At 42.3% G+C, this 72,089-nt stretch overlaps 2 protein-coding genes across 8 annotated transcripts; one reads left to right on the forward strand and one right to left on the reverse strand.

Moving 5' to 3' along the window:
* Positions 1 to 10,373: 10,373 nt before the first annotated feature.
* On the reverse strand, positions 10,374 to 29,698 carry LOC106578729 (uncharacterized). 6 transcript variants are annotated; one of them, XM_045702226.2, is made up of 18 exons: positions 29,610 to 29,695; positions 29,197 to 29,525; positions 28,174 to 28,248; positions 26,069 to 26,299; positions 25,059 to 25,199; positions 24,583 to 24,819; positions 24,277 to 24,381; positions 23,800 to 24,048; positions 23,514 to 23,609; positions 22,308 to 22,532; positions 15,731 to 15,845; positions 15,532 to 15,642; positions 15,165 to 15,208; positions 14,829 to 15,068; positions 14,509 to 14,634; positions 11,043 to 11,285; positions 10,852 to 10,956; positions 10,374 to 10,704 (listed from the first exon to the last, which is right to left on the reverse strand). In XM_045702226.2, exons 2-18 carry the CDS (start codon positions 29,230 to 29,232, stop codon positions 10,675 to 10,677), a joined length of 2,409 nt encoding a protein of 802 aa, XP_045558182.1. In that variant the 5' UTR covers positions 29,233 to 29,525; positions 29,610 to 29,695; the 3' UTR covers positions 10,374 to 10,674. The 6 variants fall into 6 exon arrangements, with proteins under 6 accessions (XP_045558182.1, XP_045558181.1, XP_014013332.1 ...); XM_045702225.1 differs by having other exon boundaries at positions 26,069 to 26,290; positions 29,197 to 29,698; XM_014157857.1 differs by having other exon boundaries at positions 15,619 to 15,642; positions 29,197 to 29,698.
* Positions 29,699 to 44,796: 15,098 nt separating this feature from the next.
* Positions 44,797 to 55,509, forward strand: LOC100380569 (inositol(myo)-1(or 4)-monophosphatase 1). Of its 2 annotated transcripts, none has more exons than NM_001173854.1 (9): positions 44,797 to 44,839; positions 45,251 to 45,325; positions 51,113 to 51,246; positions 51,591 to 51,695; positions 51,982 to 52,027; positions 52,157 to 52,265; positions 52,673 to 52,781; positions 53,031 to 53,182; positions 53,425 to 55,509. In NM_001173854.1, exons 2-9 carry the CDS (start codon positions 45,263 to 45,265, stop codon positions 53,541 to 53,543), a joined length of 837 nt encoding a protein of 278 aa, NP_001167325.1. In that variant the 5' UTR covers positions 44,797 to 44,839; positions 45,251 to 45,262; the 3' UTR covers positions 53,544 to 55,509. The 2 variants fall into 2 exon arrangements, with proteins under 2 accessions (NP_001167325.1, XP_082821627.1); XM_082965501.1 differs by lacking the exon at positions 44,797 to 44,839 and adding an exon at positions 48,799 to 48,844 and having other exon boundaries at positions 45,268 to 45,325; positions 53,425 to 53,831.
* Positions 55,510 to 72,089: the final 16,580 nt, after the last annotated feature.

Genomic DNA, 72,089 nt, shown 5'->3' on the forward strand with positions numbered 1-72,089 from the left:
TCAAAAAGTGAAAACTGGAACAATTTTAATAACGGGGAATGGTCAGAGGCAATCTATAGAACACTGTCATTTTGTTTATTATTTTGTGATGTCATTAAAGATGTTATAAAGGAAATACTGTGACTTGGAAAGAATACCCACTACATACACTACCATTCAAAAGTTTGGGGTCACTTAGAAATGTCCTTGTTTTTGAAAGAAAAGCATATTTTTTGTCCATTAAAATAACATAACATTGATCAGAAATACAGTGTAGACATTGTTAATGTTGTAAATGACTAGTGTAGCTGGAAACTGAAGATTTTTTATGGAATATTTACATCGGAGTACAGAGGCCCATTATCAGCAACCTCACAAGTCCTCAACTGGCAGCTTCATTAACTCCTTAGTTATATCCCAGGTTAAATATTTGCTTATGGTCTTGCCTACATCTAGCGACTTGTTTTTTAAATCATATGAGAAAAATATTCAATTTTATTTGGAATGGCAAGCCAGACAAAATTAAAAGGGCCCATTTATATAATGAACATGAAGTCGGAGAGCAGAAATTATAGAAAAATAAAGAATTAGACCTCTCACTAAAGGCGTCAATCATACAAAAGTTATACTTTAATCCGAACTGGTTCTCTAGTAAATTAGTAAGAATGTCTCACCCCATGATCAAGAATGGCCTTCATCCTTTATTCAGATTATGACCTCTCACTTTGGGTTATTTGAAAACGAAATCATCTTTATATGGAAATGTCTGCTCTACCCAAAATATCAACCAACTAATTGCAGCATTACGGCAAAAATGGAAGAGGCAAGTGGAAGGCGGAAAAAGTAAGGAACTTGTCGGCCCTGCATTAAAGACCAACATTGGTTAAAGAATATTGTGGTAAAAAAATATATACCAGTTTAATTTAAGAATAAAAAAATTGACATCGATTCCATTGCACGTGGTTTATGAACTTATACGCAAAACAACACCAGATTCAAAACTCAAAATGTTTCATTATCAATTATTATACAAAATTCAAGCAACCAATATAATGTTATATCTATGGGGGATACAATCTTCCCAGCTCTGCAAATTTTCCTGCGAAGAGAGAGCCATTTGATCATTTATGTTGGTACTGTCCATGTGTAGCTTGTTTTTGGTCAAAGGTCCAGGAATGGCTGAAGAATTGTGTAATGAACATGATGGGAGACAGAGAGCTGGTTTCAAGAGCAGGGCGCAGCAGGTGTTTATTTGTAAAGAACCACAGGAGGAGGCAGGTAGCTGGGTCCAGGGGCAGGCAGAAGGTCATACACAGGGGGTCCAAAATGGAAACAGTACAGTCAGGGAAAAGGCTAGTAACGTAGTCCGGGAGATCAGGCAAGAGGTTGATGACAGGAAATCCAATAGGCAAATGGCCGTCGTTAGTGAGGGTGGCCAAAACTATGATACACAGGAGGACTAATACGGGGGAAAAAAACAGCGCTCCTGTCACGATCGTTATATAAATCATCGGACCAAGGCGCAGCATGAGTAGAGTTTCACATATTTATTACAGTGAAACTTCAAAACAACAAAGAATTAACGAACGTACAAAACGTAGCGCACAAAGGCACTCACACAAAACAATATCCCACAACGCAGGTGGGAAAAGGGACACACTAAGTATGATCCCCAATTAGAGGCAACGATATTCAGCTGCCTCCAATTGTGCCGGCTCCCCGCACTCGCCCTGAGGAGCGTGTCATCAGTCCGGTGCAACCTGCGCCGGCTCCACGCACCAGGCCTCCAGTGCGCCTCCCCAGCCTGGTACGTCCTGCGCCGGCTCCCCGCACTCGCACTGAGGAGCGTGTCTTCTTACATCAGCTGATATCTCAAAGTGCTGTACAGAAACCCAGCCTAAAACCCCAAACAGCAAGTAATGCAGGTGTAGAAGCAGGGTGGCTAGGAAAAACTTCCTAGAAAGGCCAAAACCTAGGAAGAAACCTAGAGAGGAACCAGGCTATGAGGGGTGGCCTGTCCTCTTCTGGCTGTGCCGGGTGGAGATTATAACAGAACATGGCCAAGATGTTCAAATGTTCATAAATGACCAGCATGGTCAAATAATAATAATCATAGTAGTTGTCGAGGGTGCAACAAGTCAGCACCTCAAGAGTAAATGTCAGTTGGCTTTTCATAGCCGATCATTGAGAGTATCTCTACCGCTCCTGCTGTCTCTAGAGAGTTGAAAACAGCAGGTCTGGGACAGGTAGCACGTCCGGTGAACAGGTCAGGGTTCCATAGCCGCAGGCAGAACAGTTGAAACTGGAGCAGCAGCACGGCCAGGTGGACTGGGGACAGCAAGGTGTCATCATGCCAGGTAGTCCTGAGGCATGGTCCTAGGGCTCAGGCCCTCTGAGAGAGAGAGAGAAAGAAAGAGAGAAAGAGAGAATTAGAGAGAGCATACTTAAATTCACACAGGACACCGGATAAAACAGGAGAAATACTCCAGATATAACAGACTGACCCTAGCCCCCCGACACATAAACTACTGCAGCATAAATACTGGAGGCTGAGACAGGAGGGGTCAGGAGACACTGTGGTCCCATCCGATGATACCCCCGGACAGGGCCAAACAGGCAGGATATAACCCCACCCACTTTGCCAAAGCACAGCCCCCACACCACTAGAGGGATATCTTCAACCACCAACTTACCATCCTGAGACAAGGCCGAGTATAGCCCACAGCATACGACATTCTAGACCAGCCTTTCTTAAAGTATGGGTCGCGATCCACTGACCTGTTAAAGGTGTGTCGCGATGTGTCAGAGTAAATTTGTAATTATTTCATTAATTACTGGAACTTATTTGGCCAAGTGCATCTACGCTCTCTCTGCTCAGTTTTGCAGCTGCATGAGTGGGAGATGCCCGTGTGCTTCGTGGTTCACCTGATCTTTTTTCTGCAGTTTTTTTGAAGATCACTCCGCGACACACACGATACAAAACTGTCATTCAGGAGCAGATGATGTGCTGTCAGCCACTGACTTGTCATTCCTACTCGCCATCACTCATCACTGTCATCAAATGTACTCATGCTAGCCACAAGTTCTGACTGAGCTAAATTGTCATGAAACGCAAATGCAGGGATGAGTTTCTCTCTCTTTCATACAAACTTTGAGAAATAACGAGGAGCGTCCACAATGTGTTTTGTGCGGGGAAGTGCTAAGTAATGAGTCTCTCAAAACGAACAAATTAATAAAACGGCACGTCCTGACCAAACATCCACAGCATGATGGTAAACCCAGGGAGTTATTTTAGAACAGGGCAGAATGCTTCAGGAAACAGTGCTTTGAGAGTGAACAGTAAATCAGCTAGCAAGGTATTGTTGTAATTTTATAACAGGCAATGATAAGCAGAAGTACGTACTAACTCTCATAGTAGTAGATGTGAGTTTCTCTTTCAAACAATCCTCTGGCCTTGTACACAGCTAATAGCTAACATTAGCCAAAGCAAGCTAGCTAGTTACTGATAGTGCATCCCTTAGAAACAGTACAGATGAAGATGAAAAATGATCGGGCCTACTGTACATCTTACTGTAGAAATTATTGTTAAACTAGTCTAGGTTGGAACTGTTGACGTTAAAATACAAGTGATAATTTGTATTCTGAACTGGAATAAACTGATTGAAGCAAGATGCTTTTTGAAGCAAACACACACACAGATCTGGGTTGCTCATCTACAGCAGGAAGCGGTCTCCTGCCTGACTAAGAAAGCAGTAGGTGTTCTGATCCAGTTTGGCATCACATACCTATGTGAGTCAGGGTTCTCAACTCTGACATACTGAAAAAACAAGTACAGAAACAGTCTCAATGCTGAGCATGACCTCAGTGCTGCCCCGTCAAATACTGAGCCCAGAATAGACATGCTTGTTGAAAACTTCAACCAGCCACACACCTCTCATTAGGACTCTGTGTGTGTGTGTGTGTGTGTGTGTGTGTGTGTGTGTGTGTGTGTGTGTGTGTGTGTGTGTGTGTGTGTGTGTGTGTGTGTGTGTGTGTGTGTGTGTGTGTGTGTTTGTTTTCTTATGTATTGTATTTTAAAAGAAAGTCTAGGTTGGAACTGTTAACAATAATTTCTACAGTAAGATGTACAGTAGGCCTGACCATTTTTCATCTGTACTGTTACTTGTGTGTGTGTGTGTTCTGTTACACATCTATGTGATGTGATCAATTAGTTTATTCCAGTTCAGAATGAAAATTATGTATTATATTTTAACAGCAACAGCTCCAACCTAGACAGATATGTAAGAGTGTTTTTAATGGGAGAAATAAACAAATAGATATTTATATGAATATTTAATTTCATTGTTATTTTTGGTTTTGTCTATATAGCATTTGTTTTAGGCATTAGGGCAATGAAATGTACTGCTATTTACGTATAGTTGCATATTTTCCTAAGCTTGGGTCCCAGGAAAACACAGAATTTCTAATTTGGGACCCAGGCTGAAAAAGTTTAAGAACCTCTGTTCTAGACGATTCTGTGCTTCCAACTTTGCTCAACAATTTGGTGGAAGGACCTTTCCTGTTTCTGCATGACATTTCCCCCGTGCACAAAGCGAAGTCCACACAGAAAAGGTTTGTCTAGATCGGTGTGGAAGAACTTGGTGGTCCCGTGTGTCTCAGTTGGTAGAGCATGGTGTTTGCAACGCCAGGGTTGTGGGTTTGATTCCCACGGGGGACCAGTATGTAAAAAAATTTAAAAAGTATGAATTGTATGCATTCACTACTGTAAGTTGCTCTGGATAAGAGCGTCTGCTAAATGACTAAAATGTCAACTTGACTGGCCTGCACAGCCCTGACCTCAACCCCATCAAACACCCCTGGGATGAAATGGAATGCCGACTGTGAGCCAGGCCTAATTGCCCAACATTAGGCCCCGACCTCACTAAGTCCCCGCAGCAATGTTCCAACATCTAGTGGAAAGCCTTCCCAGGAGAGTGGAGGCTGTTACAGCAGCAAAGAGGGGACCAACTCCATATTAATGCCCATGATTTTAGAATGAGATGTTCGATGAGTGGGTATCCACATAATTTTGGTCATGTAGCATATTATAAAATAGGATCGGTGGAGTTGAAGTCGGAAGTTTACATACACTTAGGTTGGAGTTATTAAAACTCGTTTTTCAACCACTCCACAAATTTCTTGTTAACAAACTATAGTTTTGGCAAGTCGGTTAGGACATCTACTTTGTGCATAACACAAGTAATTTTTCCAACAATTGTTTACAGACAGATTATTTCACTTATCATTCACTGTATCACAATTCCAAGAAGAGTCAGAAGTTTACATACATTAAGGTGACTGTGCCTTTAAACAGCTTGGAAAATTCCAGAAAATGATGTCATGGCTTTAGAAGCTTCTGACAGGCTAATTGACATCATTTGAGTCAATTGGAGGTGTACCTGTGGATGTATTTAAACGCCTACCTTCAAACTCAGTGCCTCGTTGCTTGACATCATGGAAAAATCGAAAGAAATCAGCCAAGACCTCAGAAAAACAATTGTAAACCTCCACAAGTCTGGTTCATCCTTGGGAGAAATGTCCAAACACCTGAAGGTACCACGTTCATCTGTACAAACAATAGTACGCAAGTATAAACACCATGGGACCAGGCAGCTGTCGTACCGCTCAGGAAGGAGATGCGTTCTGTCTCCTAGAGATTAACGCACTTTGGTGTGAAAAGTGCAAATCAATCCCAGAACAACAGCAAAGGACCTTGTGAAGATGCTGGACGAAACAGGGACGAAAGTAACTATATCCACAGTAAAACAAGTCCTATATCAACAAAACCTGAAAGGCAGCTCACCAAGGAAGAAGCCACAGCTACAAAACAGCCATAAAAAAGCCAGACTACGGTTTGCAACTGCACATGGGGACAAAGATTGCACTTTTTGGAAAAATGACTGATGAAACAAAAATAGAACTGTTTGGCCATAATGACCATCGTTATGTTTGGAGGAAAAAGGGGGAAGCTTGCAAGTCGAAGAACACCATCCCAACCGTGAAGCACGGGGGTGGTGGCATCATGTTGTGGGGGTGCTTTGCTGCAGGAGGGACTGGTACACTTCACGATGGTCAAAACAGATGGCATCATGAGGGAGGAAAATGATGTGGCTATATTGAAGCAACATCTCAAGACATCAGTCAGGAAGTTAAAGCTTGGTCACAAATGGGTCCTCCAAGTGGACAACGACCCCAAGCATAAATCCAAAGTTGAAAGAAAGAAAGAAATGAAAGCTGAAATAAATAATTCTCTCCACCATTACTCTGACATTTCACATTCTTAAAATAAAGTGGTGATCCTAACTGAAAGACAGGGAATTTTTACTTGGATTAAATGTTAGGAATGGTGAAAAACTGAGTTTAAATATATTTGGCTGAGGTGTATGTAAACTTCTGACTTCAACTGTATGTCACACATGCAGCTAACAAAAATATATGGAAATGTCTATCAGAATTACCACAAAAATGGAGGAGGCAAATGGAAGTCGTATGAACTTGTCTGTCGGCCCCGCATTAAAACCCATAACAGTCTATTAAGGTATATGGAATTATTTTCAGAAGGTCATAACAAGAATCATTTTACTATTTCATTTAGAATTTTAAGACCCCTTAAAGTATAAAAAAAGATATCTAAAATGTTTTTGATTTTTTTTAAAATTGTCCTTACTGCTAATAACCAATACAAATGCATTGAATAACAGATTCACTACATGGAACAACAGATAAGAGATATAAGAAAGATCAGGTTAGTGTGTAGCCCAAACTGTTCGGACGCTACAGACAGAAGTTGGCAGATCGGCTGTACCGACTTCAGACGCCTGTGGTGGGGTCGTAGAGAGCACACCATCTTGTTAGTGAGAGTCTCATTTTTCCATAGAGTGGTCATAAGAATTTGTCGGCTAAACCGTTCGGACGCTACAGCCGATTTTGTGAGAAGACCGATTTTCAGGATGTTTCATGGTCTGACAAACATCACTCTAGATGTGTCACCTTCCACCGCAGATGCGGAAGTGCAACATCGGTGGATGCGGTGGATTGATACACAGATACCTCTAGATTTTTGATGTGCCAATTCCATGGCACATGGTTTATGAATTGATACACAAAACAACACCTGATACAAATGTGTTTACATCCATGTTAGTGAGCATTTCTCCTTTGCCAAGGTAATCCATCCACCTGATAGGTGTTGCATATCAAGATCATTAAACAGCATGATCATTACACAGGTGCACCTTGTGCTGCTGGGGACAATACAAGGTCACCACTTTAAAATGTGCAGTTTTGTCACACAACACAATGCCACAGATGTCTGAAGTTGAGGGAGCACGCAATTAGCACGCTGACTGCAGGAATGTCTACAAAGCTGTTACCACAAAATGTAATGTTAATTTCTCTACCATAAGCCGCTTCAAATGTCGTTTTAGAGAATTTGGCAGTACGTCCAACCGGCCTCACAACCGCAGACCACGTGTAATCACGCTAGCCCAGGACCTCCACATCCAGCTTCTTCTAATGAGGGATTGTCTGAGACCAGCCACCCGGACAGCTGATGAAAGTGAGGAGTATTTCTGTCTGTAATAAAGCCCTTTTGTGTGGAAAAAATTCACTCTAATTGGCTGGGCCTGGCTCCCAAGTGGGTGGGCCTACCCATGGCTACACCACTACCCAGTCTTGCGAAATCCATAAATTAGTGCCTAATTTAATCATGTGAGATGACAGAGGACAAGTACATAAGAGTGTCTAGTTTGAGAAACAGATGCTTCACAAGTCCTCAACTGGCAGCTTCATTAAATAGTACCCGCAAAACACCAGTCTCAATGTCAAAAGCGAAGAGGCGACTCCGGGATGCTGGCCTTCCAGGCAGAGTTACACAGAAAAAGTAATATCTCTGTCCAGTGTCTGTGTTCTTTTCCCCATCTTAATCTTTGATTTTTATTGGCCAGTCTGAGATATGGCTTTTTTTTTTTGCAACTCTGCCAAGAGGGCCAGCATCCCGGAGTCGCGTCTTCACTGCTGACGTTGAGACTGGTGTTTTGCGGGTACTATTTAATGACGCTGCCAGTTGAGGACTTGTGAGGCGTCTGTTTCTCAAACTAGACGAAACTAATGTACTTGTCCTCTTGCTCAGTTGTGCACCGGAGACTCCCACTCCTCTTTCTATTCTGGTTAGAGCCAGTTTGCGCTGTTCTGTGAAGGGAGTAGTACACAGCTTTGTACGAGATCTTCAGTTTCTTGGCAATTTCTCACATGGAATAGCCTTCATTTCTCAGAACAAGAATAGACTGACGAGTTTCAGAAGAAAGGTCTTTGTTTCTAGCCATTTTGAGCCTGTAATCAAAACCACAAATGATGATGCTCCATATAGTCAACTAGTCGAAAGAACGCCAGTTTTATTGCTTCTTTAATCAGAACAACAGTTTTCAGCTGTGCTAACATAATTTCAAAAGGGTTTTCTAATGAAAAGCCTTTTAAAATGATAAACTCTGATTAGCTAACACAATGTGCCATTGGAAAACAGGAGTGATGGTTGCTGATAATGGGCCTCTGTGAGCCTATGTAAACTCAGCAAAAAAAGAAACGTCCCTTTTTCAGGACCCTGCCATTTGAAGATAATTCGTAAAAATTAAAATAACTTCACAGATCTTCATTGTAAAGGGTTTAAACACTGTTTCCCATGCTTGTTCAATGAACCATAAACAATTAATGAACTTGCACCTGTGGAACGATCGTTAAGACACTAACAGCTTACAGACGGTATGCAATTAAGGTCACAGTTCTGAAAACTTAGGACACTAAAGAGGCCTTTCTACTGACTCTGAAAAACACCAAAAGAAAGATGCCCAGGGTCCCTGCATGAACGTGCATTAGGCATGCTGCAAGGAGGCATGAGGACTGCAGATGTGGCCAGGGAAATAAATTGCAATGTCCGTACTGTGAGACGCCTAAGACAGCGCTACAGGGAGACAGGATGGACAGCTGATCATCCTCGCAGTGGCAGACCACGTGTAACAACACCTGCACAGGATTGGTACATCCGAACATCACACCTGCGGGACAGGTACAGGATGGCAACAACAACTGCCCGAGTTACCCCAGGAACGCACAATCCCTCCATCAGTGCTCAGACTGTCCGCAATAGTCTGAGAGAGGCTGGACTGAGGGCCTGTAGGCCTGTTGTAAGGCAGGTCCTCACCAGACATCACTGGCAACAACGTTGCCTATGGGCACAAACCCACCGTCGCAGGACCAGACAGGACTGGCAAAAAGTGCTCTTCACTGACGAGTCGTGGTTTTGTCTTTATCGAAGGAATGAGCCCGTACTCTGGAGCGGGATTGATTTGGACGTGGAGGGTCCGTCATGGTCTGGGGCGGTGTGTCACAGCATCATCGGACTGAGCTTGTTGTGATTACAGGCAATCTCAACGCTGTGCGTTACAGGGATGAATTCCTCCTACCTCATGTGGTACCCTTCCTGCAGGCTCATCCTGACATGACTCTCCAGCATGACAATGCCACCAGCCATACTGCTCGTTCTGTGTGTGATTTCCTGCAAGACAGGAATGTCAGTGTTCTGCCATGGCCAGCAAAGAGCCCGGATCTCACATCTGGGACCTGTTGGATTGGAGGGTGAGGGCTAGGGCCATTCCCCCCAGAAATGTCCGGGAACTTGCAGGTGCCTTGGTGGAAGAGTGGGGTAACATCTCACAGCAAGAACTTGAAAATCTGGTGCAGTCTATGAGGAGCTGCACTGCAGTACTTACGCCAGATACTGACTGTTACTTTTGATTTTGACCCCTCTTTGTTCAGGGACACATTATTCCATTTCTGTTAGTCACATGTCTGTGGAACTTGTTCAGTTTATGTCTGTTGTTGAATCTTATGTTCATACACATATTTACACATGTTAAGTTTATTGAAAATAAATGCAGTTGACAGTGAGATGACATTTCTTTTTTTGCTGAGTTTAGCTATTCCATTTTTTATTTTTTAAATCAGCCATTTCCAGCTATAATAGTAATTTACAACATTAACAATGTCTACAGTGTATTTCTGATGAATTTGTTGTTATTTTAAATGGACAAAAAATGTGATTTCTTTCAAAAACAAGGACATTTCTAAGTGACCCCAAACTTTTGAATGGTAGTGAATTTCTTACTAGAAGGCTGAAAAATGGGTGGATTGCAAACCAGGTAGTGTGTGGGTGTTGTATCACTTAGTGCCAGTGGATGGTATCTCCAGTCGATATTGATGTGAGTTACGGTGGCGTTTCCCATGCCACTCCTTCAATCTCATGAACTCAACTCCAGTCTCACTATATTTACATGTAATTAAACAAATAAAGTAGACAGAAATTTGCAGAGGAAAAAAATGAATTTATTGTAGGATACGGTACATCTTATGACTCAATTATTATGAACTATCAATATTTCAATATAATTTTCCAATGTGATCGATGTGTGTTTTAACATTTACATTTAAGTCATTAAGCAGATGCTCCTATCCAGAGCATCTTACAGTATTGAGTCCATACATTTTCATACGGGTCCCCCTTGGGAATCAAACCCACAACCCTGGCGTTGCAAGCGCCATGCTCTACCAACTGAGCTACACGGGACATCATTTAACCTCATAGAAAACATCTGGTTCTTGGCTTCAATTGTCTTTATTTTTCCCCAAATTGAGCTAGAGAAAGAGAACAGTGTAAAACATCAACAAAAATGACAATCTAATATCAGCCATATAAGATTAAAGGATATGCGAGAGAGACACACACAGACAACCAAAGACAAACAGCAGTTGAAGGTCAATTGACATTAATACGTGTCATACCTCTCTGAGGTCCATCGCGTCACACAGCATGTAGCGGATTCTGGGGGACGTCCTCTTTTTCTTAATGATCACCACAATCTGCCTGTAGTGCTGATCCATTCTGGGCTGTGGAAGTATAGACTGGCTATTAGTGATCACATTTATAAATCAGAAAGACAAACAGACAAGAGACAGATGATATGTAGTTGTACCTCAGCCTCCTGAGAATCCTCCTCTAAGTCCTTGCCGATGGTGAAGAGTAATGTGCACAGGCCCTCCAGTGAACCATCATCACCATTCTTTAGTAGCTTTACAATGCAGTTGTGCATGACAGCCTCCATAATCATCTTTAGCTTGAACAACTCGCACATGAACTTGATGTTGCATAGCAACTCCCGCTGCCCATCTGCCTTCGTCTCCTCCAGCTCCTCCCTCAGTCGCTGTTGGTCCTCCTTCTGGAAGGAATCAGGGAGATTTGGTGAGCCTGCCTTGAACTAATCAAAATTGCATTGGACTAAACAAGGTACAAGTTAGTGAGTTGTTACAAGCGTTACAATGATCAGTTGAAGGGAATAAATTCTTCAATGTAAGGTTAAAGGCTAGGAGACCAAAAGTGAAAGGGGGCTTCATGACCACAATCCCAAACTATCTACAGTCGTGGCCAAAAGTTTTGAGAATGACACAAATATTAATTTTCACAAAGTCTGCTGTCTCAGTTTTTGTGGTGGCAATTTGCATACACTCCAGAATGTTATGAAGAGTGATCAGATGAATTGCAATGAATTGCAAAGTCCCTCTTTGCCATGCAAATGAACTGAATCCCCCAAAAACATTTCCACTGTATTTCAGCCCTGCCACAAAAGGACCAGCTGACATCATGTCAGTGATTCTCTCATTAACACAGGTGTGAGTGTTGGCGAGGACAAGGCTGGAGATCACTCTGTCATGCTGATTGAGTTCGAATAACAGACTGGAAGCTTCAAAAGGAGGGTGGTGCTTGTAATCATTGTTTTTCCTCTGTCAACCGTGGTTACCTGCAAGGATCTGCAAGGATCATTGCTTTGCACAAAAAGGGCTTCACTGGATATTGCTGCAGGTAAGATTGCACCTAAATCAACCAGTTATCGGATCATCAAGAACTTCAAGGAGATAGCGGTTCAATTGTTGTGAGGAAGGCTTCAGGGCGCCCAAGAAAGTCCAGCAAGCGCCAGGACCGTCTCCTAAAGTTGATTCAACTGCGGGATTGGGGCACCACCAATACAGAGCTTACTCAGGAATAGCAGCAGGCAGGTGTGAGTGCATCTGCACGCACAGTGAGGCGAAGACTTTGAGGATGGCCTGGTGTCAAGAAGGGCAGCAAAGAAGCCACTTCTCTCCAGGAAAAACATCAGGGACAGACTGATATTCTGCAAAAGGTACAGGGATTGGACTGCTGAGGACTGGGGTAAAGTCATTTTCTCTGAATCCCCTTTCCAATTGTTTGGGGCATCCGGAAAAAGCTTGTCCGGAGAAGGTCAGGTGAGCGCTACCATCAGTCCTGTGTCATGCCAACAGTAAAGCATCCTGAGACCATTCATGTGTGGGGTTGCTTCTCAGCCAAGGGAATGGGCTCACTCACAATGTTTCCTAAGAACACAGCCATGAATAAAAAAATGGTACCAACACATCCTCCGAGAGCAACTTCTCCCAACCATCCAGGAACAGTTTGGTGACGAACAATGCCTTTTCCAGCATGATGGAGCACCGTGCCATAAGGCAAAAGTGATAACTAAGTGGCTCGGGGAACAAAACATCGATATTTTGGGTCCATGGCCAAGAAACTCCCCAGACCTTAAATCCCATTGAAAACTTGTGGTCAATTCTCAAGAGGCGGGTGGACAAACAAAAACCCACAAATTCTGACAAACTCTAAGCATTGATTATGCAAGAATGGGCTGCCATCAGTCAGGATGTGGCCCAGAAGTTAATTGACAGCATGCTAGGGTGGATTGCAGAGGTCTTGAAAAAGATGGGTCAACACTGCAAATATTGAGTCTTTGCATCAACTTCATGTAATTGTCAATAAAAGCCTTTGACACTTATGAAATGCTTGTAATTATGCTTCAGTATTCCATAGTTCCATCTGACAAAAATACCTAAAGACACTGAGGCAGCAGACTTTGTGAAGATTAATATTTGCGTCATTTTCAAAACTTTTGGCCACGACTATACTTCCCCGTCAGATGAACTTGTGGATACCATTTGTAAGTCTCGGTGTTCAGTTTGAAGGAAGTTGCTAGGTAGCTTTAGCGCAATGACAAAGTCTAATAGACTTCCAGTTATTGCGCTAAAGCTACCTAGCAACTTCCTTCAAACTGAACACCGAGACATACAAATGGTATCCACGAGTTCATCTGACTCTGGGAAAGTAGGGCTTCATTGGCAAAATCTCAAACTTTCCCTTTAAATCAATTACAATTGTTTAGAAAGTATAAGGCATTATGAGGAGAAATTATGTGCATGTAATGTATACTGAACAAAAATATAAAACGCAACATGTAAAGTGTTGGTCCCATGTTTCATGAGCTGAAATAAAAGATCCCAGCAATGTTCCATATGCACAAAAAGCTTATTTCATATGTTATGTAGAAATGTGTTTACATCCCTGTTAAAATAATCCATCCACCCGACAGGTGTGGAATATCAAGAAGCTGATTAAACAGCATGATCATTACACAGGTGCACCTTGTAATGGGGACAATAAAAGGCCACTCTACAAATGTGCAGTTGTCACAACCCAATGCCACAGATGTCTCAAGTTGAAACAGGGTGCAATTGGCATGCTGACTGAAGGAATGTCCACCAGAGCTGTTGCCAGAGAATTTAAAGTTAATTTCTCCACCATAAGCTGTTGTTTTAGAGAATTTGGTGGTATGTGCAACTGGCCTCACAACTGCAGACCACATGTATGGCGTATGGATGAGCAGTTTGCTGATGTCAACGTTGTGAAATGACTGCCCCATGATGGTGGTGGGGTTATGGTATAGGCAAGCTAAGGACAACAAACACAATTGCATTTTATCGATGACAATTTGAATGCAGAGACACCGTGACGAGATCCTGAGGCTCATTCTTGTGCCATTCATCCGCCGCCATCACCTCATGTTTCAGCATGATAATACATGGCCCCATGTCGCAAGGATCTGTACACAGTTCATGGAACCTGAAAAAAATGTCCCAGTTCTTCCATTGTCTGCATACTCAGACATCACCTACTGAGTATGTCTGGGATGCTCTGGATCGACTTGTACGTCAGCCTGTTGCAGTTCCCGCAAATATCCAGCAACATCGCATAGCTATTGAAGAGGAGTGGGACAACATTCCACAGGCCACAATCAACAGCCTGATCAACTCTATGTGAAGGAGATGTGTCGCGCTGCATGAGGCAAATGGTGGTCATACCAGATACTGACTGGTTTTCTGATCCATGCACCTACTTTAAAAAAATAAATTAAGGTATCTGTGACAAGTCATGTAAGGTATAATATTCCCAGTCATGTGGAATCCATAGATTAGGGCTTAATGAATGTATTTCAATTGACTGATATGAACTGTAACTCAGTAAAATCTTTGAAATTGTTGCATGTTGCGTTTTCTTTTTTTGTTCAGTATAGATCAAGTTCAAGTAATTTTGACTACCTCAGTGATCGCGTCCAGTTCTCGCTGCATTTCCTTTAAGATCTTACTATTGTCTTTCTCAAAGCCCTTCTGGCATCGGTTCAGCAGCAGCTTGCGGAAAGGTACTGTCACTCCGGGTATTTTCAGCTGAAAAGGCAGGATATGTGGGAGGTAAAACTCATTGAAGGTTGATGGGTTGTTGTTATTGTGTCAGAGAGAGCAAGTGAGAGAGCAAGATGGACAGAGAGAAGGAAAAAGACAAAAACAAGTCATTTTTTTGCGATCACCTCTGGGATTTAGACGGTGAGAAATAGACAGAAAACTTTAACATGTAGACTTACCCCCATGAGTTGGTGATGGTGGCACACCTTGGCGTAGACATCAGCGTAGGTAGGGTATTTAATGGCATTCTTATATATGCGGTCAATAAAGCCCTTGAGTTTGTCCTCTGTGTCAATGGTAAATGCACTCACTACCTTCATCGACTGATGGAAGTTCTTAGGAGTCAGCCTGTCCAGGATGTCATCCATTTGTGCATATATTTCCTCTGTCTTCACTGTATCTAGGTCCACAAAGTCCTCCTTCAAGTCATAAATTAGGGGGCAGGTGGGGGAGTAAACAAACAATATAGAACCAGGAGATTATTACTAAACACACATTTTCTGGACAGATCTTACCAGGTCCTTTTCTTCCACCTCCTGTCTGTCAAGAGAAGTGATGGCTGTGAGAGAGGGCGAGAGAAAGAGGGCAAGAGAGAGACAATCTGGGATTGGTACATCCATTTTAATTAAATTATAAATATAGCCATTGATTCTTCAGGAACATGAGTTAGAAATGCCATGTGAGCGTAGTTCAACTTTTTTAATTCTACCACAAACCAAAATATGAGCTTATATAAAAACTTGTTTGTAAATAATCACATAGCTTCAAAAAACAAAACACAATAATTTTGATCTCATGGATGGTCAATCCTCGTCCTCTATAGCACTGGCTAAGAGTTTGAGAGAAGTTACATTTCACTAGCTCCATCCCTCAGCTGTTTACCCCAAAAAGTGGCAGGTTGACGAGTTGTTGCCCCCGATTGCCCCTTTAAAAAAATTGGGCCAATTGTGCTGTAATGGTAATGCTTACTGTATGGTTCCAGCATTTCTTCAACTGTTGATAAAAAAATAATAAGAATTATGTCTGAAGGAATCTGGTTTATGCTAAAACAAATAGTACAGCTATAATCCTTAATGAGTACCTATTTCATAAAACATCTTAAATTGTCTCTTGGAGGTATTTTCAAATAGCTTTTGGAGTTTAGTGGCATATATCCTCTTCACTTTTCCAAAAGCTTCAGTGATGCTGGGCAATTTCTACAGACAGACAAATAAACATTCAGTAAATCAGAAACCGTACAAATCCAATTCAGAAAGACAGTAAATACACTGATGAAATGGTAAAACACAACAGGTGTCCATATAAATAGTTACAGTGAAACCTAAGAGCCCTTCATAAGTATTCACCCTGTGTGTTACAAAGTGGGGTTAAAATGGATTAAATCGTCACTCTCTAAAAAAATCTAAGTGGAAGATCAATTCTAAACATAAAAATATATAAAAATCCCCCCTTTTCCCACATTTTGTTACGTTAGACTTATTCTAAAATTTTATAAAAAAATAAAATCCTCAATCTACACACAATACCCCATAATGACAAATCGAAAGCATAAGTATTCAGACCCTTTGCTATGAGACTCAACATTGAGCTCAGGTGCATCATGTTTTCATTGATCATTCTTGCTGTTTCTACAACTTGGAGTCCACATGTGGTAAATTCAGTTGATTGGACATGATTTGGAAAGGCACACACCTGTGTGTGTGTGTGTATGTGTATGTATGCATGTATGCATGCATGCATGCATGCATGCATGCATGTATGTATGTATGTATGTATGTATGTATGTATGTATGTATGTATATATATATATATATATATAAAGGTCCCAAAGTTGACAGTGCATGTCAGAGCAAAAACCAAGCTACGAGGTCGAAGGAATTGTACGTAGAGCTCCGAAACAGGATTGTGTCGAGGCACGGATCTGGGGCAGGATACCAAAACATTTCTGCACCATTGAAGGTCCCCAATAACATAGTGGCCTCCATCATTCTTAATTAAATGAAAGAAGTTTGGAACCACCAAGAATCTTCTTAGAGCTGGCCACCGGGCCAAACTGAGCAATCGGGAGAGAAAATCATTTGTCAGGGAGGTGACCAAGAACCCGATGGTCACTCGGACAGAGCTCCAGAGTTCCTCTGTGGAGATGGGAGAATCTTCCAGAAGAACAACTATCTCTGCACCACTCCACCAACCAGGTCTTTATGGTAGTGGACAGACAAAAGCCACTCCTCAGTAAAAAACAAATATGACTGCCCGCTTGGAGTTTGCCAAAAGGCACCTAAAGGACTCTCAGACCATGAGAAACAAGATTCTCTGGTCTGATGAAACCAACATTGAACTCTTCGGCCCGAATGCCAAACGTCACATCTGGAGGAAACCTGGAACCATCCCTACGGTGAAGCATGGTGGTAGCAGCATCATGCTGTGGGGATGTTGTTCAGCAGCAGGGACTGGGAGACTAGTCAGGAATGAGGGAAAGATGAACGGAGCAAAGTACACAGAGATCCTTTATGAAAACCTGCCCCAGGGCGCTCAGGACTTCAGACTGGGGCAGTGGTTCACCTTCCAACAGAACAATGACCCTAAGCACACAGCCAAGACAACACAGGAGTGGCTTCGGGACAATTTTCTGAATGTCTGGAGACCTGAAAATAGCTGTGCAGGTGTGCCAAGGTTTGAGAAACCTTGAGAAGACTCAAGGCTGTAATCGCTGCCAAAGGTGCTTCAACAAAGTACTGAGTAAAGAGTCTGAATACTTATGTAAATGTGATAGTTCTGTTTCTTTTTTAACATTTGCATAAAAAACCTTTTATACATTTTGCTTTGTCCTTATGGGGTATAGTGTGTAGATTGACGAGGGGAAAAAACGATTTAATACATTTTAGAACAAGACTTTAACGTAACAAAATGTGGAAAAAGTCAAGGGGTCTGAATACACTGTATGCATGCATGCGCCACTCGGGGCTCCCGAGTGGCGCAGCGGTCTAAGGAACTGCATCTCAGTGCAAGAGGCATCACTAAAGTCCCTGATTTGAATCCAGGCTGTATCACATCCGGCCATGATTCGGAATCCCACAGGGTGACGCACAATTGGCCCAGCGTTGTCCAGGTTTTGTCCTACATTTCTATTTTATTTTTTATTTTTAATCCCAGCCCCCGTCCCCGCAGGAGGCCTTTTGCCTTCTGGTAGGCCGTCATTGTAAATAAGAACTTGTTCTTAACGGACTTGCCTAGTTAAATAAAATAATAATCCGGTCAGGCCTTTAGAGAGTTTACCATTTTTAAATTTGGGGTTTTGTAGGCTAGGCTTCCTACTTTGTTATTTAGATGTATGGATTACGCCTTCTTTCCCTAAGGAGTCATTCTGATTTTGTTCCCAATGATCAGTGCTTTAGTTTAAAATGTCACTGTCTAGCAGTCCACGTTCTGAACTTGCGATGCACCCGACTGTCCATGTTTTTCTGTGCAATAGCCTTTTGATGTGAACATTTGAAAATAACCAATAACCTGCCTAACCAGCCTGAGGAGGCATATAACTCCATTTCTATTCTATTTAGAGTTTATAGAAATGAATTGAATAAGAGCCATTATCAGGATGGTTATGCCAGGCTACTAAAGCAATGCATGTCTGTTGAAATTTGAAATAAATCCATCTGCACTACTACTCAGCCAGTCAGTACTGTTCATATCGATGCTACATAGGCCGTTTTCAAAACGAGAAGTTGCATTTAGGGGCAGTCGCTCTTTAAAGACCTAATGTGTGGTCTTGAGTGGTCTCAAGACCACTAGATCAAGAGTCCATGGGCCCCTTCTTCAATTGTAAGAAACTCAAGTCAACTTTTAAACTTGAGTACAATAGAGTACAGTATAGCATAGTACTGTAGAATACAGTACAGCACATTATAGACATCTATGCTTTGGCCAATTAGATGACAATGTTTGGGATCTTGGAGGATTGAAGCCCCCCTTCTGGCTATGAATCTCTATAATTTAAAAACTTTCTCCTGAAGTGTGCACTTGTCCACATGGTGGTCCTCTGTAGCTCAGTTGGTAGAGTATGGGACAAGCAACTTTTAAAATGGAGATAACCTCAATGGCACTGCCCATGCCGTCACAGACGCCAAGATAAGAAAGTGTTTTTTTTATTTTATTACAAAAATCATGAATTGCCTTATTTTCAAACTTGAAGTTTAGGAGTCAGGATTTGGGACAGCCACCTTAATATAAATAGGTGTATAAACAATGACTTTGTACAATATTAATTTGTTAATGCCTTGAATTATATTAGAACACATCATTATGTAAATAAATGTCCCATGTTTGAAGACTTAACTGTTTGTTTATTGTTTTTTTGGGGTGGGACTGTAATTTGCACCACTTCTGTAGATTCACCCATATACATACTGTACCAATCATTCTAGGGTTTATTTTTTCTATTTTCTACATTGTAGAATAATAGTGAAGACATCAAAACTATGAAATAACACATATGGAATCATGCAATAACCAAAAGAAAAAGTGTTAAACAAATCAAAATATATTTTAGATTATTCAAAGTAGCCACCCTTTGCCTTGATGACAGCTTTGCAAACTCTTGGCATTGCCTCAACCACCTTCACCAACAGTCTTGAAGGAGTTCCCACATATGCTGAGCACTTGTTGGCTGCTTTTCCTTCATTCTGCGGTCCAACTCATCCCAAACAATCTCAATTGGGTTGAGGTCGGGTGATTGTGGAGGCCAGGTCATCTGATGCAGCACTCCATCACTCTCCTTTTTGGTCAAATAGCCCTTACATTGTCCTGTTGAAAAACAAATGGTAGTCCCACTAAGCGCAAACCAGATGGCATGGCGTATCGCTGCAGAATGCTGTGGTAGCCATGCTGGTTAAGTGTACCTTGAATTCTAAATAAATCACAGACAGTGTCACCAGCAAAGCACCACCACACCTCCTCATCCATACTTCACGGTAGGAACTACACATGGAGATCATCCGTTCACCTACTCTGCATCTCACAAAGACACAGTGGTTGCAACCAAAGATTTCAAATTTGGACTCATCAGACCAAAGGACAGATTTCCACCGGTCTAATGTCCATTGCTTGTGTTTCTTGGCCCAAGCAAGTCTCTTCTTCTCATTGGTCCTTTAGTAGTGGTTTCTTTGCAGCAATTTGACCATGTAGGTCTGATTCACGCAGTCTCCTCTGAACAGTTGATATTGAGATGTGTCTGTTACTTGAACTCTGTGAAGCATTTATTTGGGCTACACTTTCTGAGGCTGGTAACTCTAATGAACTCTGGGTCTTCCGTTCCTGTGGAGGTCCTCATGAGAGCCAGTTTCATGGCGCAGTTTCATGGCACTTGATGGTTTTTGCGACTGCACTTGAAAATCTTTCTATGTTCGTGAAATATTCTGGATTGACTGACATTTTTGTCTTAAAGTAATGATGGACTGTTGTTTCTCTTTGCTTATTATTTGAGATGTTCTTGCCATAATATGGACTTGGTCTTTTACCAAATAGGGCTATCTTCTGTATACAACCCCTACCTTGTCACAACAACTGATTGGCACAAACGCATTATGAAGGAAAGAAATTCCACAAATTAGATTTTAACAAGACACACCTGTTATTAATTGAAATGCATTCCAGGTGACTATCTCATGAAACTGGTTTAGAGAATGCCAAGAGTGTGCAAAGCTGTCCAGGCAAAGGGTGGCTATTTTGAAGAATCTCAAATACACTGCTCAAAAAAATTAAGGGAACACTTAAACAACACAATGTAACTCCAAGTCAATCACACTTCTGTGAAATCAAACTGTCCACTTAGGAAGCAACACTGATTGACAATAAATGTCACATGCTGTTGTGCAAATGGAATAGACAACAGGTGGAAATTATAGGCAATTAACAAGACACCCCCAATAAAGGAGTGGTTCTGCAGGTGGTGACCACAGACCACTTCTCAGTTCCTATGCTTCCTGGCTGATGTTTTGGTCACTTTTGAATGCTGGCGTTTGCTTTCACTCTAGTGGTAGCATGAGACGGAGTCTACAACCCACACAAGTGGCTCAAGTAGTGCAGCTCATCCAGGATGGCACATCAATGCGAGCTGTGGCAAGAAGGTTTGCTGTGTCTGTCAGCGTAGTGTCCAGAGCATGGAGGCGCTACCAGGAGACAGGCCAGTACATCAGGAGACGTGGAGGAGGCCGTAGGAGGGCAACAACCCAGCAGCAGGACCGCTACCTCCACCTTTGTGCAAGGAGGAGCAGGAGGAGCACTGCCAGAGCCCTGCAAAATGACCTCCAGCAGGCCACAAATGTGCATGTGTCTGCTCAAACGATCAGAAACAGACTCCATGAGGGTGGTATGAGGGCCCGACGTCCACAGGTGGGGGTTGTGCTTACAGCCCAACACCGTGCAGGACGTTTGGGATTTGCCAGAGAACACCAAGATTGGCAAATTCGCCACTGGCGCACTGTGCTCTTCACAGATGAAAGCAGGTTCACACTGAGCACATGTGACAGACGTGACAGAGTCTGGAGACGCCGTGGAGAACGTTCTGCTGCCTGCAACATCCTTCAGCATGACCGGTTTGGCAGTGGGTCAGTCATGGTGTGGGGTGGCATTTCTTTGGGGGGCCGCACAGCCCTCCATGTGCTCGCCAGAGGTAGCCTGACTGCCATTAGGTACCGAGATGAGATCCTCAGACCCCTTGTGAGACCATATGCTGGTGCGGTTGGCCCTGGGTTCCTCCTAATGCAAGACAATGCTAGACCTCATGTGGCTGGAGTGTGTCAGCAGTTTCTGCAAGAGGAAGGCATTGATGCTATGGACTGGCCTGCCCGTTCCCCAGACCTGAATCCAATTGAGCACATCTGGGACATCATGTCTCGCTCCATCCACCAACGCCAAGTTGCACCACAGACTGTCCAGGAGTTGGCGGATGCTTTAGTCCAGGTCTGGGAGGAGATCCCTCAGGAGATCCCTCAGGAGACCATCCGCCACCTCATCAGGAGCATGCCCAGGCGTTGTAGGGAGGTCATACAGGCACGTGGAGGACACACACACTACTGAGCCTCATTTTGACTTGTTTTAAGGACATTACATCAAAGTTGGATCAGCCTGTAGTGTGGTTTTCCACTTTAATTTTGAGTGTGACTCCAAATCCAGACCTCCATGGGTTGATAAATTGGATTTCCATTGATTATTTTTGTGTGATTCTTTTGTAAGCACATTCAACTATGTAAAGAAAAAAGTATTTAATAAGATAATTTCTTTCATTCAGATCTAGGATGTCTTGTTTAAGTGTTCCCTTTATTTTTTTGAGCAGTATATATTTTGATTTGTTTAACACTTTTTTGGTTACTACATGATTCCATGTGTTATTCTACAATGTGGAAAATAGTAAAAATAAAGAAAAACCCATGAATGAGTAGGTGTGTCCAACTTTTCACTGGTACCGTATATGGAAATATTACCCACCACAAAATAACCCAAGGGGGTGACCACTTATGTAAAGAACGATATGTATGACTACCAATACAAGGAAGTAATTGCTTTTGGTTCAAACTGATCAAAAAATGTTTACTTCTTAATATCAATGCTCAATCTGTCTTTTGAAAACCTGTAACACTTTATTAGAGAGCTCCTGATCTTACCTGGAAGAAATGGGGGACGTCCTCTATGTGTGGAAGCTGCCTACCCTCTGTTTCAGTCCTCTTCAGCTCATCAAGCTCCTGCTCAAGTGTCTGTATGAGTCCCTCAGCCTCACTCACCATCTCCTTCTCTTTTGCTTGGATCCGCTCTCTCACCTCTGAGCACCTTGTCTCAATCAATTTGGTGAAGAACCTCTCACCGTCCTCCAGTGTAGCCTGAGATAAGCACTGTCAAAAGACAGAGAGAGAGAGAAAGAGTCGTCCGTTTCAAGGTGTTTGTCTCAGAAAGTTTGTTAAGCATCTGCTTTGTTCCGACTCTCCACACTTCTCCCAAAGTATGGACTTGCACACTCCCTGTCTTGATTATAATTGAAATGCATTGGCTGGAGGGAGTTAAATCCATCATTGTTAAATCCATTATGGGGAGTGTGCAGCTGCACACTTTGGGAGAACGGTGGAGAATAACGGAGCCATGGGATGAATATCAATTGTACTTGCTTGATTCCTCATTGAAGGAGAAGAAATTCCGGACCTTATACAGTATGACGTGATTCACCTGATGGGACCAGAGTTTTTCTAATCAAGTCACATGCTTTAAAAAAAACTTCTGGAAAAACTCCTGGCCTTGGGGAAGATGAAAGCCCTGTCAAACTGCTGCAACCTTGAACTTGTTCATATGAATGACCTTTTAAAAGCAGGATATGGGGGGGGGGGGGGTGGGGGGTGCATAATACGTTAGACTACGCAGCTGCTGTTGTAAGTAGCTTAGTTGATCGGACTGAAAAATAATATTGTTTCCATGCAATACAGCATGTCAGATCGCAAATGTATAGGTGTATAGGCTGCCACATATATGTAAGAGTTTTTGCTTGTGTTTGTTGGGAGTGATGTGTTATCAGCTTGTTAAATAAATACCAGAGCAAAGTGGAGAGCGCGACTTGAGCTTTTTGCGTTGTGCATGGTCTGCGCTACCTGTGATTTCCGTGAATCTGATTGGTCAAGATATGCAAAGAGCCTGCAGCAGCACTCCAATGTGAAGGTCAGAGAAAATGTGCGAGAGTTGACAGATCATGAGGCAAATCGGTAACAAAAAAAACAGAACTTTGCCCCTCTTTTTAACGCTTAACTCTGTCCAATAGAAATTCTTGTTTACGTTACAAAACGTTTTGCAATGGAATCCGACTAATGAATACACCCCTGATGTCTGACCTTTAGAGACTCCACTTCCTGTCTCAGTTTCTGTAGCTCCTCCTCTCTCTCCTGGATTATCTGCTGGCATGTTTTAAAGGGCACAATAACCTTTTTCTGTGGACAAACATACAGACAGTTGTAATTGGCATCACACAATGGATCAAAACATATCCCTTTGTGACACATACATCAGCATGATCTTTATTCAGGTTGACATATGTCTATCTACACTAGCTGATGGGTAAAGCCTGCAACATTTCTATGTACCTCTTATCCTTAGCCTATAACGGTATCCCATGAATACCTTCTTGGTAGCCCGCCCTGCTGCAGCCCTCCCTGCAGAGTCTGTCTCATGGTCTTCAGCTTTCAGTTTATCATCATGAGGACATACGTTCTCCTGTAGTGGTGTAAATATGCTAATCAGCTCCTGTTTCTTCATGGGTGATGACTTATAATGAGGCCGCAAAAGAGGTTCCGTATCTGCAGGTCCAGTGTGATCGTCAGCTTGCAGTCTGGTCTTCTCCATCTTTTCAGCAAGCTGGGGTATTTCTGTCTAGAGAGAAAATGCATACACACACCCCCCCAACACACACACAAAACATTACTAATATTACATAAACGACAATGCAATAATGAATCAATTATAGAACTTACAGAACTAATTCCTGAAATTGATGCATATAAACTACATACTAGGGCTTTAGAGCATAGAGCAAAAAAAGAGACATCCAAGAAGTTAGATATGGATGTTAAAAGCAATAAGAAGAATAACTGGTCATACCTTTCGGAGATCCAGCACATTTTGCAGCATGCTTGTGATTCTGGGGGAGATTGTCCTATTCTTCACAATCTTCTCAATCTGGTTGCAGTACTGATCCATTCTGGGCTGTGGAAGTAGACAGTCCAAGTGAATGCTTTTGACTGATTGATAGATTTGAATCTATTGGATTAATCTATCAGATCATTTGTGATAAAAAATGATGCACTGTACTTGTTAAATGCCATGGATTTTGCTATCATGGATTTAAACTAAATAAAAAAGATAAAAAACAGACAGATGGGAGGATGGACAGAGACAATGCTGTACCCTGGCCTTCTCAAAGTCCAATTCCTTGCCGATGGTGGAGAGTAAGGTGCACAAACACTCCAGCGAATCATCCTCGTGGTTCTTCAACAGCTTTACGATGGTGTCGTGCATGATGGCCTCCGTAATCATCTTCAACCTGTACAACTCGCACATGAACTGGATGTTGCCTAGAGACTGCCTCCGCACCTTGGCCTTGACCTCCTCCAGCTCTTCCCTCAGTTGCTGGCCATCCTCCTCCTGGAAGGAATCAGTAAACAAATTAAACTATAGTATACGATGTGTGACTAGTTAGATAAGAAAACGTTTTCCAATGATCAATTCAGGGGAAGAACACCATGCAAGGTTAAGGCACATAATCAATTATGCATTAGAGCACCAGTAAAATGCTGAGGGATTAATATAATTTAGATCAGAATTTCTCAAAGTGTTGGTCTATAATGTAATGGGCAGTGCGTCGAAAGAGATGAATGTGATACCTTGGTGATGGTGTCCATCTTCTTCTGCAAGATTTCATGACTGTCCCTCCCCATGTTCTCAAAGTCTGTCATGACTCGGTTCAGAAGCATCTTGCGGAAATTTTGTGTCACTCCTGGTACGGCAGCCGTGGGTACTTTGAGCTGAGGGGGGAAGATATGCAGGGGGGGAGGGGGGGGGGGGGTAAAAACAAATTAGTGGGTGTGGTGCAGCAGGGCCAAGCCAGCACCAGGAATGTTGGCTAGGAGAACAAGCTCCAGCTGAGCATTGTTCCCTTACAAGGGTGTGGCAACACTCTAATTGACTGCCTAAAGACTTAAAAGGTGTGCAGCTCTCACCGCTGGGTAGAGCGGAATGGCTGAGACCTTTATGGTTTGCGCTATAGATTAGTCCTCTGGACTTCATGCTTTTGTTTTCTAAATTTAAAGTCTAAGAGCCAGGATTTAATTAGCCTTTTCTTACTATAAGCCTTTTTGTTTGCACCTGGCTCCTGTGCATTTACCTTTGAATCGTTGCCTATGCCCGACCCCTTAGACCAGGAATCAGCAATTAGATTCCTGGTCTGATTTTTTTTCTTGATAGGATGGTCGGGGGGCCGGAACATAATTACATAGAATTAGTAGACTGCAAAATGACCGAAAGAAACCGGACTAAAACATTAATTTCAAACCTTGCATACATTTGTATATGATCACATGAACATATTTCCAAAATTAAAATTACTTAGAGCTGATTTCCTGGTGTTTTTACAGTCAGTCTTGTGCCCAACAATAAAAACAGATTTTATGAATAAAATGTAATTATAAATAAAAAGACACGCCAGTTGGGGAACACTGCCCTAGAAAGTGTTAAACCCTTTGCACTGTAACAGATGATTAAAGGCAAAATCTGTAAGATGTCCAACTGTTCTCCATGTCTGGTCATTGGCATTTTTACAAAAAAAATAGCAATCACCTTTGTGAGAGACAGACAAAATACAGACAGACGGAGAATTGTACAGATAGAGACTTACCCCCATGAGGTAGTGGCACATGTTGGCATAGACCACAGAGCTGGCAGGGTGTGCTATGGCCCTCTCATATATGAGGTCAGTTATGGCCCTCAGTCTGCCCTCTGTGTTCATGGTGAGCTCAGTTATTGCATTCATTGATTGGTGGAAGTTGTTTTGAGTCACCCTATCCAGGATGTCATCCATTTGGGCATACAGTTCCTGTATCTTCCCTGGCTCTGGATCCTGAAACTCCTTAAAGTTATAAGTTGGGGGCAGGTGAGCCAGTCACATACAGACATTCAAGTTAAAAGGGGGGAGCATGATATCACCAACAATATTAAATCAGGAGGGTATTACTGAACACACATGTACCAACTGTGCACATACAGTGGTTTCTCCTTTAAAACTTGCAGCGTATTGCGGCACAGCTTGCATGGTGCTGCAGAATTCTATGGCACTTTATTTAAGTGCCAACCACTGGTACCATTAATGCTAAATTAGCGCTAGTTTGACCACCAGAGGGCATCTTTGAGAAGCATTTGATAGCCTTCAACAACAGCTGTACTAGAGAATGCGGGCACACGGGAGACCGGGGTTCAATTCCCCAATGGGGAGGAAGGAGTAGGCTGTCCTTGTAAATAGGAATTTGTTTTTAACTGATTCCATATGTGTTATTTCACAGTTGTGATGTCTTCACTATTATTCTACAATATGGAAAATAATACAAATAAAGAAAAACTCTGGAATGAGTAGGTGTGTCCAAACTTTTGACTGGTACTTGCTTAATTAATTTGATTAATATTATGGTGTTTCTACTCCAAGGAACCCCCTGGGTTTCCATTAGGATGAAACAGAAATCGTGACGGTTGGGATTACAGTACTGGGCTATTTAGCTAAAAATCCTGTCTCCTGCGGGCACGCGGGAGACCGGGGTCCAATTCCCTGACGGGGAGGAAGGAGTAGGCTGTCCTTGTGAATTAGATTTTGTTCATAACTGACTTGCCTAGTTAAAAAAAGGTTACACTAAGAGCATAACACTTCTACACCCTAATTTTCTAATTCTAGGCTAACTAATACCCAAACGGAGATTCAGTGAAAATAAAAATCTTATTGATTTATCAAGACCAGTCCCAATGCTTGTCTCAGAGCAGCGCAAAACGGTGCTAAAATAGTTGAAGGCCATTGCCTCAAATCCTATTGCTTCTATCTTCAATGTGCTCTTTAAATAAATAAGACCTACACCACTTAACAACACATTACTCAACACTAGTGAGAATCATGTTGCCTAAGGTAGGACATATAGAGGATTGGAGGATTTCTGTAATTCAGTGATATTTATTCCCATAGTAATTCATTATGGATCCATAACTAAATAAACATTGGTATTTTGAAAGAGTATTTTTATCATTATTTTATTAATGAAAGCATAAAGATGCCAATATTAGTTATTGTTTTAGTTTGAACATGCAGACTGGCACTAAGAACAGAACAGTGGGAACGTTTCTCTAGTCAGCGCCATTATTAGTGCAATGCCCCTTAAAGTTTTGCCAGTGTGGTGGGGTGGGGAGAAAAAGGCAATTCTTGAACATGGGGTGAGACATTGTTACTAATTTGTAAATAAATCCAGTTTGTTATTTAGAATGATTTATTTCTGTTTTTAAGAGGGAGAAAAATCTACTGTTATCACATAAGGCTCCCAGTCAAGACCGGCACGGGTAATGAACTAGCATCTGTAACAACACAGCTTGCACTGCTATGCACTGTCTTAGAACATTGCGCCACTCAGGCGCTGTACAATGTGACCTGTCGGGAGTGGCCTACAGCACTACAGTAAGAGCAAAATAAAGTAATAAATATCTAAGTGTAACAACAGTTTTAGTAAGTAATACTGAAGTCGTGCACAATTACCAGTTTCTATTCAGGTTTATGACACCCATTCATTGTCAGTTAGAGACACAGTAGGACACAAAAGCACAATCAGTGCTCTAACTCCCCCTTGCTCTGGTCTGGAGCAATGAAGTGGTGACGCAGGGTACCGTACTAAACCACAAATTACCTCTTAGTCCTGCGGTGTAAGCTGACAACTTTTAAAGGAGGAACCACTGTACACACTTGCCAGAGCTTACCAAGTCCTGTCTGCTGGAAGAGGGAGCTGGTGACTGGGCTTCTTGTTTGCGTGTCTTGCTCCCACTCATCTTTTTCTGTTGGCAAACACACAGTGGTATTGAGGCAATAATACTGTGGTGTTAGAACATTATTCTCTGTGTGATACACTCTTCCTGAATCTTGGATTGTTCTTGAACTGTGTCTGGTAGATGGGTGGGGCCAGTGTAATCTTCACATGACATCTGTTAGGGTTTGACCAACTATTTGTTTGCATAACCAATATAATAAAACTATTTAAACCTATATAATAAAATTAGTTGTGGTGCATAACTTATGAATACTAATGCTAAACATAAGAGGTTTATATTGTATTAACATAGATTGAGCAACATATAATAGACATGACTAACTGGAGGGTTGCTGGCTAGTAGTGTAGGCAGAGTAGACTCGTGACACACACACACATAATGCCTGGTTGTGGGGCCGCTCAAGGACAGGTGTATGTGAGGAACTAATAGAGGGGAGAATGGCTGTGGCACAAGAACAGGCACTGTCCTTGGGTGTCTGACTCTCGGGTACACACACGAAGATAAGCTAGAAGACAACTATGCTTGGCAACAAAGATGCGTCTAGAGGCTGGGACCAGCCTGCACGCCAACGATAGGATGAGTAAGTTTAAACCACGCTCATCCTCCCTCTGACAGGCCAGCAGTGAGCGGGAACTATCTCTGTCAGAGTATTTAATGAAAAGCAAAGGATGTGTCACTCAGTTCTCTGTCTGCCCTGCGAGGTGCTACAGTGAGCCCGTATATACGAACATTGCGTTTATCACTATTTACTTAGCTTAATAAACAACTGTGAAACAGTACTAGAGACCAGAGTTTCTCTTTGTTCTGACACCAGATTCGAATTTACGCGACCCGACACATCCAAAGTACATTGTACAAAGTAGGCTACAGCTATGATTTCATAATAAGCCACCCTTCTTTCTACATCTACTCCATGTAGTTGTCACTGCAGAAGGAAATAGTTATTATCCATACCTTGTTCATGCTGACCAGGTGCTGACTTCTCAGCATATGTTTGCGCAGTATCTCCTCAGTATGTTTCCTCAGTATTTCCTCAGTATATGACTTGGAGTATATGACTATGTTTCCAGATCCAGTGTCATCAGCTTGCAGTCCAGTCTTTTCTATTTTTTCCACCACTTCATCAAGCTTGGTGTTTCTATATAGTTCAGGTCTTGGGGTGTACGTCTGTCTGCACTTAAGGCAGATGTGGAAGGGATCATTTTGGTGATCCTGAACCCAGTTACCATTATAGATTTTACAGTAACTCTGTCCACAGGGAATACTCAGCGGATCCAGTAAACCTACACAGATTAGACAACTTAACTTTTTTTGATTCAAAAGTTCTATAGTTTCAGCCACATTACTACAGCGAATTCGATACATACCAGAGAGGAAGATCTTTGATATTACTACTAAGACTCGGTGTAACCTACTGCTACTGTCTCAGCTCAGTTGTTGGTTTCAATTCTCTGGAATCGTGAGGAGGGGAGTGGCTTTCATATGTCAGGAAACGGGGGAGGGGGGGGGGGGGGGGGGCTGGGGGGGGGGGCTGCAGTGTTGCCATGTTCGTAGTTTTCTGTAAATTGGGCTACCTTGAAAACGATGTCGCGGGTGAAAATGTATTGGTACAAGGTTTTTGGGCTATTTCTAAATTGCACCGCGGCCGTCATGGCATTTATCTTAAAAGACATATACACTGCTCAAAAAAATAAAGGGAACACTAAAATAACACATCCTAGATCTGAATGAATGAAATAATCTTACTAAATACTTTTTTCTTTACATAGTTGAATGTGCTGACAACAAAATCACACAAAAATAATCAATGGAAATCCAATTTATCAACCCATGGAGGTCTGGATTTGGAGTCACACTCAAAATTAAAGTGGAAAACCACACTACAGGCTGATCCAACTTTGATGTAATGTCCTTAAAACAAGTAAAAATGAGGCTCAGTAGTGTGTGTTGCCTCCACGTGCCTGTATGACCTCCCTACAACGCCTGGGCATGCTCCTGGTGAGGTGGCGGATGGTCTCCTGAGGGATCTCCTCCCAGACCTGGACTAAAGCATCCGCCAACTCCTGGACAGTCTGTGGTGCAACGTGGCGTTGGTGGATGGAGCGAGACATGATGTCCCAGATGTGCTCAATTGGATTCAGGTCTGGGGAACGGGCGGGCCAGTCCATAGCATCAATGCCTTCCTCTTGCAGGAACTGCTGACACACTCCAGCCACATGAGGTCTAGCATTGTCTTGCATTAGGAGGAACCCAGGGCCAACCGCACCAGCATATGGTCTCACAAGGGGTCTGAGGATCTCATCTCGGTACTTAATGGCAGTCAGGCTACCTCTGGCGAGCACATGGAGGGCTGTGCGGCCCCCCAAAGAAATGCCACCCCACACCATGCCTGACCCACCGCCAAACCGGTCATGCTGGAGGATGTTGCAGGCAGCAGAACGTTCTCCACGGCGTCTCCAGACTGTCACGTCTGTCACATGTGCTCAGTGTGAACCTGCTTTCATCTGTGAAGAGCACAGGGCGCCAGTGGCGAATTTGCCAATTTTGGTGTTCTCTGGCAAATGCCAAACGTCCTGCACGGTGTTGGGATGTAAGCACAACCCCCACCTGTGGACATCGGGCCCTCATACCACCCTCATGGAGTCTGTTTCTGACCGTTTGAGCAGACACATGCATATTTGTAGCCTGCTGGAGGTCATTTTGCAGGGCTCTGGCAGTGCTCCTCCTGCTTCTCCTTGCACAAAGGCAGAGGTAGTGGTCCTGCTGCTGGGTTGTTGCCCTCCTACGGCCTCCTCCACGTCTCCTGATGTACGGGCCTGTCTCCTGGTAGTGCCTCCATGATCTGGACACTACGCTGACAGACACAGCAAACCTTCTTGCCACAGCTCGCATTGATGTGCCATCCTGGATGAGCTGCACTACCTGAGCCACTTGTGTGGGTTGTAGACTCCGTCTCATGCTACCACTAGAGTGAAAGCACCGCCAGCATTCAAAAGTGACCAAAACATTAGCCAGGAAGCATAGGAACTGAGAAGTGGTCTGTGGTTACCACCTGCAGAACCACTCCTTTATTGGGGGTGTCTTGCTAATTGCCTATAATTTCCACATGTTGTCTATTCCATTTGCACAACAGCATGTGAAATGTATTGTCAATCAGTGTTGCTTCCTAAGTGGACAGTTTGATTTCACAGAAGTGTGATTGACTTGGAGTTACATTGTGTTGTTTAAGTGTTCCCTTTATTTTTTTGAGCAGTATATTTCACTGTGACCTGCTCTTCACTGTCAAGCTGTGATACAGGCTGTTGCTGAGTGTGTGGTGGTGAGGGCTGGGTGTGTTGAGCGAGCACGACAGGTATTGGCTGAGGCAAGTGATCGAGAGGAGAGAACAGCAGGCGCACACATTGTGACAACTTTTTACCAGTTGTAGGTAGGCTATTTAGATTGTCATTATGGTGACAGCTATTTCCAAACCTATTCCCATAAAACCTATTAATACTCTGGAACTGATGCACATCAAGAAATAAGGGACACAAAAAGCACTACAAAACGACTTCGGGCGCACTAGAGCGCATGATATTATAAGTCAAAAGTTTGGACACACCTAATCATTCAAGGGGTTTTCTTTAGTTTTACATCGTAGAATAATAGTGAAGACATCAACATTATGAAATAACACATATAGAATCATGTAGAAATCAAAATAGTGTTAAACAAATTCTTCAAAGTAGCCACTCTTTGCCTTGACAGCTTTGCACACTCTTGGTATTCTCACAACCAGCTTCAAGAGGTAGGTACCTGGAATGTGTTTCAATTAACAGGTGTGCCTTGTGGAATTTATTTCCTTCCTAATGCGTTTGAGCCAATCAGTTGTGTTGTGACAAGGTAGGGGTGGTATACAGAAGATAGCCCTATTTTGTAAAAGACCAAGTCCATATTATGGCAAGAACAGCTTTAAAAAAAATTTAACTAGGCAAGTCATTTAAGAACAAATTCTTATTTACAATGATGGCCTACCACGGCCGGCACTGGGCCAATTGCGCGCCGCCCTAATGGGACTCCCAATCGCAGCCGGATGTGATGCAGCCTGGATTCAAACCAGAGACTGCAGTGAAGCCTCTTGCCCTGAGATGCAGTGTCTTCGACCGCTGCGCCACTCGGGAGCCAAAAATAAGGAAAGCGAAACAACAGTCCATCATTACTTAAAGACATGAAGGTCAGTCAATCCGGAAAATTTCAAGAACTTTTCAAGTTTCTTCAAGTGCAGTCGCAAAAACCACCAAGCGTTATGCTGAGACTGGCTCTCATGAGGACCGCCACAGGAAAGGAAGAACCAGAGTTACCTCTGCTGCAGAGGATAAGGTAGAGTTACCAGCCTCAGAAATTGCAGCCAAAATAAATGCTTCACAGAGTTCAAGTAAAAGACATCTCAACATCAACTGTTCAGAGGAGACTGCGTGAATCAGGCCTTCATGGTCGAATTGATGCAAAGAAACCACTACTAAAGGAAACCAATAATAAGACGACTTGCTTGGGCAAAAAAACATGTGCAATGGACATTAGACAGGTGGAAATCTGTCCTTTGGTCTAATGAGTCCAAATTTGAGATTTTTGGTTCCAACCGCTGTGTCTTTGTGAGACGCAGAGTAGGTGAACAGATGATCTCCGCATGTGTGGTTCCCACCGTGAAGCATGGAGGTATGACGGTGTGGGGGTGCTTTGCTGGTGACACTGTCGGTGATATATACTGCTCAAAAAAATAAAGGGAACACTTAAACAACTCATCCTAGATCTGAATGAAAGAAATAATCTTATTAAATACTTTTTTCTTTACATAGTTGAATGCGCTGACAACAAAATCACACAAAAATAATCAATGGAAATCCAATTTATCAACCCATGGAGGTCTGGATTTGGAGTCACACTCAAAATTAAAGTGGAAAACCACACTACAGGCTGATCCAACTTTGATGTAATGTCCTTAAAACAAGTCAAAATGAGGCTCAGTAGTGTATGTGGCCTCCACGTGCCTGTATGTCCTCCCTACAACGCCTGGGCATGCTCCTGATGAGGTGGCGGATGGTCTCCTGAGGGATCTCCTCCCAGACCTGGACTAAAGCATCCGCCAACTCCTGGACAGTCTGTGGTGCAACTTGGCGTAGGTGGATGGAGCGAGACATGATGTCCCAGATGTGCTCAATTGGATTCAGGTCTGGGGAACGGGCGGGCCAGTCCATAGCATCAATGCCTTCCTCTTGCAGGAACTGCTGACACACTCCAGCCACATGAGGTCTAGCATTGTCTTGCATTAGGAGGAACCCAGGGCCAACCGCACCAGCATATGTGTCACAAGGGGTCTGAGGATCTCATCTCGGTACCTAATGACAGTCATGCTACCTCTGGCGAGCACATGGAGGGCTGTGTGGCCCCCCAAAGAAATGCCACCTCACACCATGACTGACCCACCGCCAAACCGGTCATGCTGGAGGATGTTGCAGGCAGCAGAACGTTCTCCACGGCGTCTCCAGACTCTGTCACGTCTGTCACATGTGCTCAGTGTGAACCTGCTTTCATCTGTGAAGAGCACAGTGCGCCAGTGGCGAATTTGCCAATCTTGATGTTCTCTGGCAAATGCCAAACATTCTGCACGGTGTTGGGCTGTAAGCACAATCCCCACCTGTGGACGTCGGGCCCTCATACCACCCTCATGGAGTCTGTTTCTGACCGTTTGAGCAGACACATGCACATTTGTGGCCTGCTGGAGGTCATTTTGCAGGGCTCTGGCAGTGCTTCTCCTGCTCCTCCTTGCACAAAGGCGGAGGTAGCGGTCCTGCTGCTGGGTTGTTGCCCTCCTACGGCCTCCTCCACGTCTCCTGATGTACTGGCCTGTCTCCTGGTAGCGCCTCCATGCTCTGGACACTACGCTGACAGACACAGCAAACCTTCTTGCCACAGCTCGCATTGATGTGCCATCCTGGATGAGCTGCACTACCTGAGCCACTTGTGTGGGTTGTAGACTCCGTCTCATGCTACCACTAGAGTGAAAGCACCGCCAGCATTCAAAAGTGACCAAAACATCAGCCAGGAAGCATAGGAACTGAGAAGTGGTCTATGGTCCCCACCTGCAGAACCACTCCTTTATTGGGGGTGTCTTGCTAATTGCCTATAATTTCCACCTGTTGTCTATTCCATTTGCACAACAGCATGTGAAATGTATTGTCAATCAGTGTTGCTTCCCAAGTGGACAGTTTGATTTCACAGAAGTGTGATTGACTTGGAGTTACATTGTGTTGTCTCTTCAGCGTCTCATCCCGTCAGCGGGATCAAAATCCAGCGAAAAATCATATCGCCAATTAGCATTAAAAAAAAAATCATAATTAAAAAAAAATAATAATAATATATATATATATATTTTTTTTATAGATACACCTCTTCTGAATCGACCCACGTCGTCCGATTTCAAAAAGGTTTTACAGGAAAAGCAAATCATTAGATCATGTTAGATGAGTCCATCGTAAAAAGCAGCAACATAGCCATTTTCCGACCAACCACTTGCATCACAAATAATCAAAAAACAGCTAAATGCAGCACTAACCTTATACAAACTTCATCAGATGACACACCTAGGACATCATGTTATACAATGCATGCATTCTTTTGTTCAATAAAGGTCATATTTATATATAAAAACAGCATTTTACATCGGCGTCTGACGTTGACTAAATAATTTCCCCTCAAATGCGTCCCGGTAAACAATGCTACAATTCCCTAAATTACTATCCGATAACGATTTTTTAAATTTATATTGTCAATCTAACATTTATAGATGAATATCTCTTGAGAACACCTGTCATACCAGATTTTAAATTAACTTTACTGGGTAATCACACTTTGCGATAAAAGGAGATGCGATACTCAGAAAATGAGCTAATATACAGAGCTCGGCGCCATCTTGGAACAATCGCATGTCACATCTCATCTTGTATAATATTGTCAATAATCGCCTACCTTTAGTTGTCTTCATCAGAAAGCACTTCCAGGAATCCCAGGTCCACAACAGATGTATTTTTGGTCGAAAAAGTCCATACTTCACGTTCCATTAGCCTGCTGTTGGTAGCGCGTCCTAGGGCTCTCTCCAAGCGCAGGGCTGAAGTTCCGGATAAAATGAGATTCTCCCGCCTGTAGGTTCGTTCAAACATGTCAAACGTTGTAAAACATTAATCTTCAGGGCCTGTAACACCAAGAGAGCCAATAAGATTCGAGGGGGATGATTTCATTGCCTTTAAAACCGTTTCCAAAGGTGGGGGTAGACATGGCCGCCGGCGTCATAATGGTGATGGCCCATCCCCTGTGACCAATTTCCAATGAGTCTCATTCACTGAGTTTCGACTGTATAAGGCTCAAACCACTGTGAAAAGACTGGCGACATCTAGTGGAAGCAATAGGAAGTGCTCACTGAACCATGGTTAACGGTGTGATTTATAGGGAAAGATGAGAAGTCGAGTCCACAATTCTGAATTCCACTTCCTGTTTCAATCGGTCTTGGGGTTTTGACTGCCATTTGAGTTCTGTTATACTCACAGACACCATTCAAACAGTTTTAGAAACTTTAGGGTGTTTTCTATCCATATATAATAAGTATATGCACGCCCTAGCTTCTGAGTTTGATTAGTAGGCCGTTGAAAATGGGAACGATTTTTTTTCAAAATGCGCTGTGGCCCTACCCTATCCTAGGGTATCCTCAAGAGGTTTTAAGTGTTCCCTTTATTTTTTTGAGCAGTGTATTTAGAATTCGAATCAAATCAAATTTTATTTGTCACATGCGCCGAATACAACAGGTGTAGACCTTACAGTGAAATGCTTACTTACTAACGATGCAGTTTTAAGAAAAATAAGTGTTAAGTAAAAAATAGATAAGTAAAAAATAAAAGTAACAAGGCACACTTAACTAGCATGGCTACCACTCTCCAGCGATACGCTGTCCCATCTGCTTTGCACTTAGTGGGATTTTCATATGTTTTTCAACAGGACAATGACCCAACACACCTCCAGGTTGTGTAAGGGCTATTTGACCAAGAAGGAAAGTGATGGAGTGCTGCATCAGATGGCCTGGCCTCCACAATCACCCGACCTCAACCTAACTGAGATGGTTTGGGATGAGTTGGACCGCAGAGTGAAGGAAAAGCAGCCAACAAGTGCTCAGCATATGTGGGAACTCCTTCAAGACTGTTGGAAAAGCATTCCAGGTGAAGCTGGTTGAAAGTATGCCAAGCTTGTGCAAAGCTGTCATCAAGGCAAAGGGTGGTTACTTTGAAGAATCTCAAATGTTAAATATATTTTGATTACTACATGATACCAATTGTTTTATTTCATAGTTTTGATGTATTCACTATTATTCTACAATGTAGAAAATAGTCTAAATAAAGAAAACCCCTTGAATGTGTAGGTGTGACCCAAACTTTTGACTGGTACTGTAAATCCGCTCAGAGATGGTTTAGACTTCATTCTAATGTTGACTGCTTAAAGAAAACGGTATCAAGCGAAGTGCTTTATGCATGCTCATGTGTTTTGTTTTGGGGGCTGCCCGAGTGGAAATTTGAAATGGAAGTTACGGAACGCCCTCGTGTGGTTATTTTTATGGGGAAAGTCCTCAATGAAACTGACATTAGGCTAAATGTGGAGAATTATACACTTGCCTTTGTTGGCCATCAAGTAGCCATTTAAAGTATATGCAATTCTAGGCTACCATTCGATACAATAAATATGTTGAAATTACGATATCACTGGAGTCATTGCAAATCAATTTGTGCCACTTGTGTAGCCTACCTGGAGATCGAAAACCAATTCAATAAATAACTTCAGTTTATAGTTGTTGTAGCCTTGTGTTATTAAGAATGCATTAGATTGACGGTTACGGTAGTTACCGTCTTAGGCACGCATTGCGTCGTGCTTAAGAACAGCCCTTAACTGTGGTATATTGGTCATATACACCATACCCCCTGGTGCCTTATTGCTTAATCATAGCAGTCAAACTAGTTAAATCAACATCCATTGATGGAAAATAATCTGGCGAGTTTAATAAAGACAAATTATATTTTCTCGTCACATATTCAAATTCCTTTATTATGCCATGTCATACCTTGCAATGATTATTCTTTTGAGGAAACCCAAATTTAGCTTCTAAAGTCTTTACTATGATATTCCTTCTTAATTGGCTAGATAACGTTATGGAAAAAAAATAAATATAGATATGGCAACTCCTCTCTTCCTGTTAAAATTTTTTTTTTCAGGCCTTTTGGTAGGTTTTGGGTGCTTATTCGGCTAGACATTTTAGCTTGAATTGGGAACTCTGGTGAGCAGTGCTTGACGTGGACTGAAATAGTACTCGACTTGGGCAGGAGCTTACCGGAGCGCAGTACCAGCACCTAAAATTTCCGACTGCTTGAGCTCCTGTTCCTCTAATAGGAAATTAGCTCAAAAGTATTGTGGAGCTCCAGCACCTAAATATAAATTGTACCGGCACCCAAAATGCGTACTATTTCAGTCCACGTCAAGCACTGCTCACCAGGGTTCCCAAGTCAAGCTAACATTTCTAGCCCAATAAGTACTCAAAACCTACCCAAAAGGCCTGAAAACTTTTTTTTTAGAGCAAGAGAGGAGTTGCCATATCTATATATATATTTTCCCCATAACGTTATGTTAAAGTTGCGTCAATTCAATTCTGGTATCAGAACAAAATAGTCAGCACATAGTAACTTCTGATTTATTTGTTCTTTAATTAATGCAAACACGTGTGTGGTAAATAGGTGGTTCGTATATATACGGTCTCTCTGTGACACCTCGCAGGGCAGACAGAGAAGAGAGCGACACATCCTATTGTTCTCTCTTATATACTCTGACAGAGATAGTTCCCGCTCAATGCTGGCCTGTCAGAGGGAGGAGGAGCGTGGTTAAACTTGCTCCTCCTATCGTCGGCGTGCAGGCTGGTCCCAGCCTAGTGACGCACTTCCTGTCGCCGGTTGTAGTTCTTCAACAGTTGATTTATCCGTAGTTTATATACTTAATATTGTAGCATAGCTTCCCCGGTATATTATATAAGTTATGCAAACAAATAGCCAGTTCAACCCTAACAGTTATCTAGCCAATTAAGAAGGAATATCATAGTAACTTGTAACGACTTTAGAAGCTAAATTTGGGTTTCCGCAAAATAATAATCATTGCAAGCTATGACATGGTGTCATGGCCTGACCTGAGAAAGACGTTTTATTTCCTCTATTTTGGTTAGATCAGGGTGTGATGTGGGGTGGACATTCTGTGTCATGTATTTCTTTGTGTTTCTTTGTGTGATCATTCTCTAGCCAGTGAGACGGCAGATACGCCTTGTAAACAACAGCACAACTCCGAATTCATGTTTGTATTATTTTGGCCGAAATGGCACGTGCGTCCACTTATACCAGTACATTCCTAACAACCTAACCACTACACAACTTCTATTCGATAAAATAAGCCTCACGTAGCAAATTAGCAATAACATTTTTGTTGACCAAATTTGGCACTTATTGACTTCTTGGTCTTCTTTTCATGGACAGATTCCGGGGGAGTAAACCCTCTCGCTTTGCCTTTTCTAGTCTGGTATTACCCATTCTGCTGGCAGCAGATCATTATGCTGGCAGTGCAAACACAGATTTATTTTCTTCAAAATAAGAGTCACCCTGCAAAAACGCTAAGCCTGGGAATATCGATTTTTGTTGTTGTTGCACTAGTGCAGTACAACTGTGTTGCACAGCATTGCAACCACATAGGAAACAAATACAGATACAATTATTATTAATACCAGCATTCTTTTGAAAGTTTACATAAATACTGGTATTTTTAAACCAATTATGTATATTTAAGGAATTTCCCTTTAATAACATAAGCTGTGGACCACACTATCTACTATCTAGCATCTACATTATTCGTAGCCGTCTATATACCACCACAAATCGATGCTGGCACTAAAACCGCACTCAGCGAGCTGTATAAGGCCATAAGCAAACAAGAAAATGCTCATCCAGAAGCGGCGCTCCGAGTAGCTGGAGACTCATATCTCCCTCACTAGCTTTAAGCACCAGCTGTCAGAGCAGCTCACAGATCACTGCACCTGTACATAGCTCATCTGTAAACAGCCCATCTATCTACCTACCTCATCCCCATACTGTATTTATTTATCTTGCTCCTTTGCACCACAGTATCTCTACTTGCACATTCATCTTCTGCACATCTACCATCCCAGTGTTTAATTGCTATATTGTAATTACTTCGCCACCATGGCCTATTTATTGCCTTAACTTACCTCATTTGCACTCACTGTATATAGACTTTTTGTTTCCTTTTGTTCTACTGTATTATTGACTGTATGTTTTGTTTATTCCATGTGTATCTCTGTGTTGTTGTATGTGTCGAATGCTTTATCTTGGCCAGGTCGCAGCTGCAAATGAGAACTTGTTCTCAACTAGCCTACCTGGTTAAATAAAGGTGAAATAAATAAATAAAAAAGGGCTAGGCCCCTTTTTTTCTAAATTTCCGCCTGACTAACGCCCAAAGTAAACGGCCCGTTTCTCAAGCCCTGAAGCCAGGATATGCATATAATTGCTACCATTGGAAAGAAAACACTTTGAAGTTTGTAGAAATGTTAAAATAATGTAGGAGACTATAACACAATAGCTATGGTCGGAGAAAATCCAAAGAAAAACCAACCTGAGTTTTTTGGTTTGTTGAGAAGCCATGCTCTTACAATGGAAAGTATAGGGGCATACTGAATTCTAGTTCCCAGGATGCAATTCCTATTGCTTCCACAGGGTGTCAGCAGTCCATGTTCAAGGTTTCAGGCTTGTAACTTCCAAAACGAATAAGAAATATCAGTTTTAGTACAGGGACACAGTCTTGGAAATTCGTGTTTGGGCGCACCTTGAAGACAAGGCGCACCTGCTAAAATCGGTTTCCTATTGAACATACTTCTTTCCATTAGAAATATTATAGTTTGATTACATTTTAGGGTATCTGAGGAGTAAATAGAAATGTATTTTGACTTTTTGAAACAAAGTTTAGGGGTAGATTTTCTGATTATTTTCTCTGCATGTTGAACGAGTGGATTACTCAAATCGATGGTGCCAACTAAACTGACTTTTTGGGATATAAAGAAGGATTTTATCTAACAAAACGACACTACATGTTATAGCTGGGACCCTTTCGATGACAAATCAGAGCAAGATTTTCAACAAGTAAGTGAATATTTCATCGCTATTTGTGAATTTATGAAACCTGTGCCGGTGTAAAAATATTTGATCGCCATCCTCAAACAATTGCATGGCATGCTTTCGCTGTATTAGCTACTGTAAATCGGACAGTGCAGTTAGGCTAACAAGAATTTAAGCTTTCAACCGATATAAGACACTTGTATGTACATAAATGTTTAATATCCATAATTTTTATGATTATTTATTTGAATTGCGTGACCTCCAGTTTCAACGGAAGTTGTCCCGCTAGCGGGACGCCTATCCCTGAGAGGATTTATTAATCCAGGCAAACTTAAATCTGTTCCATCTAGTTTCTACCAGCATGTCACATGTGCAACAAGAAGAAAAAAGATTCTAGACCACCTTTACTCCACACACAGAGATGGATACAAAGCTATCCCTCTCCCTCCATTTGGCAAATCTGACCATATCTCTATCCTCCTGATTCCTGCTTACAAGCAAAATCTAAAGCAGGAAGTACCAGTGACTCACTCAATATGGAAGTGGTCCGATGTGGCGGATGGTACGCTACAAGACTGTTTTTCTAGCACAGACTGGATTATATTCCGTGATTCATCCAATGGCATTGGGGAGTATACCACCTCAGTCACCGGCTTCATCAATAAGTGCATTGAGGACGTCGTCCCCACAGTGACCGTACGTACATATCCCAACCAGAAGCCATGGATTACAGGCAACATCCGCACTGAGCTAAAGGCTAGAGCTGCTGCTTTCAAGGAGCAAGACACTAATCCGGACACTTATATGAAATCCCGCTATGCCCTCAGACAAACCATCAAACGGCCAAAGTGTCAATACATGACTAAGACTGAAACCTACTACACCGGCTCTTACGTTCATCGGTTGTGGCAGGGTTTGCAAACTATTATGGACTACAAAGGGAACCCAGCCGCGAGCTCCCCAGTGATGCAAGCCTGCCAGACAAGCTAAATACCTTTTTTGTTTGCTTCGAGGCAAGCAACACTGAAGCATGCATGAGAGCAACAGCTGTTCCGGACGGCTGTGTTATCACTTTCTCTAGCTCACATCTCGCCAATGTGAGCAACACCTTTAAACAGGTCAACATTCACAAGGCTGCGAGGCTAGATGAATTACCATGGCGTATACTGGCAAGTGTCTTCACTGACATTTTCAACCTCTCCCTGACCGAGTCTGTAATACCCACATGTTTTAAGCAGACCACCATAGTCCCTGTGCCAAAGAATGTGAAGGTAACCTGCCTAAATGACTACCGCCCTGTAGCACTCATGTCCGTAGCCATGAAGTGCTTTGAAAGGCTGGTCATGGCTCACATCAACACCATCATCCTGGAAACCCTAGACCATCTCCAATTCACATACCGCCCCAATAGATCCACAGATGATGCAATCTCAATCGCACTCTATACTGCCCTTTCCCACCTGGACAAAAGGAACACCTATGTGAGAATACTGTTCTTTGACTACAGCTCAGCGTTCAACACAATAGTGCCCACAAAGCTCATCACTAAGCTAAGGACCCTGGGACACCTCACTCTGCAACTGGATCCTGGACTTCCTGGCAGGCTGCCCCCAGGTGTTAAGGGTAGGCAACAACACATCTGCAATGCTGATCCTCAACACCGGTGCCCCTCAGGTGTGTGCTTAGTCCCCTCCTGTACTCCCTGTTCACCCACAACTGTGTGGCCAAGCACGACTCCCAACACCATCATTAAGTTTGCTGATGACACAACATTGGTAGGCCTGATCACCAACAACGATGAAACAGCCTATAGGGAGGAGGTCAAAGATCTGTCAGTGCGGTGCCAGGCCAAAAACCTCTCCCTCAATGTGAGCAAGACAAAGGAGATGATCGTGGACTATAGGAAAAGGAGGGCAGAACAGCCCCCCCATTTACATCGACAGGGCTGAAGTGGAGCGGGTCGAGAGTTTCAAGTTCCTTGGTGTCCACATTCCCAACAAACTATCATGGTGTAAGCACACCAAGACAGTCGTGGAGAGGGCACGACAACACCTTTTCCCCCTCAGGAGACTGAAACGATTTGGTATAGGTCCCCAGATCCTCAAAAAGTTATACAGCTCCACCATCGAGAATATCCTGACCGGTTGCATCACCGGCTGGTATGGCAACTGCTCGGTATCTGACCATAAGGTGCTACAGAGGGTAGTGCGTACGGCCCAATACATCTGTGGGGCCAAGCTTCCTGTAATCCAGGACCTATATACCAGGCGGTGTCAGAAGAAGGCCCAAAAAATTGTCAAAGACTCCAGTCACCCAAGTCATAGTATAGGAGTGCCAAATCTAGGTCCAAAAATCTCCTTAACAGCTTCTACCCCCAAGAAATGAGACTACTGAACAATTAATCAAATGGCCACCCGGACTATTTATGATAAAGAGACTGACTGAGTTTCAGAAGAAAGGTCTTTGTTTCTGGCCATTTTGAGCCTGTAATCGAACCCACAAAAGCTGACGCTCCAGATACTCAACTAGTCTAAAGAGGGCCAGTTTTATTGCTTCTTTAATTAGAACAACAGTTTTCAGCTGTGCTAACAGAATTGCAAAATGGTTTTCTTTCTAATGATCAATTAGCCTTTTAAATGATAAACTTGGATTAGTTAACACAACGTGCCATTGGAACACAGGTTTGATGGTAGCTGATAATGGGCCTCTGTACGCCTATGCAGATATTCCATTAAAAATCAGCCGTGTCCAGCTACAATAGTCATTTACAACATTAGCAATGTCTACACTGTATTTCTGATCAAGTTGAGGTTATTTTAATGGGCACATTTTTGGGCTTTTCTTTCAAAAACAAGGACATTTCTAAGTGACCCCAAACTTTTGAACGGCAGTGTATATTACTGTAATTACTCAATAGAATTGGTATAATTAAACTAGATCTCTTCTGGTGGGCAACAGGTCTAATGCCGTGTTCATATGCTATCGGAAACTCGGAACCTCCAAGTTAAAATGAGTGTAAGTTATTTGCGTAGAGCTTCCGATTGGTTGATTCTGATAGTGGGAAACTGGGATCATCTTAGTACAACGAGTTAGAAAATTAGAAATGTCATTGTTTCCAAGTTCCGACTGGCATGTGAACGCAACATTATACGTAATGCTGTTACCACCTTACTTTGCTCCCTCCATATGCAATATACTGTAGATCATCGGAGGTTGTTGGCACCTTAATTGGGAAGGATGGGCTTGTGGTAATGGCTGGAATGGAATAGGTGGAATGCTATCAAACACAACACAGTATTCCATGTGTTTCATTCCATTTACTCCGTTCCAGCCATTATGAACCGTTCTCCCCTCAGCAACCTCCACTGCTGTATATGGGATACTTATTGTGTTGTAGAGAAAAAAAATGACTACCATCTCATATAAACTGGGGTGGAAAATACTCAGTAGGGTCTCTACTAACCTAACATGGTTACTTTTTGAGGGGGACTGTGTCACATGGCCTGCTGCATTTTTTTCTTTCTCACTCTGCCCTGGAGGCAGAGCTGAGCGATTTCCACTAGATGGGGAAGCTGCAAAGTCAAAATGGGCTTCTTTGTAAAAATTTATGAAAACAGAAATTAGCTTAATTTAAGGTTAGCAGTGTGGTTAAGGTTAGGTTTCAAATCAGTTAGGGTTAGGGTGCTAGCTAGTGACCACTCAGCAGAGCTGCCACCAGGGCAAGATTCATGTCAATAAATGCCAACATGCCTGGGGTGGAAAAATCCTCAGTTGGGTCTTTTGAGTGGGATTGTGTCACACTGCCTGCTGCTGGCCCTTTTTACAGCCCTCCATAGCCCACAATGCAATACACTGTAATACATATTGGGTTGTTGACATACTTTTTTTTCTAACTGTCTCAGCTAAGTGGGTTTGGGAAATACTCAGTAGGATCTTTACTAACCAAATATGTTTCGTTTTTGAGGGGGACTGTGTTGCATGGCCTGCTGCTGGTTTTTCTCTGCCCCCTATTTGGTTAGTAGAGACCCTACTCAGTATTTCCCATCCCACTTAGCTGATACAGGTAGTAAAGTTTTTTTCTCGACATCCCAATATTCTCAACATACCAGTGTCAACATTGTATTTTTTTAAACATATGTTTAAATCCGTTTTCATAAATTACTAATTGCCTTTCTTGATGCCAAAATAAAAGCGGCCAATAATAAAATGTCAATATCCTTTTAATCAGCTAATGATATTACAACGGAATTCAAATGCGGGCTTTTATTCTGAAGGTTTTGTCATTGCAATAGGAAAATGATGTCATAATTTGTGCCGCTGGCAGAATAGTAGTGCAGAGGATAGAAAAGGGAAACAATACAGTAAGTTTCGGTTTTCAAAAACGGTCTTTGCTGGCAAATCGATTATTGTTACAATTTATAGGGCGGTTATCTGGTCACTAGCTAGCTGTTGTGTATCCTTGCTGATTTTTCTAGTGATCAATGCCGGGAAGACCTCATAGCCTGTCAGCTGGCTAGCTAACGTTAGCTTGGTTATGTGTAACATTTTCGACGTTGATTATTTATTTTTCTATTTAGCTAGAATAATTTGTTAACCTCTTGCAAATTATTCTCCAATGCTGGGTTTCCGAAAAGCATCGTAGTACTAATATAATCTTTTGTCCATTTAGTTTCAATGGAATTAATATGATTTTAGTGCTACTATGCTTTTGGGAAATCCAGCTCCGGTTTTAATATAATTCTCCTATTGGGTGTTGTTACTTGTTTGTTTAGGTTGTCGTCATCATGGCAGACCCTTGGAAAGAGTGCATGGACCACTGCCTTGAGGTGACCAAAGAGGCTGGGAAGGTGAGAAAACAACATTATACCCTACTAGCTAGGTTACAGTGAATCATTTTACATTATGTCAGGGATCATCAACTAGATTCAGCCGCGGGACGATTTTTTTCTTGAGCGGATAGTCAGGGGGCCGGAACATAATTACAAATTTGTAGACTGCAAATTGACCGCAAGATACCGAAACAGATAGAATATTATACTAAATAATAATAATTTCAAAACTCGCTTACATTTGTACACGATCACATAAAGTGCTTTCAGAAAGTATTCATACCCCTTGACTTATTCCACATGTTGTTGTGTTACAGCCTGAATTTAAAATGGATTAAATATACATTTTTAATCACCCATCTACACACAATACAATAGTGAAAACATATTTTTTAGAAATTTTTGCAAATGTATTGAATATGATATACAGAAATAACTCATTTACATAAGTATTCAGACCACTGAGTCAATACTTTGTAGAAGCACTTTTGGCAATGATTACAACTGAGTCTTTATGGGTAAATCTCTAAGCTTTCCACACCTGGATTGTGCAATATTTACCCATTTAGTTTTTTTCAAAATTCTTCAAGCTCTGTAAAATTGGTTGTTGATCATTGCTACACAACCATTTGCAGGTCTTCCCATAGATGTTCAAGTAGTTTCAATGTGTTTTTTAGTTATGTGTTTTTGTTGGATTAGGCCTCAAACATAACACTTTGTACATTTTGTACAGTATTACTTGTGTGCCTTGTTGCAAACAGGATGCATGTTTTGGAATATTTGTATTCTGTACAGGCTTCCTTCTTTTCACTCTGTCAATTAGGTTAGTATTGTGGAGTAACTACAATGTTGTTGATCCATCCTCCGTTTCCTCCTATCACAGACATTAAAGTCACCATTGGCCTAATGGTGAAATCCCTGTGTGGTTTCCTTCTTCTCCGGCAACTGAGTTAAGAAGGACACCCGTATCTTTGTAGTGACTGGGTGTATTGATACAACATCCAAAGTCGAATTAATAACTTCACCATGCTCAAAGGGATATTCAATGTCTGCATTATTTGTACACATCTACCAGTAGGTGCCCTACTTTGCAAGGCAATGGAAAATCTCCCTGGTCTTTGTGGTTGAATCTGTGTTTGAAATTCACTTGTCGACTGAGGGGCCTTGCAGATAATTGTATATGTCGGGTAAAGAGACGAGGTAGTCATTCAAAAATCATGTTAAACACGATTATTGCACACAGTGACTCCATACACGTCTTTACTCCTGAACTTATTTAGGCTTGCTGTAAAGCGGTTGAATACTTATTGACTCAAGACTTTTCAGCTTTTCATTTTTAATTAATTTGTAAATATTTCAAAAAATATAATTTCACTATGACATTATGGGGTATTATGTGAAGGCCAGTGACCAAAGAAAATCTATATTTAATCCATTTTAAATTCAGACTGTAACACAACAAAATGTGAAAAAGTCAAGGGGTGTGAATATTTTCTGAAGGCACTATCGCTCTATTATGCATGGGAATACTTTGGAACAGATGTCCTAAATTAAAATCACTTGGAGCTGATTTGCTGGTTTTTACAGTCTTTATGTACAAGAATTTCAATGTTCTTTATTTTTTATTTTTTTGCCTAGAAAACTTGGGGGGCCAAATAAAATCACCCGCGGACCAAATTCAGCCCGTGGGCCGCCAGTTGGGAACCTGCCTTATGGTCAATCACTGCCTTGTAGTCTATCATAGTGGGCTATCATACTCTCATCAGGGTGCTGTGCTTATATAAACCATTATAATGAAAATGAAACAGTGATCTGTCATCGCCCAAGTGGGTGCTACAAATTGGTGGTGGAAGAGGTGAGCACCGACTCTACTGTATGTATAGTTGAAGTCGGAAGTTTACATACACCTTAGCCAAATACATTTAAACTCAGTTTTTCACAATTCCTGACATTTAATCCTACAAAAAATACCCTGTCTTAGGTCAGTTAGGATCACCACTTTATTATAAGAATGTGAAATGTCAGAATAATAGTAGAGAGAATGACTTATTTCAGCTTTTATTTCTTCACATTCCCAGTGGGTCAGACGTTTACATACACTCAATTAGTATTTGGTAGCATTGCCTTTAAATTGTTTGACTTGGGTCAAACGTTTCAGGTAGCCTTCCACAAGCTTCCCACAATAAGTTGGGTGAATTTTGGCCCATTCCTTCTGACAGAGCTGGTGTCAGGTTTGTAGGCCTCCTTGCTCGCACACAGTTTTTCAGTTCTGCCCACACATTTTCTATAGGATTGAGGTCAGGGGTTTGTGATGGCCACTCCAATACCTTGACTTTGTTGTCCTTAAGCCATTTTGCCACAACTTTGGAAGTATGCTTGGGGTCATTGTCCATTTGGAAGACCCATTTGCGACCAAGCTTTAACTTCCTGACTGATGTCTATTTTGTGAAGTGCACCAGTCCCTCCTGCAGCAAAGCACCCCCACAACATGATGCTGCCACCCCCATGCTCCACAGTTGGGATGGTGTTCTTCGGCTTGCAAGCCTCCCCCTTTTTCCTCCAAACATAACAATGGTCATTATGGCCAAACAGTTCTATTTTTGTTTCATCAGACCAGAGGACATTTCTCCAAAAAGTACGATCTTTGTCCCCATGTGCAGTTGCAAACCGTAGTCTGGCCTTTTTATGGCGGTTTTGGAGCAGTGGCTTCTTCCTTGCTGAGCGGCCTGTCAGGTTATGTCGATATAGGACTCGTTTTACTGTGGATATAGATACCTTTGTACCTGTTTCCTCCAGCATCTTCACAAGGTCCTTTGCTGTTGTTCTGGGATTGATTTGTACTTTTTTTTGTACCAAAGTAAGTTCATCTCTAGGAGACAGAATGCGTCTCCTCTTGATCGGTATGACGGCTGCGTGGTCCCATGGTGTTTTTACTTGCGTACTATTGTTTGTACAGATGAACTTGGTACCTTCAGGCGTTTGGAAATTGCTCCCAAGGATGAACCAGACATGTGGAGGTCTACAATTTTTTTCTGAGGTCTTGGCTGATTTCTTTTGATTTTCCCATGATGTCAAGCAAAGAGGCACTGAGTTTGAAGGTAGGCCTTGAAATGCATCCACAGGTACACCTCCAATTGACTCAAATGATGTCAATTAGCATATCAGAAGCTTCTAAAGCCATGACATCATTTTCCAAGCTGTTTAAAGGCACAGTCACCTTAATGTATGTAAACGTCTGACCCACTGGAATTGTGATACAGTGAATTATAAGTGAAATAATCTGTCTGTAACCAATTGTTGGAAAGATTACTTGTTTCATGCACGAAGTAGATGTCCTAACTGACTTGCCAAAACTATAGTTTGTTAACAAGACATTTGTGGAGTGGTTGAAAAACGAGTTGTAATGACTCCAACCTAAGTGTATGTAAACTTCTGACTTCAACTGCAGGTGGAACAACGTTATATAAATCCAATCTGTTTTTTTCACGCAGACTGGGATATGTTCCGGGTAGCCTCAGAGAATAATATGTGTATCCGGTGAGTGAGTTTATCAGGAAGTGTATAGGAGATGTTATACCCACTGTGACTATTAATACCTACCCTAACCAGAAACAGTGGATACATGGCGGCATTCGCGCAAAACTGAAAGCGCGAACCATCGCATTTGTAGCTCAGTTGGTAGAGCATGATGTTTGCAACGCCAGGGTTGTGGGTTCGTTTCCCACAGGGGGCCAGTACGTAAAGAAAAAAAATGTATGAAATGAAAATGAAATGAAATATATGCATTCACTACTGTAAGTTGCTCTGGATAAGAGCGTCTGCTAAATGACTAAAATGTAAATGTAAATGTATTTAACCATGGAAAGGGGACTGGGAATATGGCCGAATACAAACAGTGTAGTTATTCACTCGGCAAGGCAATCAAACAAGCAACATGTCAGTATAGAGACAAAGTGGTATCGCAATTCAACAACGTATGTGGCAGGGTCTACAGACAATCACAGACTACAAAAGGAAAACCAGCCACGTCATGGATACCAATGTCTTGCTTCCAGACAAACTAAACACCTTCTTTGCCCGCTTTAAGGATAATACAGTGCCACCGATGCGGCCCGCTCCCAAGGACTATGCGCTCTCCGCCGTGGCCGACGTAAGACATTTAAACGTGTTAACCCTCATAAGGCTACCGGCACTGACGGCATCCCTAGCCGCGTCCTCAGAACATGCACAGACCTGCTGGCTGGTGTGTTTACGGACATATTCAATGTCTCCCTATCCCAGTCTGCTGTCTCCACATCCTTCAAGATGGCCACCATTGTTCCTGTACTCAAGAATGCAAAGGTAACTGAACTAAATGACTATCGCCTCGTTGCAGTCACTTCTGTCATCATGAAGTGCTTTGAGAGACTAGTCAAGGATCATATCAACTCCACCTTACCTGTCACCCTAGACCCACTTCAATTTGCTTACCACCCCAATAGGCCACAGACAATGCAATCGCCATCACACTGCACACTGCCCTATTCCATTTGGACAAGAGGAATACCTATGTAAGAATGCTGTTCATTGACTATAGCTCAGAATTCAACACCATAGTACCCTCCAAGCTCATCATTAAGCTTGAGGCCCTGGGTCTCAACCCTGTCTTGTGCAATTGGGTCCTGGACTTCCTAACGGGCTGCCCCCAGGTGGTGAAGGTAGGAAACATCATCGCCACTTCGCTGATCCTCAACACTGGGGCCCCACTTGGGTGCGTGCTCAGCCCCCTCCGGTACTCCCTGTTCATCCATGACTGCATGGCTATGCACGCCTCCATCTCAAGCAACAAGTCTGTAGACACACAACAGTAGTAGGCTTGATTACCAACAACCACAAGACAGCCTACAGGGAGGAGATGAGGGCACTCGGAGTGTGGTGTCAGGAAAACAATCTCTCACTCAACATCAACAAAACAAAGGAGATGAACGTGGACTTTAGGAAACAGCAAAGGGAGCACCCCCCTATCCACGAAGGGACAGTAGTGGAGAAGGTGGAAAGTTTTTAAAGTTCCTCGGCGTACACATCACAGACAAAATGAAATGGTCCACATACACAGACAGTGTGGGGAAGAAGGCGCAACAGTGCCTCTTCAACCTTAGGAGGCTGAAGAAATGTGGCTTGTCACCACAACTACCTGCCCTCCAGGACACCTACAGCACCCGATGTCACAGTTAGGCCAAAAAGATCATCAAGGACACCAACCACCCGAGCAACCGCCTGTTCACCTCGCTACCATCCAGAAGGCGAGGTCAGTACAGGTGCATCAAAGCTGGGACAGAAAGACAGAAAGCCATCAGACTGTTAAACAGCCATCACTAAGACAGAGGCTGCTGCCTACATACAGACTTGAAATCATTGGCCACTTTAATAAATGGAACACTAGTCACTTTAATAATGCCACTTTAATAATGTTTATATATCTTGCATTACTCATTTCGTATGTATATACTTTATTTTACATCATATATTGCATCTTGCCTATGCCGCTCTGTCATATATTTATGTATTCTTATTCCATTCCTTTACTTAGATTTGTGTGTATTAGGTAGTTGTTGTGGAATTGTTAGATTACTTGTTAGATATTGCTGCACTGTCGGAACTAGAAACACAAGCATTTCGCTACACTCGCAGTAACATCTGCTAACCATGTGTATGTTACCAATAAGATTTGATTCAAACAATTATTGTTATTATTATCCTCCCTATTTAATCCCTCATGAAACTAGCTGGCTGACATTCTCTCTCTTTCTCATCTCTCTCTGTCAGATGATCCGAGAAGCGTTGCAGAATGACATCTCCATCATGCAGAAGAGCTCTCCTGTGGACCTGGTCACTGAGACCGACCAGAAGGTGGAGCAGCTCATCATCTCCTCCATCAAGGAGAAGTTCCCCACACACAGGTACAGTAGCTCACTGCAGGGCTTTAAAGCCTGAACCACCACTCACCATCATTTGCTGCTTTCGAGAGTCTATTTCTTTACATTGTTCCCAGCAGACATGGGTCAAATGCATAACTAAAATGCTTGAAATTGATTTAGCTTGCGTGGTATAATGGAACCCAATTCATTAGTCCCAAAAGTGCACATTTTGCCCACCTTGCACGCAGGTCAAGCTAAATCAAGTACACCTCAATTATTTGCATTTGATCCAGGTCTGGTTCCTAAGTGCCTGAAAGGTGTCGTACTGTGCTTCTGTCTCTGATATTCATTATCCACCATCTTCTCTTGAATTCTTCTTTCACCAGTTTTATAGGTGAAGAGTCTGTAGCGGCGGGAGCAACCAGCAAACTAACTGATAATCCCACCTGGATCATCGACCCCATTGATGGGACCACCAACTTTGTCCACAGGTGCTGCACAATGTTACAGTTCTGTATTGCAAACATGCCCCATTATATTGCCTAACATATGATGAAAGCATCTAATGTCCTCATAACCAAAGAAGCTATAGCCCCCTACATCAATAGTCTTTTTTTTTGGCATAGGTAGCTTCATATTAAAATTGCTATTTTTAACCAGATTTTTTCCTGGAGTGACCTCAAGGGTTTTAATAGAAATTGATTTTTATGTGCTTAGTTCCTCTAGGAGTTCACTTATTTAATACCTTAACACATTTTCTCTTTTCTTTTACCTCAGATTCCCCTTTGTCTCTATGTCGATTGGTTTTGCTGTGAAGAAAGAGGTAAAGGTTGTCTGTGTTTGGCAACGTCATGAGATTTATAAGACAGTAATAACTGAGTAGCAGGAACTCAGCAGGTTTTGACTTTGCATTTTAAGTCAACCTTCTCTCTATGCTATGTCTTTGACTCAGATAGAGTTTGGCATTGTCTACAGCTGCCAAGAGGGCAAGATGTACACAGCACGGAAGGGGAAAGGGTCATTCTGTAATGGAGAACCCATCAAAGTGTCTGGGCAGGAAGGTATGTTGTACAGCCTTGTCTGTCTGGCTGAGCCAATTGAGATAATATCAACTAGGTAGAGTCATTCACCAAGCACCAAACATCAGGGCTGGTATTCATAAAGCATTCTAGAGTAGGAGTGCTGATCTAAGGTCTGGTCCCCCCGTCCATGTAATCTTCGTTATTATGATCTAAAAGGTCAGTTAAACTGATCCTACATCATCATTTCTCTTAATTTGAGCGTTGTGCCTTCAAAATGGTCTGTCATATCAGCTATTAGGAATCAATTGATCATGATAACACTAGGAAGATATACAGATTAATTGTATCTCATTTTATTGTATGAGAATTAGCTTGGTTAGCGTTATGCTAGTTTGTTGTGTAATGGATTCAATGAGTAGTCATAACTCATGACACTCTCTGTGTAGACATCACCAAGTCCTTGGTCCTGACAGAGATGGGCTTTAAGAAAGATCCAGAGCACTTCAAAACCATGATGGGCAACATCGAGACAATCCTCACCATCCCTGTACACGGGTAAACATTACTTCCCACACTCTCTGTTTAAACATCTCAATATTGTGAGCTTGTAATGCATCAAACATTAATAAGGCCACAGAAAGAGAGATGTTTTAATATAATAATATATACCATTTAGCAGACGTTTTTATCCAACGCGACTTACAGTAGTGCAAGTGCCATGCTCTACCCATTGAGCCACACGTGATGATATTTGACAGTGGTTTAGATATGTATGTGGCAAACAAGCAAATGTTGCTCCCGTAGCATCCGCTCGCCGGGCAGTGCGGCAGTCAACATGTGCCTGGTGGCGTGCGGAGCGGCTGATGCCTACTACCACATGGGCATCCACTGCTGGGACATGGCTGGAGGAGCTGCCATCATTAGAGAGGCTGGGGGTGTCATCATGGACATCTCAGGTGATTCACTGTGCACTGCAGCGATGCTACCTACTGTACATAGTTGTAACCAGGATGTGGCGGGCTTCTGAAGAAGTGGTGTGGATTGTAGATGTTACATGATCACGGCCTCCAAGTCATGAGTAAATTCTTTTATTGATCTTATTATTTATATTTTCACCATCTTAAAGTTCTCAATGAGGTTAAAATGAGTACTGGGCACTTGCTATAACATGGATCTATTCTATTGTTGTCCTACCCAGGAGGCCCATTTGACCTGATGTCCAGGAGGCTGATCATTGCCAGCAGCAGAACCATCGCAGAGCGCATCTCCCAGGTGATAAAAGCATTCCCCGTAGGAAGGGACGACATCGAGGGATAGAGTACCATCACACACACACACATGCACGCACAGAGGGACTGACAGATGGCTGCAGGTGCATGCACACCCAGCAGGAAGTCCCCAGCAGAACACACATACACACGTTTAGATGAGTCAGGTCAAGATCCTCTCTGCGCCTTAATTGTTAAACTGGTGGTATTAACCTTTCTCTGAATGCACCTCAGTGGATTTGCGAAAACATATCAATGAAGACCAACTTTATTCATTTAATTGACTGTTTGCCCCTCAAGGGCTTTGACTTGCATCTCATTTTTGGGGGGCATTTAAGTGAGAACAGGATTAGGAAATGTGGTCATTGTAGACCGACATTTTCTGTCTCAATCATACACCACATGGCCAAAGGTATGTGGACACACCTTCAAATTTGTGGATTTGTTTATTTTAGCAACACTCATTGCTGACAAGTGTTTAAAATCAAGCACACAGCCATGCAATCTCCATAGACAAACATTGGCAGTAAAATGGCCTTACTGAAGAGCTCAGTGACTTTCAACGTGGCACTGTCATAGGATGCTATCTTTCCAATAAGTTAGTTTGTCAGATTTCTACTCTACTAGAGCTGCCCCGGTCAACTGTAGTTGGAAACGTCTAGGAGCAACAACGGCTCAGCCGCGAAGTGGTAGGCCACACAAGCTCACAGAACAGGACCGCTGGGTGCTGAAGCGCATAGCGCGTTCAAATCATCTGTCTTCAGTTGCAACACTCACTACCGAGTTCCAAACTGCCTCTGGAAGCAACTTCAGCACAAGAACTGTTCGTCAGGGGAGCTTCATGAAATGGGTTTTCATGGCAGAGCAGCCGCAACACCAGCCTCAGATCACCATGCGCAATGCCAAGCGTCGGCTAGAGTGGTGTAAAGCTCGCCGCCATTGGACTATGGAGTAGTGGAAATGTGTTCTCTGGAGTGATGAATCACGCTTCACCATCTGTCAATCCGATGGGCGAATCTGGGTTTGGCGGATGCCAGGAGAACGCTACCTGCCCCAATGCCTTATGCCAACTGTAAAGTTTGGTGGAAGAGGAATAATGGTCTGTGTCTGTTTTTCATGGTTCGGGCTAGGCCCCTTAGTTCCAGTGAATGGAAATCTTAACGCTTCCTGTTTCAGCATGACAATGCCCCCGTGCACAAAGCGGGGTCCATACAGAAATGGTTTGTCGAGATGAGTGTGGACAAACTTGACTGGCCTGCACAGAGCCCTGACATCAACCCCATTGGAAACCTTTGGGATGAATTGGAACGCAGACTGCGAATCCGGCCTAATCGCCCAACATCAGTGCATGACCTAACTAATGCTCTTGTAGCTGAATGGAAGCCACTCCCTGCTGCAATGTTCCAACATCTAGTGGAAAGCCTTCCCAGCTGAGTGGAGGCTGTTATAGCATTAAAGGGGGAACAACTCCATGTTAATGGCCATGATTTTGGAATTAAATGTTCAACGAGCAGGTTCTCCACATACTTTTGGTCATGTAGTGTAAGTTGCATATTTTAAATAACTTTATTATAACTTGAACAAATAACACGAACCTCAGCAGTATATAGCTTCCTTGACTGATTTAGAATATTGAGTTACAAAGACATCCATTGACTTTCCACAAAATATATAGGGAAATCTGTATTTATTTAGATCTGAATTGTAATTAATTATTTTCCTACTCTACTACAGTGCTAAATACTTTATATGTTATGTACTGTGAGGTATATTTATTTATTGCAGGTATTGGTATAAAATGTTAATGCTTTCACAATAACTTGTTACCCACATTTATTATTTTACAAACCTCTCATATTTTGAGTGACCATACATTGAAGCCTCACTCCAAGAGAACATACCATGTTGGGTAGCTACCTGACGTTAGCTTATAAGCCATAAAGAGTATTGCAGATATCTTACTATGAGTGTAGCTTTGTATGATTTAGTGACTAAATAAAGACATGTTTTGAGAAGTGATGTTCTGTAATGTTTTCTTAGGATGTATGAAGAGGGAAGTAAAAAAAAATAGCAAAGTCATTTCTATACTAATAATGATATTGCCACACATTTCTTTATGAATAACTGATGGGTATAGTGTTTTGTATTTTGTTCCTTATGTAGTCGCTGTTGTCTGTGCTAACAGCGAGGTGGAAAAAAGAACTCACAAGAGATGAGAATATATAGCAATAGTTAGTTATCACAGGGGAAGGCTAAGAATCACGTTGTCTGCCTGAACTGTCGCCTGATAAAACCAATTTGTTTTACAGCCAACCTGAGGATAGAAGGTCTTGATAATAAGCTCTTTGAAGTAGGTTTACATTTAATTATTTTGGAATGTTTTATCAAGGGTCAATACATTATTTTATAAAGAACATACATTCACACCAACTGTTAGTGATGTCAATCTTCTTTGTGCACAGCAAACAGGAGAGATGGGCATGTGTGTTTTGACATGCATGCAGTTGAGTTATGCAAGGTGTGGCAACGCTGTGTGTCTGAACCAGTCTAAACATGGGCCCTACTAAATGTCCTCTTGAAATAAGTACAAAACCCAGCAGCGTTGCACCTACTACCATACCCCGGTCAAAGGCACTTAAATATTTTGTTTATTCACCCTCTGAATGGCACACATACAAAATCCATGTCTCAATTGTCTCAAAGGTTAAAGAAGGCTTTTTAAGCCGTCTCCTCCCTTTCATCTACATTGATTGAAGTGGATTTAACAAGTGACATCAATAAGGGATCACCTGGATTCACCTCGTCAGTCTGTCATGGAAAGAGCAGGTGTTCTTAATGTTTCTATACTCAGTGTATATGTATTATCATAGTAATACATACCATAATTGTAAAGTGTTGTAGATTGCTTATTTACTTTAAAGGGGCAATATGCAGTTCAGCCTTCCACCTTTTTTTGTTTTCAAAAGTTAATATTTTGGGTTCTGTTGGGGTTAGACAGTTTAACTAATTTCATGGGGCATTTGTAAGTTATATTATTAAAGAATCGTTGGCTATAATTAATTTAAAAGTCCAAAAATTAATGTATCAATGGCAGAGTTCCCCTTTAATGGTGGATTCATGTCATTGTTTCGTCACAACTCGTGTGACAACCAGCACAGATCGTTTTGCATTCATGAAGATTGTTTATCACACGGTTGCAATTAGATATTGAAAGAATAGAGTCTTTACTTAGTTGTTTAAGCTTCTTCTTGTTTGTGTTTTGGGCATTCCAGGATAAATGAGTCAATATTGTGTGTACTCCTCATGGAATGACTACTAATTTTCATATAATAGAGCCTAATGCTCTGGAATTGGTGGAACTATTGTGTAATAAATGGTACCACAGTTTTGTGCTATAGGGGCCATCTGTGATGTCTCAGATGGCCTCTATAGCTGAGGAGTGGCATGATTTAAAGGTAGTTTTCCTCTTTAGTCTCATGGGTCCATTTAGGTCAAAGGGGGCAGGAATGAAAGACTGCTTGCATGGCTTTTTGGCATTAGATTATGGGATTTCTGATCATTATTTCCCATTCACTTCTGGAGTGGTTGCACTGTATCTCTCTTGTAGAAACAGGCCACGAGAATGCAATGACACAATCCATCTGCTTCACAGTTATTGGGTTTGATCATTCCTGTTCCTGCTCAAACAATTACAATAGCGCCGCACATTGAGAATGATGGAGAGGCTTTGTTTTTTATTGGCACCATTGATTTTCTTTGCATGCATTGATGTTCACACAAAAGACAATACTGTAAATGTCCTACATTGTAACTGGCACAAAGTGAGGAAGCAGGAAACATCCTAGGACCAAACTCATACAAATCCCACGGTTTACACAGAAAACAGCTAGCATAATGGTACAAATAATACATAAACCTGTGTGGACCACAGTTGGGTCTGATTCCATTTCAAGTCAGTTGAACTGAACATGGAATTCCCCATGTAATGTACACTGCTCAAAAAAATAAAGGGAACACTTAAACAACACAATGTAACTCCAAGTCAATCACACTTCTGTAAAATCAAACTGTCCACTTAGGAAGCAACACTGATTGACAATAAATGTCACATGCTGTTGTGCAAATGGAATAGAAAACAGGTGGAAATTATAGGCAATTAGCAAGACACCCCCAATAAAGGAGTGGTTCTGCAGGTGGTGACCACAGACCACTTCTAAGTTCCTATGCTTCCTGGCTGATGTTTTGGTCACTTTTGAATGCTGGCGGTGCTTTCACTCTAGTGGTAGCATGAGACGGAGTCTACAACCCACACAAGTGGCTCAATTAGTGCAGCTCATCCAGGATGGCACATCAATGCGAGCTGTGGCAAGAAGGTTTGCTGTGTCTCAGCGTAGTGTCCAGAGCATTGAGGCGCTACCAGGAGACAGGCCAGTACATCAGGAGACGTGGAGGAGGCCGTAGGAGGGCAACAACCCAGCAGCAGGACCGCTACCTCCGCCTTTGTGCAAGGAGGAGCAGGAGGAGCACTGCCAGAGCCCTGCAAAATGACCTCCAGCAGGCCACAAACGATCAGAAACAGACTCCATGAGGGCGGAATGAGGGCCCGACGTCCATAGGTGGGGGTTGTGCTTACAGCCCAACACCGTGCAGGACGTTTGGCATTTGCCAGAGAACACCAAGATTGGCAAATTCACCACTGGCGCCCTGTGCTCTTCACAGATGAAAGCAGGTTCACACTGAGCACATGTGACAGACGTGACAGATTCTGGAGACGCCGTGGAGAATGTTCTGCTGCCTGCAACATCCTCCAGCATGACCGGTTTGGCGGTGGGTCAGTCATGGTGTGGGGTGGCATTTCTTTGGGAGGCCGCACAGCCCTCCATGTGCTCGCCAGAGGTAGCCTGACTGCCATTAAGTACCGAGATGAGATCCTCAGACCCCTTGTGAGACCATATGCTGGTGCGGTTGGCCCTGGGTTCCTCCTAATGCAAGACAATGCTAGACCTCATGTGGCTGGAGTGTGTCAGCAGTTTCTGCAAGAGGAAGGCATTGATGCTATGGACTGGCCCGCCCGTTCCCCAGACCTGAATCCAATTGAGCACATCTGGGACATCATGTCTCGCTCCATCCACCAACGCCACGTTGCACCACAGACTGTCCAGGAGTTGGCGGATGCTTTAGTCCAGGTCTGGGAGGAGATCCCTCAGGAGACCATCCGCCACCTCATCAGGAGCATGCCCAGGCGTTGTAGGGAGGTCATACAGGCACGTGGAGGCCACACACACTACTGAGCCTCATTTTGACTTGTTTTAAGGACATTACATCAAAGTTGGATCAGCCTGTAGTGTGGTTTTCCACTTTCATTTTGAGTGTGACTCCAAATCCAGACCTCCATGGGTTGATAAATTGGATTTCCATTGATTATTTTTGTGTGATTTTGTTGTCAGCACATTCAACTATGTAAAGAAAAAAGTATTTAATAAGATTATTTCATTCATTCAGATCTAGGATGTGTTATTTTAGTGTTCCCTTTATTTTTTTGAGCAGTTGATAATGCATTATAATATGATGTAAGTTCCAACTGGGTTTAATAACATGCATGTTGCATTTAGAATGGAGACTAGTTTTAACATGCCATCGTACCAGAGCAGTACCATCGTAACAGAGCTCTTGAAAAGACAGTTTACATGTCTGGGTGTGTCGATGACATATGCGTCCAAGTCTAGATGGTCGTAGATGCTCCTGACATGGTTTCCAATGCATTATAACTGCATCATAATACATTATACCTGGATGCTTTAAGTATAGTATAGTAAAGTATTACCTAATTTTCCATACCACCAATACCCTTTTCAGTAGCTTACTCACATTACACATTACTCATTACATGTTGTTGCAAGTCTCCTTTTTACGAGAGTTGTTTTTTCAGATTGGTAACCATCATGTGTTGCCTATGAGGAAATGTGTGTTGGACGGTTCTGGTACTTTTCCTGTGCATAGTCTCATGCTAGCTACTTAATATCTCCTCTTCGAGTATGCACACCTTTATTTGAGGATAACAGCATCCAGTGACTACCTATTGAGGACCCTGCTCAACTTTTCTCAGGTAAGTTTTTGTCCAATATCTTCAGGAATGAATTACAGCTGCTAACATAAGGATGTGCATATGTTGCTGAAATAGGTTTTGCTAAATAATGTGTATATTAGCATAGTGCTAAAGCCTTCATGGGAAGAAGGTGATTATCTTCAATGTTGGGGAAAGTGGACTTAAAATGTGAAAAAAAATGCACTTGTAGAACATTGATCAAGGGCTGCTCAATGTGCCAACAAAATGTGGGTAAAGATTTGACTGCAAGTATATATTTTTTTGTAATTTTTCTAGAACATAATTGTGCATGATAACATACTAGCTACTGAGGAGTCATTTCAGCAAGCCATGACACCCACCATCAGAATGTTCTGAAATTATCTCTGTAGTTAGAAACAGGTAAGATTGACATTACTGAAATATTATTTTGTTGAAATAAAATGTTATCTTGGAGAAATTAAGCTTATTAATTGCACCCAAATTGGCCATTTTAATTGATAGGATTCCGATAATATTCAATAAATATTGTACCCCACATCCGATTTATTTATTTATTTAACTCGGCTAGTCAGTTAAAGAACAAATTCTTATTTACATTAACTGCCTACCCCGGCCGACACTGGGCCAATTGTGCGCCGCCCTATGGGACTCCCAATTACGGCCAGATGTGATGCAGCCTGGATTCGAACCAGGGACTGCAGTGACACCTCTTGCACTGAGATGCAGTGCCTTACTGCTGCACCACTCGGGAGTCTTCCAACCAATGAGTCAGAAATGAGAAAAAATGTTTTATTCAAAAGCCTACGTACTACGTAATCTATTCCCTGTGAATCTGGTGATGTATTTTTTTCCCTCTTTCAGAGAAATTTGTATTTGAAGTCACTTGCATTATTTACCAAAAGTAGTCTGAAAGCACCAGGTTTTGCCCACTAGATTACACTGTTCCTGCTATACCACCACATACTCTATACCACTATACTCTACAACCTACTTCTGTTTCCGGTGCCATGTAATTGAAACATGTACAGTCGTGGCCAAAAGTTTTGAGAATGACACAAATATTAATTTTCACAAATTCTGCTGCCTCAGTTTGTATGATGGCAATTTGCATATACTACAGAATGTCATATCCAGGAACAGTTTGGTGATGAACAATGCCTTTTCCAGCATGATGGAGCACCTTGCCATAAGGTAAAAGTGATAACTAAATGGCTCGGGGAACAAAACATCGATATTTTGGGTCCATGGCCAGGAAACTCCCTAGACCTTAATCCCATTGAGAACTTGTGGTCAATCCTCAAGAGGCGGGTGGACAAACAAAAATCCACAAATTCTGACAAACCCCAAGCATGCAAGAATGGGCTAACATCAGTCAGGATGTGGCCCAGAAGTTAATTGACAGCATGCGGGGGCAGATTGCAGAGGTCTTGAGAAAGAAGGGTCAACACTGCAAATATTGACTCTGCGTCAACTTCATGTAATTGTCAATAAAAGCCTTTGACACTTATGAAATGCTGGTAATTATGCTTCAGTATTCCATAGTAACATCTGACAAAAATATCTAAAGACACTGAAGCAGCAAACTTTGTGGAAATTAATATTTGTGTCATTCTCAAACTTTTGACCTCGACTGTATATTTGTTGTGGCTTTTTCTTGCAATATGACTATGAATTAACAGACTTATTTATTCACCATCACGTTAAGGTGTAAGACCTTTAACCCCCTAAAGTCCATGTCCGCGCCCCTGCAGAAAATCTAATTAGTGCATATATATATATATACTTTGTGGAAATTGATACTTCAAGGGGTCTTCAAAATCAAATAGCAAAATGATCCTTGGTATGATCTTCTTAAAACAATTCCATTTGCTTAGTACAGAGTAGCCTACATTGCTACCATGACAAAGGCCAAAACCGGTCGGAGTATCGTTGAGGACAGTGGTGTCTCTCTATCACAGGTGAAGGATCTTTTAAACAAACAAAAAGAGTTAGACAAGCTGTTGTTACTACAACAACAAGAAAATAGCTTCAAGTGTTGTGTCCAAATACTGGTGGAGTCAATTAATAAAAGAATGGAAGATCTGACCAGAGAGGTCAAGGATAGGCCTGTTGGGGTGACCGTAATTACCGCCACACAGGCAGTCATGAGTCATGACCGCAGTAAATTTCCATGTGACCGTTGAGTCACGGTAATCTCCTCTTATGCACTCTGGACATGTGTTGGCAGTAACCAACTCACTAATGACCATTAGGTCGCTAATGGCCTGGTACTAAGCACATTATTGTCCCTCTAACCCATTCGGTTGCAAGTTAAAATAGTAGAAGACACAATGTAAAAATGTGGTTGTGCATCAGCAGTTTTTCTCTTGTTATGTCAGTCACGGATAGTCAGTCAATTAGCCCTTGTCAGATAACATTTGAAAGTTAGTTTAAGGATCAGACCCTTTTTTTCAATTTCTGCCTAAAATTACATACCCAAATCTAACTTCCTGTAGCTCAGGACCTGAAGCAAAGATATGCATATTCTTGATACCATTTGAAAGGAAACACTTTGAAGGAATGTGAAAGGAATGTAGGAGAATATAACACATTAGATCTGGTAAAAGATAATACAAAGAAAAAAACAACTGTTCTTTTGTACCATCATCTTTGAAATGCAAGAGAAAGGCTACTGTATTATTCCCGTTTAGGCGCAATTTTGATTTTGGTTTATTGATACAATTTCAAGTTCAGAACTGTGCACTGTCCTCAAACAATATCATGGTATTATTTCACTGTAATAGCTACTGTAAATTGGACAATGAAATTAGATTAACAAGAATTTAAGCTTTCTGCCCATATCAGATATGTCTATGTCCTGGGACATTTTCTTGTTATTTACAACGGTTCGGACTTAGAATATGTGGACAACTACAAATACCTAGGTGTCTGGCTAGACTGTAAACTCTCTTTCCAGACTCACATTAAGCATCTCCAATCCAAAATTAAATCTAGAATCGGCTTCCTATTTCGCAACAAAGCATCCTTCACTCATGCTGCCAAACATACCCTCGAATACCTGACCATCCTACCGATCCTCGACTTCGGTGATGTCATTTACAAAATAGCCTCCACCACTGTGACCTGTACGCTCTCGTTGGCTGGCCCTCGCTTCATACTCGTCGCCAAATCCAATGGCTCCAGATCATCTACAAGTCTTTGCTAGGTAAAGCCTCGCCTTATCTCAGCTCACTGGTCACCATAGCAGCACCCACACGTAGCACGCACTCCAGCAGGGATATCTTTTGGCCGCCTTTCCTTTGGCTGCCTTTCCTTCCGGGTCTCTGCTGCCAACGAACTGCAAAAATTACTGAACCTGGCGACTCATATCTCCCTCACTAGCTTTAAGCACCAGCTGTCAGAGCAGCTCACAGATCACAGCACCTGTACATAGCCCATCTCTAAATAGCCCATCCAACTACCTCCTCCCCATACTGCATTTATTTATTTATATTGCTGCTTTGCAACCCAGTATCTCTACTTGCACATTCATCTTCTGCACGTCTATCACTCCAGTGTTTAATTGGTATATTGTATATATATATTGTATATATATATTACTTCGCCACCATGGCCTATTTGTCTTACCTCCCTTATCTTACCTCATTTGCACACACTGTATATAGACTTTTTCTACTGTATTATTGACTGTTTGTTTATTCCATGTGTAACTCTGTGTTGTTGTATGTGTCAAACTGCTTTGCTTTATCTTGGCCAGGTCGCAGTTATAAATGAGAACTTGTTCTCAACTAGCCTACCTTGTTAACTAGCCTACCGATCCTGTAGAAGTTAACGGCCAGCTATTTAAACTTGATCAAATTACCGGCCGGGCGCCCCCATTGATTTTGTTAGTCAGTCTCACTTGGATATCATATTAAAAACTGTAAAGATTTCCACCCAATGGCAAAATGTGTGGAATTACAAATTAGCTGTAAAACACATTTTCCTCTCTGCCCCATATGGCAAAATTAGTAGAATTACATGAAATGTGTTATACAATTTCTACATTTTCTCAACACCCAATGGCAAAATTTGTAGAATTGCATGTAATTAAGTCTTACTTTTTTTTCCATTTCTCTCCGCTGTCAAGAGGGGGGACACCAACATGTTTTGATCGCAATGTGTGGGTGTGCATCCATACACCCAAACAGTATCATGCTTTTAAAACTCAACTCACTTTGATAGATCAATTTGAAGAAAGAAGTTTAACAACTGGTTGAAACTGAGTGGAAAACATGGTTGTTGTGGATGTTCAAAGCCTAACACAATGAAATGGACAGCACTTTCTAAGGTGATGATTAATTCATAGCAACATACACACATTAAAGCTTATACATAGGCCTACATATGAGCCCAAGCCCCCCCCCCCCCCCCCCCCAAAAATCCCTGATTTAAAATGATTGTGCCATTTACAACACATAGCCTAAAAAACATTTAAAAAACTGATTTAAGACGTCGTACATAATTGGTCTAGCCTATACTCCAAAATCAAACAAATTATAGTTATTGCCTTTGAGTGTAGACTGTATTATTATTCATACTGAATGGACTAGTTACTTTATGCTACGCTCCTGTCGTGTCTTTGGGCACTATTAACTGAAGACATGTTTATCAAAATAACTCCCTGTTATTATTATTACGCGATTAAACTGATTAATCGTTTAACTGTAATTAACTAGGAGATCGGGGCACCAAGGAAAATATTCAGATTACAAAGTTATAATTTTCCTAATATAACTTTCCTATATTATAACATTATATATTATATTATAGTATAGGCCGATTATCTTCTGGTTTAAATGGTGTATTTTACCTCGCGTCCAGTCTCATTCCAAACGTCGTAAATTGTTGTATCTGCACGAATCCAGCCTTTACTAAAGTCATCCATGCATCAATTGTCTTAAAATCATTTATTTACTAAACTAAGTAATTCACAGAAAGCATACAAACAGTAATTATCGTCACAAAGAATTGGTAGAGTAATGTGCCCTAGTGGGCTAAACAGGCATGGCTGGTGTCTTGTTAAAACAAAGGGTAATAAAGGGCAGCTGAGAAGGCACACAGAGTTCATTAATATTAACAATTGATATGCTAATACTTTGCACATGAACGCTCACTCATTCGGGAACAATTGCAATCAATTTATATTTACGCTCAGTGTGTCGTCGGGATCCTTGTTGGAGAGTTCTGTTCTGTTGGAGAGTTTTGTTCTCGTTCTCTCTCTCTCGGTTAGAATGGATCTTTCAAAGCGACATTCATTAATGACCGTTATAGAATAGATGTTTCGTCGGTCTTCGCGTTCGATGATATCGAGTACTTAGCTGCAGACTAATAATTAATATCAAAGACTTGTTCTTATTCTTTAGACTATCGATAGTCTAAAAGTTAACCACGTGGTGTAGTTAACTTTCAGTAGAGGAATTGGATGGTCAAACCTATTGGCCAACTCGTCATGGAGTGGAGGCCTGGTCTGAAGAAAGTAACCCTGGCTGGGGGTTTTATTCGGAATGACAGAAAAAGGCTGTCTCATGACGCCAGGTCTTGTCTGTGTCCCTGGGGGCGTGCTGATGACTGAGTTAAGCTTTGAACAGAAATACAATTCTATCACATTAACATCAGTACATAGCCTCTCTACATATTCCAAATAGCTTTAATCTTATTAACCCTTTCACACGTACCATCACACGGGGTGTGATCATTCTACAGTGGTCCCTGAAGCGTACGATCACACCCCGTGTGATTAGAACACTCATTTAGAACGGCCAGTTTCGAATGACGCAACAATCAGCATTTGAGCTGGCCACACTTTTTTCAGAAACTATTTACACAAACACAGTCATTACAAAGTTATCTCCAGAATGTGAGCAGTTTATTTTTGGAAGCAATGTTCAGATATTCACAGAAGTATATAAAGCACAACACAATCATCCTAACCGGAAAAATGTAGGCTACATTTGTCCTAGCGCTAACTGAGGAAAGATTGACGCAACACAAGCAGTCATATTTTCTAACTCTCGGCTGAAGTAAACTACAATATGAATTAGCTAATAGCAATTACTATATATAATTAATCACATCACGGGTGACCTCACCATTGATCGAAATAATTAGGTAAAACACATTCTAGAAATCGAAAGTTATCTGACGATTAGTTTCAGCGCGCAGCCATGCATTTTTTCCTCACAGAAACCGAAGATAAGAGAAGACAAGATGAGTTTGGTCTGTTTATGTATGCATGTTGAAGGGGTGTGTCATCTACCGTCGTTCACATCCCACCATTCATTTCCGTAAGTCCTCAAAAAATGACTTAACTCTTACTCACCTCATTTTGTTATAACATCTTTGGTCAAACAGACGATTACGTGAAACCCAGAATGCATTGTATGTCAACAAACATGGCTCCATACACATAGCTGGAATTAGCTTAGCTCATCAAAATCAGTAGAACCTTCAAAACATTATTTTACACACATACTATGCCCCCATTACAATTTATGCAAAAAATCGGAACTCATGATTTATCACGGGTAATTGAAAAACGTGAATAAAATACTAAATATATCAATAATACCACACAAAACATTTTCTGATAGTGATTTATTGATACAAATCACTGTAACCTCTCACTCCCACTCTGAGCCATTCAGTGTTGTTGTTTATGGAACAATCACATTCTGGAATGGAGAGAACGTTCGAACATCACGTGCATGAAAAACTGACGGTGGGGCGACCGTTAGAGATATTTGGAACTCACGTGTGAAAGGGTTAAATACATTTTATACAACCATTTAGATGCAAGTCCCATAGCTGAGGCTATTATATAAACAGTATTATGGTAATATGGCTATATTGTCTCTTCTGAGTATCACAAAATTGTACCAAGCGGACCAGTTCGTAGCTGGATTCTTCACCGATCTTTTATACCTTCCCCAGAACATAAATGTCGTTCGGTTCCCCAATTCTGTGAGTTGGAAGAATTTCCTGTGTCTCTCTATGAAACCCCTCTGTGTCTCAACTGGGCCAGGCGGCAGGACATTTCCTTTGGAATTTACGACCGCCTTCACCGGGCCTGGGTAGGGAGAGGTAGGTAGGGGGATGGTGCAAGGGGGAGGGGGTCAACTGTGCTCCCTGTACTCAAAGAGAGGGCAACGTCATGACATATCCAAACCACCAGGTGGGGTCTTGTTTATCCTTCAAGTTACAAATCAACATAAAATCATGACCACGTGATGTCAGGGTGGTAGATCATCGTTGCAGTCCCCTCTGGTGGCTGAACTTGGTAGGCTCTCTGAAAGCGGAGCAGTCCACCACAAGGATGGGCAGTGATGTCCGGTTGGTGGTCGCTGTTGCGGTCCCCGCTAGTGGTATACCTAAGTAGGTTCCCTGGAAGCTGCAAAGTACCCCAGGAAGGGCCAGGGAATGTCCTGGTCGGTGATCGCCGTTGCGGTCCCCCTCTGCACATGCACATTTGTGGCCTCCTGGAGGTCATTTTGCAGGGCTCTGGCAGTGCTCCTCCTGCTCTTCCTTGCACAAAGGCGGAGGTAGCGGTCCTGCTGCTGGGTTGTTGCCCTCCTACGGCCTCCTCCACGTCTCCTGATGTACTGGCCTGTCTCCTGGTAGCGCCTCCATGCTCTGGACACTACGCTGACAGACACAGCAAACCTTCTTGCCACAGCTCGCATTGATGTGCCATCCTGGATGAGCTGCACTACCTGAGCCACTTGTGCTGGTTGTAGACTCCGTCTCATGCTACCACTAGATTGAAAGCACCGCCAGCATTCAAAAGTGACCAAAACATCAGCCAGGAAGCATAGGAACTGAGAAGTGGTCTGTGGTTACCACCTGCAGAACCACATCTTTATTGGGGGTGTCTTGCTAATTGCCTATAATTTCCACCTGTTGCCTATTCCATTTGCACAACAGCATGTGACATTTATTGTCAATCAGTGTTGCTTCCTAAGTGGACAGTTTGATTTCACAGAAGTGTGATTGACTTGGAGTTACATTGTGTTGTTTAAGTGTTCCCTTTATATTTTTGAGCAGTATATATACCATTTGGGTCCTGTTTCAGTAATAATGATATCAGACCTTCTTGTTGCGTGTCTGGTAATCTACCATTTATATAGGAGTGGTTAAAACATGCTAATAATGGTCCTTTGAGTATATATAAAAACGTTTTGTATACTTCCACTGGTATGCCATCCAGCCCTGGAGTTTTCCCATCCTTAAAGGCCCCAATTGCATCAAGCAGTTCCTCCTCTGTAATTTGGCCTTCACATGAGTCTTTCTGTACAGATGTTAATTTTACATTATTATTAGGGAAAAAATCCATACAATTAGTTTCAGTTAGTGGAGATGGAGGAACCTGAAATGAAAACATATTCTTAAAGTACTTTACTTCCTCTTTCAAAATATAATTTTGTGAATCATGCGTGACTCCATCATTTGTAACAAGTTTTAATAAAAAAATTTTGGTAGCATTTCTATATTGAATATTGAAAAATAATTTGGTGCATTTTTCCCCATATTCCATCCAGTTTGCTTTATTTTTTATAATACATTACACTGGATCTTTCTTGAATAAATTCCTCAAGTTCTTTTTGTTTTTCCTCTGACTTATTCTGTGCCTCTATGGTTGTCACGTCCTGACCAGTAAAAGGGTTATTTGTTATTGTAGTTTGGTCAGGAGGTGGCAGGGGTGTGTTTGTTTTGTGTTGTCGGGGTTTTTTGGGTATTGTTCTATGTTTTGTATTTCTATGTTCGTATTTCTAGTTGTTCTATTTCTATGTTCATTTTGGGAACGACCTCCAATTAGAAGCAGCTGGTTGTTGTTGCTTCTAATTGGACGCCATATTTATATGGGTTTATTTTCTCTTGTCTTTGTGGGTGGTTGTTCTATGTATAGTCAGTTGTACCTTACAGGACTGTCATTCGTTTTCTTGTTTTGTTTAGTGTTCACGTTTGAATAGAAATATAAGTATGGACACTTACCACGCTGCGTATTGGTCCGATATTTCTTACTCCTCATCTGAAGACGAAGCTTATGACAGAACCACCCACCAAAAGAGGACCAAGCAGCGGAGGAAGGAGCAGCAGAGGAGCTATGTAGAGTCGTGGACATGGGAGGAAATATTGGCTGGAGAGGGACCATGGAAGAAGGCTGGAGAAAACCGGGAATCTTATGTGGGAACACGGCTGGCAAGGAAGCCTGAGAGGCAGCCCCCCCCAAAAAATGTTGGGGGGCACACGGGGAGTTGGAGCAAGTCAGGCAATAGGCCTGAACCAACTCCTTGTGCTTATTACGGGGAGTGACAGATCGCGAAAGCACCGAGCTATGTGGAAATGCGCACTGTATTGCCCAGATGCGTTCAAAGGCCGGTGCAATTGGTGAAAGCTCCTCAGTATGGCCAAACTATGGTGAGCACTCAGCCAGGAAGGGTTGTGCAGGCCGTATGCTCCAGACCGCCAGTGCATCTCCAGGGTCCAGTTTACCCTGTTCCTGCTCCTCACACCAGCCCTGTGGTGCGTGTCACTAGTCCGGCGCCTCCTAAGCCAGTTCCACGGACCAGGCCTCCAGTACGTCAGCCCAGTCCAGTACGTCCTGTTCCAGCTCCTCGCACTAGCCTTGAGGTGCGTGTCCCTAGTCTGGCGCCTCCAAAGCCAGCACCACGCACCAGGCCTGTAGTGCGCCCCTACAGTCCGGAACCGGCGCAGCCAGAGTCGCCCTACAGTCCGGAACCGGCGCAGCCAGAGTCGCCCTACAGTCCGGAACCGGCGCAGCCAGAGTCGCCCTACAGTCCGGAACCGGCGCAGCCAGAGTCGCCCTACAGTCCGGAACCGGCGCAGCCAGAGTCGCCCTACAGTCCGGAACCGGCGCAGCCAGAGTCGCCCTACAGTCCGGAACCGGCGCAGCCAGAGTCGCCCTACAGTCCGGAACCGGCGCAGCCAGAGTCGCCCTACAGTCCGGAACCGGCGCAGCCAGAGTCGCCCTACAGTCCGGAACCGGCGCAGCCAGAGTCGCCCTACAGTCCGGAACCGGCGCAGCGCCTCAGCCCGAGGACTCCAGAGTCGCGCCTCAGCCCGAGGTCTCCAGCGATGCGCTACAGCCCTGAGCCTTCAGTGGGGGTGGACAGGTTAGGTTGGGGACTAGGGCCGGAACCTGAGCCACTTCCGTAGGGGGGAGGATTGGGGAAGGGGGGGGGTGTTTTCACAGGAACTGTCGGTGACGGTGGCCACCCTCCCTTCCTTCCCTTTATTTTGGGGTTATTGTGTTGTTAGGTTTTTTTGTTTCAGGTGCATCCGGGGTCTGCACCTTTTGGGGGGGGGGGGGGGGGGGGGGGGGGTACTGTAACGTCCTGACCAGTAAAAGGGGTTATTTGTTATTGTAGTTTGGTCAGGACGTGGCAGGGTTGTGTTTGTTTTGTGTTGTCGTTTTTTGGGGGTATTGTTCTATGTTTTGTATTTCTGTTTGTATTTCTAGTTCTATTTCTATGTTAGTTTTGGGAACGACCTCCAATAAGAAGCAGCTGGTTGTCGTTGCTTCTAATTGGAGGCCATATTTATATGGGTTTATTTTCTCTTGTGTTTGTGGGTGGTTGTCCTATGTATAGTCAGTTGTACCTTACAGCACTGTTGTTCGTTTTCTTGTTTTGTTTAGTGTTGACGTTTGAATAAAAATAAGTATGGACACTTAACACGCTGCGTATTGGTCTGATATTTCTTACTCCTCATCTGAAGATGAAGCTTATGACAATGGTACTGTTTTTATTGCTATCTAACTATACTGTTAGTCCTTCAATTTCCTTTGTTAATATGGACTCTTTTGATCTAAATTGCTTTTGTTTTATAGATGAGTACTGAATTGCATGGCCTCTAAAGGCACACTTAAAAGTGTCCCATACAATAAGGGGATCTGCTGTACCTATGTTATGTCTGAAAAAGTCAGTTATAAATTCTTCTGTCCTAGTTCTAAACAATTTATCATCTAGTAGGCTTTGATTAAATTTCCAATATCCTCGCCCACGTGGAAATTCTGTAAGAGTAATATATATGCCAATTATGTGATGATCTGACCGCATTCTGTCCCCTATCAACACTTTTTTTTTTAAACTTTTGGTGCCAGAGAGAATGGCATAAGAAAGTAGTCAAGACGACTAGCTTGATTAAGCCTCCGCCATGTATATCTCACTAGGTCAGGGTATTGAATTCTCCATATATCCACTAATTCCATGATATTCATGATTTCCTTAAGTGCCTGAGGGTGATAGTTTGTAGTGTGATTTCCTTTCCGGTCCATAGAGATATTTAAGACCGTATTCAAATCTCCCACCATAATAATAGAGTCTCGTGTTGCTTGTAGAGTTGATAAATTCTTATTTTCAAAGAAGCTTGGATCATCATTATTCGGACCGTATAGGTTAATAAGCTATATCTGTTTATTGTCTAATAGCATATTTAAAATAATACATCTACCTTGATAATCTGTTTGGACAATTTGCACATTTGGATCAACATTACTGTTAATTAAAACCATCACCCCTTTTGAATTTCTTTGCCCATGGAAGAAATATTTCCCCCCTGTTCTTTTTTCCACAAAACTTCATCTAAAATTGTTGAATGGGTTTCCTGTAAACAATATATATTATATTCCTTCTCTTTTAACCAGGTAAATACTGATCGTCTTTTCTTATTATCTGCTAGGCCATTACAATTGTAACTGGCTATACTTATTTCACCACTTACTATAATGAGACAAAACTTTAAATTCTATTTATGAAAATATATGTTTGTAAACGTACCATTAAAAAGTAACATGATGATTGAGTGTCTATATAGCTGTACCATGATATTTGCATTGCTTCAAAGTAAACCTCCAATTGGTCCCTACTATTCCACCTGCTAAAAGCCTTCCTCATCTCTAGTTGGGTTGTCCTCCCAATGCCCGGCAGACCACCCCCGATCCCCCGTATCCCATTGCCCTGAACAGACTGGGATCCATCCTTCGAAAAGAGCACACAGTGCCATTTACCGAATTGAAGTAAATCAATTGCCAAATGTATTTCCATCGCCCTCACCTCGATTTGTATTATATATAGCTGTGGATCATCCTCTATTGTCCCTAACATCTTTTACTCCTTCGCAACAGTTGTGCATGCATTTCACGGAAAGTGTATTTTGAATTAGTTATCTTTTGTTTGTTTTTAGTCCCAGCCTTTAGCTACCCTCAACCCCTCCCATCTTTCTCTGAAGACAATCCAGTTTTTTTTCTAGCTGCTTTTTCCACTTTGCTGTGATGTTTCACAAAAGTGTGGAATCTTTCTACTCTCATAGTTTCTACAGATTGTAAATTAAAGATAAACACCTTTGCTAAGAGTATTATTATACTATTGATCAATTGACTATGACTTATCAAAGTTATCTCCAAGTAAATGTTGAATTTTTTCAGCCATTCCTGAACCTGCGACCAAA

Source organism: Salmo salar, chromosome 19, assembly GCF_965601325.2.
Source record: "Salmo salar chromosome 19, fSalSal1, whole genome shotgun sequence".
NCBI classification, from domain to species: Eukaryota; Metazoa; Chordata; class Actinopteri; order Salmoniformes; family Salmonidae; genus Salmo; species Salmo salar.

Coding starts and splice junctions, on each gene's coding strand:
- LOC106578729 (XM_045702223.1), bottom strand. CDS start 29,607: ATGTATCGAATTCGCTGTAGTAATGTGGCTGAAACTATAGAACTTTTG. Junction 15,846..22,307: donor ACGTCCCCCATTTCTTCCAG/GTAAGATCAGGA, acceptor GTCTGTCTGTAG/AAATTGCCCAGCATCACTGA. Junction 11,286..14,508: donor AACTGGACGCGATCACTGAG/GTAGTCAAAATT, acceptor GATTCCTTCCAG/AAGGAGGACCAACAGCGACT.
- LOC100380569 (NM_001173854.1), top strand. CDS start 45,263: ATGGCAGACCCTTGGAAAGAGTGCATGGACCACTGCCTTGAGGTGACC. Junction 51,247..51,590: donor GAGAAGTTCCCCACACACAG/GTACAGTAGCTC, acceptor TTCTTTCACCAG/TTTTATAGGTGAAGAGTCTG. Junction 52,266..52,672: donor CAAAGTGTCTGGGCAGGAAG/GTATGTTGTACA, acceptor CTCTCTGTGTAG/ACATCACCAAGTCCTTGGTC.